The following is a 72,089-nucleotide window of genomic DNA, read 5'->3' as shown; positions in this document are numbered from 1 at the left end:
CGATATATTGGATGACTATATTCGGACTTCAGAAAGGTTCCGAGTGATTCGGGTATTTTTCGGAGTACCGGAGAGTTACGGGAATTCGTATTGGGCCTTAATGGGCCATACGGGAAAGGAGAGAAAGGCCTCAAAAGGTGGCTGCACCCCTCCCCATGGTCTGGTCCGAATTGGACTAGGGAAGGGGGGCGCACCCTTCCTTCTTTCTCCTTCCCCCTTCCCTTCTCCTATTCCCACAAGGAAAGGAGGAGTCCTACTCCCGGTGGGAGTAGGACTCCCCCCTATGGCGCGCCTCTCCCCTTGGCCGGCTGCCTCCCCCTTGCTCCTTTATATACAGGGGCAGGGGGGCACCCCAGAGACAGAACAATTGATCCTTGAGATCTCTTAGCCGTGTGCGGTGCCCCCCTCCAACATATTACACCTCGATAATACTGTTGCGGAGCTTAGGCGAAGCCCTGTGTCGGTGGAACATCATCATCGTCACCACGCCGTCGTGCTGACGAAACTCTCCCTCAAGACTCGGCTGGATCGGAGTTCGAGGGACGTCATCGAGCTGAACGTGTGTAGAACTCGGAGGTGCCGTGCGTTCGGTACTTGATCGGTCGGATCGTGAAGACGTACGACTACATCAACTACGTTGTGATAACGCTTCCGCTGTCGGTCTACGAGGGTACGTAGACAACACTCCACCCTCTCGTTGCTATGCATCACCATGATCTTGTGTGTGCGTAGGAATTTTTTTTGAAATTACTACGTTCCCCAACATTTTTCGTGGCTTGTACTACATCACTAATTATGCAAAAAGAAGCTGAATACGATTGGCAGTGCAAAGTATGTCAATATGTATCACAAATATGTGAGTACATAGATCAAATTAAGCCACCCTTTGAAGCATAACTAAACATCAGACTGGCAATCCCAGATTGAGCATATCACAAGCATACATATCTTGATGAGACATGGTAGCACTATTTTTAGTACATGGCCAGCAAGACAAAGTATTAAGGACTAATATGATCATCACTCAATAGGCATTGCTATTTAAAACGATAAGCTCTAGCATTTCCCTCCAGTTCTACTACTTCTTGCTCATCAAGCTTCTTGTTCTGGGAGAGACACCACTCAGCAAACATGATTCACAGCTTGACAATAATTGATTAGCAAGTAGGTCAAAACAGTAAGCCATTCTGGGAGAGACACCACTCAGCAAAAAACTTCATGCTGCAGCACAAAGGCACATGTCAGACCAGTGAAGAGAAAATGAAAACAATATCATACAGCAAAATATATTCACAGCTTGACAATAATTGATCATTTATATCAATTTACATAGCTCATCATCCCAAGAAGACTTGCGTAACGCAAACAGCTTACGACCGGCTATACTGATTTATTGATATTACATTATAAGTTTTATGGCTCAATGGCTGGTTAGCAACCGAAGGTCTATCCCAAATCAAGCGCAAGTAGGTTAAAACAGTAAGCCATTTACTCCCTCCAATGGTCATTTCCTGCTAATTATATCTTGTGACTTAACATTTCCTTAATGTTAAGAAAGAAATGATGATTTTGTGGTAATATGAGTATAAACAATACAATTTGATTGCTTGTCGCACATACGACATGGAAGGAAAATTAGAGAAAAATTAATCCCAAAACACAACCTAAATGTTTTTATGCTGGACAGAGAAGCCACTTGGACAATTTAATCACTCAAAAGAAGTCATGGGTTTGAGAAGAACAATATTGTGAGCAAGCTTGTTTCTTTTTTGGTGTACTCGCACCATCAATGAGAACCATTGGAGAATTATCTCTGCAAACGAGGTAGCATCGCTGAAATCTTGATTTTGAACACTATTGACAGATTCCACAGCTGCAAACAAATATTAAGCAAAAACATCAAAGAAGGGATTAACGGAAAATTAGGTAATGAAAATATATTCTTGCTTTTTTGGACTGCGTCTTCTCACCTGATAGTGTTCGTACAAATTTTGCAATTATGGGCTCTCCTAAAGGCGATGTCTCACTACTTCCCTCCATTTCAGTTCAAGATGCAGCAACAAAATAGCGGAGATCAAACTTTGTACTACTAGTCGACGAGCTTCAATCTATCCAGCATACGCACAACAGAAATTGAGAAAATCAGCCCCAATTCCAAGATTTGCAATGTTCATGTTGCAAATTAAAAAGATACACAAGAAGAGAGTCTTCTTTTCTACATACAAAAGGTAAAAAAGTTGCAACTGTTCTTTTTACAAACGTAGTGTCATAAAAGCCGAATGAGTACGACCAAAAAGCTAATACAATTGTTTCACTAAACCAAAACTATCATGATTTTAGTTTCAATGACATTATTGGACAAATAGATAGTGAACTATCAGAAATCAGTGAAGTGGCACCTATTGCAAGTCTAACGAATTTCAGTTCTATGCATACAACCACTTCACATGCAGGTAATTTAATAGGTAGATGAGATTAGTTTGTTCCGGTGTTCCGAGAAGAGGATGAGATCTCAATTTACAAAACTGCTCGAAAATCTAGTATAAGCATATCAAGCTTGTGCAGTGATTAATATTTCTTTCCTTGTGTTTTCAGATATATTATCACAATATTGTTTTGAAGAAAATAGTGCTCCCCACTTCGATCTCTTGCTACAGAGAAAGAAAGAAACATCTAAAGAACTCAAAAAGTGTTTCAGTCTAATACTAGATCAAGTTTAGAGTAACCCCTGGACTGGGCAAGCTCAGAAGGTATCGGATACAGTGCCAAACGAAAGCAGGAAAGCCAAGCAACACTATAATTAGTACAAAACCAAAACATAGAGAAAAAATCCATGGCTTCAGCTGATTGGAAAGGAGCCTAGCATCGATACACCAAACTTGCCATCAGCGAGTAGCAATATACAATACCACAACTACTAATCAACATGCCACTGCTAGATCCTGGGACGTATAGACCAAGAATAGAGAAATCACCGAGATAGCAAGTTCAATTTACAATTATAACTGTAAATACTGTTCATAAAATAGGAATCCAACGAACATTAAGCATCACCCGAGAACAAATCCCTCACCATCGGGGTCGAGGAAGAAGACCTGGCATGTGCGGCCGTCAGGCTGCGCCCTCTCGGGCACGTCTGTGCTATGGGTCTTCCGGCCGGCCACAAACCCGCCATAGTCCGGCGCGGTGAAGGCCAGGTGGTGCCCCGGTTGAGTGGACCTTGGCAGTGGCTGCTGGGACGGCGGCTTCTGGGTTGATGTGGAGAGCAACGTCGTGGGTGTGAGGGAGGCTGATCCAGATGACTTGCGAGCCGGAGTACCGGGAATGGGCTGCGCAAGTCGACGGCGTCCCGCCGCCACTGTGTGCAAGAGATAGGGCGATGGGGGAGAGGGGTGACCCGTGTGCACAAATCAATCAGAATTGTCAGGACCTTTTTGCAAAAGTTAGGTAACTGTGAGTACAGATCCCACACTCCATAATTTGTACCGTCGATCTATAACCCGACAGATCATGTTCCTTTTTTCTATTTTTGCACCTGTGGCCCTTTTTCTATTGTAGTCGCTCCCGCATGAACTAAATTAGTTGCATGTCCATGGTGGGTTTGCATGTCCTACTTGCATGTCCATGGTTTGGGCCATGACCCATGATTTGGCCAACATTGTGAAGATGGTGTGTGTGGTGAATGTGGTGTAGCAACTCATAGCAACACACAAATAATAACACGAAACAACCCATAGCAACCCACAAATAATAGCACGAAACAACAATATATATGGTAGCACGAAAACCAACATCAATATAGTTGCATGAACATAACAACCCATAGTTCCACTGAAGGAAATATGCCCTAGAGGCAATAATAAAGTTATTATTTATTTCCTTATATCATGATAAATGATTATTATTCATGCTAGAATTGTATTAACCGGAAACATAATACATGTGTGAATACATAGACAAACAGAGTGTCACTAGTATGCCTCTACTTGACTAGCTCGTTAATCAAAGATGGTTATGTTTCCTAGCCATAGACATGAGTTGTCATTTGATTAACGGGATCACCTCATTAGGAGAATGACGTGATTGACTTGACCCATTCCGTTAGCTTAGCACCCGATCGTTTAGTATGTTGCTATTGCTTTCTTCATGACTTATACATGTTCCTATGACTATGAGATTATGCAACTCCCGTTTACCGGAGGAACACTTTGTGTGCTACCAAACGTCACAATGTAAATGGGTGATTATAAAGGTGCTCTACAGGTGTCTCTAAAGGTATTTGTTGGGTTGGCGTATTTCGAGATTAGGATTTGTCACTCCGATTGTCGGAGAGGTATCTCTGGGCCCACTCGGTAATGCACATCACTATAAGCCTTGCAAGCATTGTGACTAATGAGTTAGTTGCGGGATGATGTATTACGGAACGAGTAAAGAGACTTGCCGGTAACGAGATTGAACTAGGTATCGAGATACCGACGATCAAATCTCGGGCAAGTAACATACCGGTGACAAAGGGAACAACGTATGTTGTTATGCGGTCTGACCGATAAAGATCTTCGTAGAATATGTGGGAGCCAATATGGGCATCCAGGTCCCGCTATTGGTTATTGACCGGAGACGTGTCTCGGTCATGTCTACATAGTTCTCGAACCCGTAGGGTCCGCACGCTTAACGTTACGATGACAATTTTATTGAGTTTTGATGTACCGAAGGAGTTCGGAGTCCCGGATGAGATCGGGGATATGACGAGGAGTCTCGAAATAGTCGAGACGTAAAAATCGATATATTGGACGACTATATTCGGACTTCGGAAAGGTTCCGAGTGATTCGGCTATTTTTCGGAGTACCGGTGAGTTACGGGAATTCGTATTGGGCCTTAATGGGTCATACGGGAAAGGAGAGAAAGGCCTCAAAAGGTGGCCGCACCCCTCCCCATGGTCTGGTCCGAATTGGACTAGGGAAGGGGGGCGCACCCTTCCTTCTTTCTCCTTCCCCCTTCCCTTCTCCTACTCCCACAAGGAAAGGAGGAGTCCTACTCCCGGTGGGAGTAGGACTCCCCCCTATGGCGCGCCTCTCCCCTTGGCCGGCTGCCTCCCCCTTGCTCCTTTATATACGGGGGCAGGGGGGCACCCCAGAGACACAACAATTCATCCTTGAGATCTCTTAGCCGTGTGCGGTGCCCCCCTCCAACATATTACACCTCGATAATACCGTTGCGGAGCTTAGGCGAAGCCCTGTGTCGGTGGAACATCATCATCGTCACCACGCCGTCGTGCTGACGAAACTTTCCCTCAACACTCGGCTGGATCGGAGTTCGAGGGACGTCATCGAGCTGAACGTGTGTAGAACTCGGAGGTGCCGTGCGTTCGGTACTTGATCGGTCGGATCGTGAAGACGTACGACTACATCAACCGCGTTGTGATAACGCTTCCGCTGTCGGTCTACGAGGGTACGTAGACAACACTCTCCCCTCTCGTTGCTATGCATCACCATGATCTTGTGTGTGCGTAGGAATTTTTTTTGAAATTACTACGTTCCCTAACAGTGGTATCCGAGCCTGGTTTTATGCGTTCATGCTATGCACGAGTAGAACACAAGTGAGTTATGGGCGATATAAGTCATACTGCTTACCAGCATGTCATACTTTGGTTCGGCGGTATTGTGAGATGAAGCGGCCCGGACCGACATTACGCGTACGCTTACGCGAGACTGGTTTCACCGTTGGGAGCACTCGTTGCTTAAAGGTGACTGGCGGGTGTCTGTCTCTCTCACTTTAGTTGAACCGAGTGTGGCTACGCCCGGTCCTTGCGAAGGTTAAAACAACACCAACTTGACAAACTATCGTTGTGGTTTTAATGCGTAGGTAAGAACGGTTCTTTCTAAGCCCGTAGCAGCCACCTAAAACTTGCAACAACAAAGTAGAGGACATCTAACTTGTTTTTGCAGGGCATGTTGTGATGTGAAATGGTCAAGACATGATGTGATATAATTTGTTGTATGAGATGATCATGTTTTGTAACCGAGTTATCGGCAACTGGCAGGAGCCATATGGTTGTCGTTTTATTGTACGCAATGCAATCGCCATGTAATGCTTTACTTTATCACTAAGCGGTAGCGATAGTCGTAGAAGCATAAGATTGACGAGACGACAACGATGCTACGATGGAGATTAAGGTGTCGCGCCGGTGACGATGGCGATCATGACGGTGCTTCGGAGATGGAGATCAAAAGCACGGTGCTTCAGAGATGGAGATCACAAGCACAAGATGATGATGGCCATATCATATCACTTATATTGATTGCATGTGATGTTAATCCTTTATGCATCTTATCTTGCTTTGTTTTGACGGTAGCATTATAAGATGATCCTTCACTAAATTATCAAAGTATAAGTGTTCTCCCTGAGTATGCACCATTGCGAAAGTTCTTCGTGCTGAGACACCACGTGATGATCGGGTGTGATAGGCTCTACGTTCAAATACAACGGGTGCAAAACAGTTGCACACGCGGAATACTCAGGTTAAACTTGACGAGCCTAGCATATAACAGATATGGCCTCGGAACATGGAGACCAAAAGGTCGAGCGTGAATCATATAGTAGATATGATCAACATAGTGATGTTCACCATTGAAACTACTCCATCTCACGTGATGATCGGACATGGTTTAGTTGATATGCATCACGTGATCACTTAGAGGATTAGAGGGATGTCTATCTAAGTGGGAGTTCTTAAGTAATATGATTAATTGAACTTGAATTTATCATGAACTTAGTCCTGATAGTATTTTGCAAATTATGTTATAGATCAATAGCTCGCGTTGTTGCTTCCCTGTGTTTATTTTTGATATGTTCCTAGAGAAAAATTATGTTGAAAGATGTTAGTAGCAAAGATGCGGATTGGATCCGTGATCTGAGGATTATCCTCATTGCTCCATAGAAAAATTATGTCCTTGATGCACCGCTAGGTGACAGACCTATTGCAGCAGCAGATGCAGACGTTATGAACGTTTGGCTAGCTCAATATGATGACTACTTGATAGTTTAGTGCACCATGCTTAACGGCTTAGAATCGGGACTTCAAAGACGTTTTGAACGTCATGGACCATATGAGATGTTCCAGGAGTTGAAGTTAATATTTCAAGCAAATACCCGAGTTGAGAGATATGAAGTCTCCAACAAGTTCTATAGCTAAAAGATGGAGGAGAATCGCTCAACTAGTGAGCATGTGCTCAGATTGTCTGGGTATTACAATCGCTTGAATCAAGTGGGAGTTAAATCTTCCAGATAAAATAGTGATTGACAGAATTCTCTAGTCACCATCACCAAGTTAGTAGAACTTCGTGATGAACTATAGTATGCAAGGGACGACGAAAGTAATTCCCGAGCTCTTCGTGATGCTGAAATCGACGAAGGTAGAAATCAAGAAAAACATCAAGTGTTGATGGTTGACGAGACCACTAGTTTCAAGAAAAGGGCAAAGGGAAGAAGGAGAACTTCAAGAAGAACAGCAAGCAAGTTGCTGCTCAAGTGAAGAAGCCTAGGTCTGGTCCTAAGCCTGAGACTAAGTGCTTCTACTGCAAAGGGACTGGTCACTTGAAGCGGAACTACCCGAAGTATTTGGTGGATAAGAAGGATGGCAAAGTGAACAAAGGTATATTGGATATAAATGTTATTGATGTGTACTTTACTAGTGTTTATAGCAACCCCTCGGTATTTGATACTGGTTCAGTTGCTAAGAGTAGTAACTCGAAACGGGAGTTGCAGAATAAATAGAGACTAGTAAAAGGCGAGGTGACGATGTGTGTTGGAAGTAGTTCCAAGATTGATATGATCATCATCGCACACGCCCTATACTTTTGGGATTAGTGTTGAAACTAAATAAGTGTTATTTGGTGTTGGCGTTGAGCATGAATATGATTTGATCATGTTTATTGCAATACGGTTATTAATTTAAGTTAGAGAACAATTGTTGTTCTGTTTACATGAATAAAAACCTTCTATGGTCATACACACCAACGAAAATGGTTTGTTGGATCTCGATCGTAGTGATGCACATATTCATAATATTGAAACCAAAAGATGCAAAGTTAATAATGATAGTGCAACTTATTTGTGGCACTGCCGTTTAGGTCATATTGGTGTAAAGCGCATGAAGAAACTCCATACTGATGGGATTTTGGAATCACTTGATTATGATTCACTTGATACATGCGAACCGTGCCTCATGGGCAAGATGACTGAAACGCCGTTCTCCGGAACTATGGAGAGAGCAACAGATTTGTTGGAAATCATACATACAGATGTATTTGGTCCGATGAATGTTGAGGCTCGTGGCGGATATCATTATTTTCTCACCTTCACAGATGATTTAAGCAGATATGGGTATATCTTCTTAATGAAAGATAAGTCTAAAACATTTGAAAAGTTCAAAGAATTTCAGAGTGAAGTTGAAAATCATCGTAACAAGAAAATAAAGTTTCTACGATCAGATCGTGGAGGAGAATATTTGAGTTACGAGTTTGGTCTACATTTGAAACAATGCGGAATAGTTTCGCAACTCACGCCACCCGGAACACCACAGCGTAATGGTGTGTCCGAACGTCGTAATCGCACTTTACTAGATATGGTGTGATCTATGATGTCTCTTACTGATTTACCGCTATCGTTTTGGGGTTATGCTTTAGAGACGGCTGCATTCACGTTAAATAGGGCACCATCAAAATCCGTTGAGACGACGCCTTATTAACTATGGTTTGGCAAGAAACCAAAGTTGTCGTTTCTTAAAGTTTGGGGTTGCGATGCTTATGTGAAAAAGTTTCATCCTGATAAGCTCAAACCCAAATTGGAGAAATGTGTCTTCATAGGATACCCAAAGGAGACAGTTGGGTACACCTTCTATCACAGATCCGAAGGCAAGACATTCGTTGCTAAGTATGGATCCTTTCTAGAGAAGGAGTTTCTCTCGAAAGAAGTGAGTGGGAGGAAAGTAGAACTTGATGAGGTGATTGTACCTGCTCCCTTATTGGAAAGTAGTTCATCACAGAAATCTGTTCCTGTGACTCCTACACCAATTAGTGAGGAAGTTAATGATGATGATCATGGAACTTCAGATCAAGGTATTACTGAACCTCGTAGGTCAACCAGAGTAAGATCTGCACCAGAGTGGTACGGTAATCCTGTTCTGGAGGTTATGTTACTAGACCATGACGAACCTACGAACTATGAAGAAGCGATGGTGAGCCCAGATTCCGCAAAATGGCTTGAGGCCATGAAATTTGAGATGAGATCCATGTATGAGAACAAAGTATGGACTTTGATTGACTTGCCCAATGATCGGCGAGCCATTGAGATTAAATGGATCTTCAAGAGGAAGACGGACGCTGATAGTAGTGTTACTATCTACAAAGCTAGAATTGTCGCAAAAAGTTTTCGACAAGTTTAAGGTGTTGACTACGATGAGAGTTTCTCACCCGTATCTATGCTTAAGTCTGTCCGAATCATGTTAGCAATTGCCGCATTTTATGAAATCTGGCAAATGGATAAACAAAACTGCATTCCTTAATGGATTTATTAAAGAAGAGTTGTATATGATGCAACCAGAAGGTTTTGTCAATCCTAAAGGTGCTAACAAAATATGCAAGCTCCAGCGATCCATCTATGGACTGGTGCAAGTATCTCGGAGTTGGAATATACGCTTTGATAAGTTGATCAAAGAATATAGTTTTATACAGACTTGCGGTGAAGCCTGTATTTACAAGAAAGTGAGTGGGAGCACTACAGCATTTCTGATAAGTATATGTGAATGACATATTGTTGATCGGAAATAATGTAGAATTATTCTGCAAAGCATAAAGGAGTGTTTGAAAGTTGTTTTTTCAAAGAAAGACCTCGGTGAAGATGCTTACATATTGAGCATCAAGATCTATAGAGATAGATCAAGACGCTTGATAAGTTTTTTCAATGAGTACCTACCTTAACAAGATTTTGAAGTAGTTCCAAATAGAACAGTCAAAGAAAGAGTTCTTGCCTGTGTTACAAGGTGTGAAATTGAGTAAGACTCAATGCCCGACCACGGCAGAAGATAGAAAGAGAATGAAAGTCATTCCCTATGCCTTGGCCATAGGTTCTATAAAGTATGCCATGCTGTGTACCAGATCTATTGTATACCCTACACTGATTTTGGCAAGGGAGTACAATAGTGATCTAGGAGTAGATCACTCGACAGCGGTCAAAATTATCCTTAGTGGAAGAAGGATATGTTTCTCGATTATGGAAGTGACAAAAGGTTCGTCGTAAAGGGTTACGTCGATGCAAGTTTTGACACTAATCTAGATGACTCTAAGTCTCGGTCTAGATACATATTGAAAGTGGGAGCAATTAGCTAGAGTAGCTCCGTGCAGAGCATTGTAGACATTGAAATTTACAAAATACTTACGGATCTGAATGTGACAGACCCGTTGACTAAAATTATCTCACAAGCAAAACATGATCACACCTTAGTACTCTTTGGGTGTTAATCACATAGCGATGTGAACTAGATTACTGACTCTAGTAAACCCTTTGGGTGTTGGTCACATGACGATGCGAACTATGGGTGTTAATCACATGGTGATGTGAACTATTGATGTTAAATCACATGGCGATGTGAACTAGATTATTGACTCTAGTGCAAGTGGGAGACTGAAGGAAATATGCCCTAGAGTCAATAATAAAGTTATTATTTATTTCCTTATATCATGATAAATGTTTATTATTCATGCTAGAATTGTATTAACCGGAAACATAATACATGTGTGAATACATAGACAAACAGAGTGTCACTAGTATGCCTCTACTTGACTAGCTCGTTAATCAAAGATGGTTATGTTTCCTAGCCATAGACATGAGTTGTCATTTGATTAACGGGATCACCTCATTAGGAGAATGACGTGATTGACTTGACCCATTCCGTTAGCTTAGCACCCGATCGTTTAGTATGTTGCTATTGCTTTCTTCATGACTTATACATGTTCCTATGACTATGAGATTATGCAACTCCCGTTTACCGGAGGAACACTTTGTGTGCTACCAAACGTCATAACGTAAATGGGTGATTATAAAGGTGCTCTACAGGTGTCTCCAAAGGTACTTGTTGGGTTGGCGTATTTCGAGATTAGGATTTGTCACTCCGATTGTCAGAGAGGTATCTCTGGGCCCACTCGGTAATGCACATCACTATAAGCCTTGCAAGCATTGTGACTAATGAGTTAGTTGCGGGATGATGTATTACGGTACGAGTAAAGAGACTTCCCGGTAACGAGATTGAACTAGGTATCGAGATACCGACAATCAAATCTCGGGCAAGTAACATACCGGTGACAAAGGGAACAACGTATGTTGTTATGCGGTCTGACCGATAAAGATCTTCGTAGAATATGTGGGAGCCAATATGGGCATCCAGGTCCCACTATTGGTTATTGACCGGAGAGGTGTCTTGGTCATGTCTACATAGTTCTCGAACCCGAAGGGTCCGCACGCTTAACGTTACGATGACAGTTTTAGTGAGTTTTGATGTACCGAAGGAGTTCGGAGTCCCGGATGAGATCGGGGATATGACGAGGAGTCTCGAAATGGTCGAGACGTAAAAATCGATATATTGGACGACTATATTCGGACTTCGGAAAGGTTCCGAGTGATTCGGGTATTTTTCGGAGTACCGGAGAGTTACGGGAATTCGTATTGGGCCTTAATGGGCCATACGGGAAAGGAGAGAAAGGCCTCAAAAGGTGGCCGCACCCCTGCCCATGGTCTGGTCCGAATTGGACTAGGGAAGGGGGGCGCACCCTTCCTTCTTTCTCCTTCCCCCTTCCCTTCTCCTACTCCCACAAGGAAAGGAGGAGTCCTACTCCCGGTGGGAGTAGGACTCCCCCCTATGGCGCGCCTCTCCCCTTGGCCGGCTGCCTCCCCCTTGCTCCTTTATATACGGGGGAAGGGGGGCACCCCGGAGACACAACAATTGATCTTTGAGATCTCTTAGCCGTGTGCGGTGCCCCCCTCCACCATATTACACCTCGATAATACCGTTGCGGAGCTTAGGCGAAACCCTGCGTCGGTGGAACATCATCATCGTCACCACGCCGTCGTGCTGACGAAACTCTCCCTCAACACTCGGCTGGATCGGAGTTCGAGGGACGTCATCGAGCTGAACGTGTGTAGAACTCGGAGGTGCCGTACGTTTGGTACTTGATCGGTCGGATCGTGAAGACGTACGACTACATCAACCGCGTTGTGATAACGCTGCCGCTGTCGGTCTACGAGGGTACGTGGACAACACTCTCCCCTCTCGTTGCTATGCATCACCATGATCTTGCGTGTGCGTAGGAATTTTTTTGAAATTACTACGTTCCCCAACATCCACGACATATATAGGATAGCCTTACAACTTAATAATAGTAGCACACAAACATAAACGGTTGCAACTTAAAATACTAATATGATAGATAGATAGATTGGGGGCACCAAACGGTTTCTTCTCCTTCTCCTCCTCCGGGCGAACGCCACCTCGCTCCTCTGGGCGCCCTTCACTCCTGGTTGTCGATGGGGTACGGGAGGGTGTGCATGCCATTGCTGGTGGGGAAGATGTTGTTGAAGTAGGTGAAGATGTTGTGGGTCGTGAAAGCAATAAACTCACACCCACAGCAAAACACTCTACCGAGAAGGTGGACGACGTCGAAGGGGTTGGTGAATGTAGCAAGGAGCGCAACCACAACGCCATTGTGATTGACCTCCTCAACATGGAACATCCTTGGAGAGCCACGAGGGTGGTGGCGGTAGCCAGCCGAAAGGAAGAACTCCATTAACTCCCTTGCGCCCCTCCAACTTGAGATCGCCCACACCCTAAGGGTGTTCTCTACTTAGACGCCGGCAGGGTAGAGCCTCTCCGGCACGGTGGGGGCGGGGGAAGTGATACGTCTCCAACGTATCTAAAATTTATGAAGTATTCATGCCATGTTTACAATAGTTTATATGATTTTGGTATGATTTGATTAGAACTAACCCGGACTGACGCTGTTTTCAGCAGAACTACCGTGGTGGTGTTTTTGTGCAGAAATAAAAGTTCTCGGAATGCGATGAAAATCAACGGAGAATTTTTTTGGAAAATATAAAAATACTAGAATGAAGAGTTACCGGAGGGGAAGCCCGTGGGGCCCACGAGGGTGGAGGGCGCGCCCAGCCTCATAGGGCGCGCCCCTGTGCCTCGTGGACTTCCCGTGCGGCCCCCTGACTTGTTCTCGATGCCAACCTCTCCTATAAATACCCAAACCTACAAAAAATAACCTAGATCAGAAGTTCCGCCGCCGCAAGCCTCTGTAGCCACGAGAAATCAATCTAGGCCCTCTCTGGCACCCTGCCGGAGGGGGCCATCATCACCGGAGGCCATGGAGGAGGATCCCGGAGGGGCCATCATCTCCATGAAGGCCAAGATCCAGAGGGAGAACCTCTTCCCATCCAGGGGGAGGCCATGGAGGAGGAAGCACAAGGGGGAGAACCTCTCCTCCTCTCTCTCGGTGGCGCCTGAGTGCTATCGTGAGGGAAATCATCGTTGCGATGATTGTCTTCATCAACATCACCATCATCATCACCATCCTCATCTCTTTTACGCGGTCCACTCTCCCGCACCCCGCTGTAATCCCTACTTGAACATGGTTCTCTATGCCACATATTATGATCCAATGATGTGTTTCCATCCTATGATGTTTTGAGTAGATATCCTTTGTCTTTGGGTTGATTGATGATCTAGATTGGTATGAGTTGTATGTTTTATTTTGGTGCTGTCCTATTGTGCCCTCCGTGTCGCGCAAGCGTGAGGGATTCCCGCTGTAGGGTGTTGCAATACGTTCATGATTCGCTTATAGTGGGTTGCTTGAGTGACAGAAGCATAAACCCGAGTAAGGGGGTTGTTGCGCATGGGATAAAGGGGACTTGATATGTTAATACTATGGTTGGGTTTTACCTTAACGATCTTTAGTAGTTGCGGATGCTTGCTAGAGTTCCAATCATAAGTGCATATGATCCAAGAAGAGAAAGTATGTTAGCTTATGCCTCTCCCTCATATGAAATTGCAATGGCGACTACCGGTCTTACTAACGATTGCCTAGGATAATTCCGCACACCGACCCATCATTATTCCACACTCGCTATTTATAATATTTAGTAATATATTCTAAGTTTATGATAACAGCACCTACTTTTATGTTTTAGCTCTCCGATATCATGCAAAGTTATCCTCTTCATACCCACAACGTAGTTTTATTTCTCATTTCTAGTTGGAAGCAAACTTCGGTGTACGTAGAGTCGTATCAGTGGCAGATAGGACTTGAGAGAATATTGATCTTACCTTTAGCTCCTTGTGGGATCGACACTCCATACTTATAACTTCCACCATTGGGAATTGCTACGATGAATCCCTGCACTTGGGGATTATCAACCTCTTTTCTGGCGCCGTTGCCGGGGAGCAATAGCGTGGGGTTGATATTCTCGTGTGTGCTTGTTTGCTTTCTTCACTAAGTAGATTTTGTTTTTCCATTTTGTTTCGATTTAGTTGTGGGTGAAACGTACAAAAAAATTAAAAGAATGAAAATACAAAAAATTTACTAGCCTATCTTGCCTAAAAAGTTTTTCAATAAGGGAAGTGATTGGAAGGTTATGCATTGGAGAAGTGAGGGTCGACCTTGAACACTTGTGTTCATGCTCATAGAAACAATGTAAATTTATTCATGGAAGCTTCTCTGAAAATAATTATCCCCTTGTATATATCCATTGTATTATAAAAATAATGTGCCAAGCTTCAGTTTTAGATTGCTTGTTTACTACTCCCTCCGTTCCTTTATGTAGCGCGTGAATTATGTGCAGTACAAAAACAGAAACTTTGGCTATAGCGCGTGAATTTAAATTTTTTACTGGAAAGTAAAATGGGTCTGAAACCTTTTGCACATTGCTTCTGTACAAATTGTTTAAATATTCGTATTTGTTTAGAATTTTTTGGAGTTACAGAAGTTTACTAAACTTCCAGATTACTACAGACTGTCCTATTTTTGACAGATTCTGTTTTCTATGTGTTGATCGCTTATTTTGATGAATCTCTGGGTAGTATCGGGGGGTATGAACCATGGTGAAGTTGGAATATAGTAGATAAAGTGCTAATATGAAATTGGAATGAGTTTGCAACAGTACCTAAAGGTAGTGATTTGCTTTAGTATACTAACGAATCTCACAAAGTTTTTGTTAAGTTTTTGTGGATGAAGTGTTCGAAGAACGAGGAGTTACCGACGTGAGAAGAATAAAGAGAGGCAAGAGTTCAAGCTTGGGGATGCCCAAGGCACCCCAAGTAAGTATTCCAAGGATACTCAAGCATCTAAGCTTGGGGATGCCCCGATTGGCATCCCATCTTTGTTCTTCAACAATTATCGGTATACCTCGGTTTTTGTTTTGTTCACATGATTTGTGTCCTTTGTGTTTTTCTTTTTCTTTAAGAACCATGCTAGTATGAGATATCCCTTCATCTATTTATAGAATGATTCGTGTGCTTCACTTATATCTTTTGAGTATGACCTTATAGAATTCTCTTTGTGCTTCACTTAAATCTTTTTAGTATGGTTTTATAGAATTCTTTTTGTGCTTCACTTATATATTTTGAGTTTGGATATTGGTTAGTCTATATTAATTGTAGAATGCTCCATGAACTTCACTTATATCTTTTGGAGGGTGAATAATACTATAATCTAAAGTGGGGTTGGAAGAGTGTCAACTTTAGGAATTAGTGATCCCCCTATTTTGGAGGGTGTTGAATCTTAGTGTGATATTTATGAAAGTGGATTTGGAAGAGTGTCAACTTTAGTTAGTAATGATTCCACTATTTCGGAAGAGGTTCCAATTGATTATGAGAATAAAGTTGCCATCTATGATGATTATTGTGATGACATGTATGCTATAAAGAATAATGTTAACCATGAAACTTGTCATCATGATTTTAATTTTCAATTGGATTATGCCTCACATGACAGTTATTTTGTTGAGTTTGCTCCCACTATTCCGAATGAGAAGAATTTTGCTTATGTGGAGAGTAGTAAAATTTCTATGCTTGTAGATCATGAAAAGAATGCTTTATGTGATGGTTATATTGTTGAGCTCATTGATGATACTACTGAAAATTATTATGAGGGAGGAATAAATGCTTGTAGGAGTTGCAACAATATCAAGTTTCCTCTCTATGTGCTTAAAGTTTTGAAGTTATACTTGTTTTGCCTTCCTATGCTAGTTGATTCTTGTTCCTATAAATTATGTGCTCACAAAATCCCTAGGCATAGGAAGTGGGTTAGATTTAAATGTGCTAGTCATATTCTTCATGATGCTCTCTTTATATTTCAATTCTTATCTTTTATGTGAGCATCATTGAAATCATCATGCCTAACTAAAAGGCATTAAAGAAAAGCACTTGTTGGGAGACAACCCAATATTTACCCTTACTGTTTTTGTGTGTTTATATGATTAAGCTACTGTAGTAATCATGTTTTATAGCTTTTGTTTCAATAAAGTGCCAAGTAAGACCTTTGGGAAGACTTGGGTGAAAGTTAATGTGATCTTGCTGTAAAAAAACAGAAACTTTGCGCTCATGAGATTAGCTGTCATTTTTTTAAAGAAGATTGCTTTTGAGTTGATTCTTTTTGCAGAAGATTAAAAGACAAATTCCTCACGTCCACCAAATTATTTCATAATTTTTGGAGTAGCAGAAGTATGGTTGCTGTTCAGATCATTACAGACGGTCCTGTTTCTCACAGATTCTGTTTTCATTGCATAGTCTGCTTGTTTTCTAGTTTCTATGGCTTATATTTCTCAATATAAATTGTAGAAATGATATGGTACAGTAGGCATTGTGTGAGAACAATTATGAACCTTGTCTTTGACAGTACCAAAGTGAATGGTTTACTCTTTATCATACTAACCCATCTCATGAAGTTCCGTTAAGTTTTGTGTGATTGAAGTTTTCAAGTTTTGGGTGAGATATCGATATGAGGAGAATAAGGAGTGGAAAGACCCTAAGCTTGGGGGTGCCCAAGGCACCCCAAGGTAATCTTCAAGGAAGACTCAAGCGCCTAAGCTTGGGGATGCCCTGGAAGGCATCCCCTCTTTCGTCTTCAAAACTATCGGTATACCTTACTCGGAGCTATATTTTTATTCGTCACATGATATGTGTTTTGCTTGGAGCGTATTTTTAATTTCACTTGATATTTGAATAAAATCATTGGATCTGAAATCTTGAGTGAAAAAGAATCCTCCCATGGCTAGTTAATTATTTGATTACTCAGTGTTCTTCACTCATATCTTTTTGGAGTAGTTTGTCATTTACTCATGTGATTCACATATATCCCATTAGTAAATGGTTGAATGAATTGAATATCATAAATCTGAATTTATATATGTTTCATATGATTATACCATGGGGAGTAATGACTTCACACATAATAAGTACAGGTGGTAAATTTATTGAAAGTTAGCAAACACAGAATTGGTCACTTGAACAATTCATGAAAGAATATTAAAGGAAGAGAGATTTCACATATAAATACACTATCTTGGACATATTTTGTATTTGTGAGCACTCATTAAAATATGACATGCTAAAAGGTTGATGTTGGACAAGGAAGACAACTTAATGGGTTATGTTTTCCTATATCCGAAACGTTATATTGTCTTGGATCATCCAACATGTTGAGCTTGCCTTTCCCTCTCATGCTAGCCAAATTCTTTGCACCAAGTAGAAATACTACTTGTGCTTCCAAACATCCCTTAAACCAGTTTTGCCATGAGAGTCCACCATAACTACCTATGGATTGAGTAAGATCCTTCAAGTAAGTTGTCATCGGTGCATGCAATAAAAATTGCTCTCTAAATATGTATGATCTATTAGTGCAAAGAAAATAAGCTTTATACGAACTTGTGATAGGGAAGAAATAAAAGAGACGAACTGCATAATAAAGGTCTTTATCACAAGCGGCAATATAAAGTGACAGTCTTTTGCATTAAGATTTTGTGCATCCAACCATAAAAGCGCATGACAACCTCTGCTTCCCTCTGCGAAGGGCCTATCTTTTACTTTTATCTTCTACCCTTATATAAGAGTCATGGTGATCATCACCTTTCCTTTTTACACTTTTTCCTTTGGCAAGCACTTTGTGTTGGAGTGATCCGGATATATATATCCACTTGGATGTAGGTTTTCATAAATTATTATTGTTGACATTACCCTTGAGGTAAATGGTTGGGAGGCGAAACTATAAGCCCCTATCTTTCTCTATGTCCGATTAAAACTTTGAACCCATAAATATCACATGAGTGTTAGTAATTGTGAAAGATTAAATGATAGTTGAGTATGTAGAGTTTGCTGAATCAAAGCTCTTACATAGACCCTTCCCGAAAATAAGATGAATTGCAATCGTTTGATGACTAAGAGCACGGTTTGTTAGTTTTCAAGAAAGTTTACACTAGTAGAAAAAGGGGCTTTCGTTCGGGCCTGGCCAGCCCATTAGTCCCGGTTCTGCCATGAACCGGGACCAATGGAGGAATTTGTCCCGGTTCGTGAGCCCAGGGGGCCGGCCGGGGCCTCGTGGGCATTGGTCCCGGTTCGTCTGGGCCCATTTGTCCCGGCTCTTGGCACGAACCGGGACCAATGAGCCTCGCTCCTGGCCCACAACCATTGGTTCTGGTTCGTGTCAGGAACCGGGACAAAAGGATGGCCTTTAGTCCCGGTTCCAGCCACGAACCGGGACAAATGAGTTGCCTATATATACCCCATCGTCGACGAGCAGAGCACTCCACAGTGCTCTAGTTTTTGCTGGCCGGTGAGGAAGGGCATTTGGGTGCTCTAGCTCACCTCTTATGCATGTGAGGTGTTCGATGAAATGCCTGAGCCACACTAGTTCAGCTTTCTCCTCTTGAAGCTCGACCTCCGAGCTCCATTTTTTCCGAGATTTGTCTAGGTTTAGCGGTCCGTCACGCCCCTTCCTCGTCTTCACCGCCGTCGATCGCCCGCGCCGATCTTGTCGCCGGCAGCACCGTGGTGAGCCTCTTGTTCTTATCTTCTTTCTAAAAGAAAAAAAATCTTACTTTAGATAGATACTTGTCTAATTTTCTTACTTTTGACACACATAATTATATATAATGCACGCAGATGAATTAGCAATGGATGTATGGTGACAGACACACCTCTGAGTACATTAAGGGCGTGCATAGTTTTCTCGAAGTGGCTGAGGCAAACAAGCAGAATGGTTTTATGTGTTGTCCATGCCCTAATTGTGGGAATACGAGGTCTTAATCTGACAAGAAAATCCTTCACACCCACCTGCTTTATAAGGGTTTCATGCCACACTATAATGTTTGGACGAAGCACGGAGAAATAGGGGTTATGATGGAAGACAGCGAAGAAGAAGAGGACGATGACAACTATCTGCCCCCTAAATACGGTGATGCTGCAACGGGGGAAGCTGAAGATCAAGAGGAAGCTGAAGATCCAGAGGAACCAGACGATGTGCCCGATGATGATCTCCGCTAGATCATTGTTGATGCAAGGGAAAAGTGCGAAAGTGAAAAGGAGAAGCTGAAGTTCGATCGCATGTTAGAGGATCACAAAAAAGGGTTGTACCCCAATTGCGAAGATGGCAACACAAAGCTCGGTACCATACTGGAATTGCTGCAGTGGAAGGCGGAGAATGCTGTGCCTGACAAAGGATTTGAGAAGCTACTGAAAATATTGAAGAAGAAGCTTCCAAAGGATAACGAATTGCCCGACAGTACGTACGTAGCAAAGAAGGTCGTATGCCCTCTAGGATTGGAGGTGGAGAAGATACATGCATGCCCTAATGACTGCATCCTCTACCGCGTTGCGTACAAGGATTTGAATGCATGCCCGGTATGCGGTGCATTGCGGTATAAGATCAGACGAGATGACCCTGGTGATGTTGAGGGCGAGCCCCGCTAGAAGAGGGTTCCTGCGTAGGTGATGTGGTATGCTCCTATAATACCACGGTTGAAACGATTGTTCAGAAACAAAGAGCATGCCAAGTTGATGCGATGGCATAGTGAGGACCGTAAGAAAGAGGGGAAGTTGAGAGCACCCGCTGACGGGTCGCAGTGGAGAAAAATCGAGAGAAACTTCTGGGCTGAGTTTGCAAGTGACCCAAGGAACGTATGGTTTGCTTTAAGCGCGGATGGCATTAATCCTTTCGGGGAGCAGAGCAGCAATCACGGCACCTGGCCCGTGACTCTATGTATGTATAACCTTCCTCCTTGGATGTGCATGAAGCGGAAGTTCATTATGATGCCAATTCTCATCCAAGGCCCTAAGCAACCCGGCAACGGCATTGATGTGTACCTAAGGCCATTAGTTGAAGAACTCTTACAGCTATGGAATGGAACAGGTGTACGTGCGTGGGATGAGCACATGGGGGAAGAATTTGACCTAAAGGTGTTTCTGTTCGTGACCATCAATGATTGGCCCGCTCTCAGTAACCTTTCAGGACAGACAAACAAGGGATACCACGCATGCACGCACTATTTAGCTGACACCGAAAGTATATACCTAGACAGATGCAGGAAGAATGTGTACCTGGGCCATCGTCGATTTCTCCCGACCAAGCATCAATGTCGAAAGAAAGGCAAGCATTTGAAAGGCGAGGCAGATCACCGAATGAAGCCCGCCATGCGTACCGGTGATCACGTACTTGCTATGGTCTCTAATTTACACGTAATATTTGGAAAGGGTCCCGGCGGACTAGCTGTTCCGAATGACCCTGAGGGACGCACACCCATGTGGAAGAAGAAATCTATATTTTGGGACCTACCCTAGTGGAAAGAGCTAGAGGTACGCTCTTCAATCAACGTGATGCACGTGACGAAGAACCTTTGCGTGAACCTTTTAGGCTTCTTGGGCGTGTATGGGAAGACAAAAGATACACCTGAGGCACGGGAGGACCTGCAACGTTTGCACGAAAAAGACGGCATGCCTCCAAACCAGTACGAAGGTCCTGCCAGCTACGCTCTTACCAAAGAAGAGAAGGAAATCTTTTTTGAATGCCTGCTCAGTATGAAGGTCCCGACTGGCTTGTTTGGTGGCGGTCGCGTGGGCCAGTGACGGTGCTTAGGCTTCCGGACACCGCGGAGGTGGTACGTCACCGTGTCAGCGAGGAGGACGAGCACGTCCGTCGCTACATGGTTGCGTCGGAGGGCAGGTTCGACAATACCTGGCAGGTTCTTCAGGGATCTCACTGGAGCTATGATCCTGTGATGGTTCCTTTCCTTTGGGTGTCCACCGCCCGCGCCGATACCCGTCGGGCGCTACGGTTCTAGCTATACTAGCGATGCTATATATATGTATGATAGTATTCGAGGTGTATTAGTGATAATATTCGATGATGTACGGACGGAAGAGATGATGTAGTTTTGCTTATAATTGAATGCATGCTAATTTTAATACTACTTTATTTTACGATTTGGTTTTGTTTATTGAATGCTCAAATTGGAAAACTACTCCTACTTTGAATGCTAAAATTGGAGAGCACTATGCAAGGCATATGCATATGATTAGTTGATAGCTTATAGGGTTTTTGTTGTCATAGAAATCTAGGAGCCCCCTCCATCATCCCCGCCGTCATCCCCGTCACCGACCCCCTCCGACCTCGAGGTGAGACCAGCCAAATTCTTTTTTAGAAAGATAATTAAACGATATTTTGGGTTGACTTTAAGTCTGTCGAGTCTCCACCATATATGAGAGGACGAAGAATCCCGACTGTTGTTGTGGGGTAGCTTCTCCTTTGTTCCCGTGTGCTAGAAAATTTGGTGTAATGCACTCGGGAACGAAAGGAGGAGCTACCATCACCGACTGTCACAAATGTCAGAGAGGAATCAGTGAGGGAGAGTTCCACCATATATGTATGAGAGGACGAAGAATCCCGACTGTTGTCGTGGGGGTCTCTTCTCCTTCGTTCCCGTGTGCTATACATTTTGGTGTAATGCACTCGGGGACAAATGGAGGAGCGACCATCACCAACAGTCGAATGTATACACCACGTGAGCCGAGAGTTTTCAAGAAAAGACTCGACAAACCGATAGTCAACCCGTGATGAATAATAATGATCTAATTTAGTTTTTGTAGTACATATATTTAATTGTACAAGTTTAATCTTTGAATTATGAACGTAGGAAATATCGTCATCGGACGACGAAAGTCTCCTGGGGGAGTACGGCTGGTGCCACGACGATCCAGGTTTGTGCGACAGGCCTCCCCTGGACGATGATCGGCGCTTCAGCATTAAGCTCGAGGAGACCTTCGATGTTGAAACGGTACGCAACGGCGACAAGTGTTTTTTCGTAATTAAGCATGACTTCAACTATTTCAACGTGTAATTTTCATCGTTTACAATTCGAGTATAGCTTATCCCATGCCATGCAAGATGCTATGTCTTGGAGAGGATGGATTTTGAAGACCATGAAAATTTTGAAACGAAGAAAATTCACCTAAGGACCCATCATGATGTGGATTTTGAAGTAAATCTGTATAATGCTGAGAGCGTAACCCATTTTGGTTGCAAAAATTGGGAAGCATTTTGCAAGATGTATGGTTTTGATGAGGGTATGCTTGTCACCATGGATCTTGGTGATCCTGACATCGACCAAGACAATATGGACATTTGGTCCTTGTTGATATGGCTCCAGTTCTACCGCTATGTGAGTTTCTCAAACATAGTTAATTATTAACTAATTTATATTGTTTATTTCAAAATAGTTGATAGCTTATTTCCATTGACAGCTTATTTTGATTGTTCAAACAATGTGCGGAACATGGTAGACAAAACCCACGACACCGATGGCTCCGAGTTAACTTATCAGGAGAAAAATCATCTGGTCGGATTTTGTACTGATCTTGAGAATTACAATATCTACAATCAAACTCCTCAACATTATGGTCAATACGTGCCACTAGTGCACGTGTTGAACTACGGTAACTACCATGGAGATACCCTAGTAATATTTTTTACTATTACGACATCTGTGCATCTTTTGCATATTTCTAAAACTAGTACATCATTGCTAACTATGAAGTTATTACTATGTTTTTCAACAGAGAATCCCAGAGCATTGTGTGCCTCATTTGATGTATCAGAATGGCAGCCTTCGTGTTTTCAACATATATCCAGGTCATCCTACGAATCTCAACTGTCCATACCGGATTTCTAAAAGAAGTGGAGACATGCTAATCAGGGAATGGAAAAAATGTATGGACAGTCGTAAGGAGGTTCTTGGAAGCAAAAGGAAGCGCCGTGCAAGAATTGGAAACAGGATGATCTCCATTCTCCATAATGGAGAGTCAGGGTCTATATTGTTTTATGCTATTTTACCTTAAATAGGGTATTTAGGTCCTGCATAATACTGATGATCATGTGCTAAGAACAATTAAGTAGGGTTGGTTCGATGACTATCAGGATGATGATCGTATGACTTGTTATTAATAACGAGTAGAAGTTGTATGATGGTGATTAGTAGGACTTGTTATTATGATGATGCATGATGCGAGCGTGAAGAGTTATTATATATCTGTGGGTGAAATGAACATGGATTGGATTGAATTGAAGGCAACATGCATGTGGTGCATGTCGAAAGTAGTACAATCCAAACTTGATCAAGTTAGGATTAGTATTACTTTTGACATGCACCACATGTTGCCTCACTTCAATCTAAGTCATGTTTAGGCATAGCAGTAGCAGTACCACGGAGATAAGAGAGGACACATCTCTCTATTAGCTACCTATAACAACCTAAATTAACACCCAAAACCCCTAAACGACCTCCTTTCAAAAAAAAAAACAGCCCCTGAAATGCTGACGCGTGGAAGCTTATTGGTCCCGGTTGGTGTTGCCAACCGGGACCAAAGGCCCTCCTGCCTGGGCTCGCCGGAGCGGCCACGTGGAGGCCCATCTGTCCTGGTTGGTATAAGAACCGAGACTAAAGGCCTAGGGCATTAGTAACGACCCTTTAGTCCCGGTTCCCCAACCGGGACAGATGGGCCTTATGAACCGGGACAAATGGCCCTTTTTCTACTAGTGTTATGATCTATACTTTAACATGTGAATAGCTTGTTACTTGATCATGAGAAGTTTTATGAGTTGAGCTACTGTTGGAACTATCATTAATCAAACTTATGCACTTGCTAGCATTCACACTTCATAAATTATTTCTATTATCGTTTACCTACTTGAGGACGAGCAGGAATTAAGCTTGGGGATGCTCATACATCTCCAACGTATCTATAATTTATGAAGTATTCATGCCATGTTTACAATAGTTTTATATGATTTTGGTATGATTTGATTAGAACTAACCCGGACTGACGCTGTTTTCGGCAGAATTGCCGTGGTGTTGTTTTTGTGCAGAAATAAAAGTTCTCGGAATGCGATGAAAATCAACGAAGAATTTTTCTGGAAAATATAAAAAATACTGGAACGAAAACTTACCGGAGGGGAAGCCCGTGGGCCCCACGAGGGTCGAGGGCGCGCCCCTGTGCCTCATGGACTTCCCGTGGGGCCCCCTGACTTGTTCTAGACGCCAACCTCTCCTATAAATACCCAAACCTCCAGAAAATAACCTAGATCAGAAGTTCTGCCGCCGCAAGCCTCTGTAGCCATGAGAAATCCATCTAGGCCCTCTCTGGCACCCTGCCGGAGGGGGCTATCATCACCGGAGGCCATGGAGGAGGATCCTGGAGGGGCCATCATCACCATGAAGGCCAATATCCAGAGGGAGAACCTCTCCCCATCCAGGGGGAGGCCATGGAGGAGGAAGCACAAGGGGGAGAACCTCTCCTCCTCTCTCTCGACGGCGCAGGTGTGCCATCGGGAGGGGAATCATCGCCGCGATGATCGTCTTCATCAACATCACCATCATCATCACCATCATCATCTCCTTTACGCGGTCCACTATCCCGCACCCCGCTATAATCCCTACTTGAACATGGTGCTTTATGCCACATATTATTATCCAATGATGTGTTGCCATCCTATGATGTTTTGAGTAGATATCCTGTGTCTTTGGGTTGATTGATGATCTAGATTGGTATGAGTTGTATGTTTTATTTTGGTTCTGTCCTATTGTGCCCTCTTTGTCGCGCAAGCATGAGGGATTCCCGCTGTAGGGTGCTGCAATACGTTCATGATTCGCTTATAGTGGGTTGCTTGAGTGACAGAAACATAAACCCGAGTAAGGGGGTTGTTGTGTATGGGATAAAGGGGACTTGATATGTTAATGCTATGGTTGGGTTTTACCTTAATGACACTACAAGAAATATGTCAACTTGTGACCCTCACTATTGGCCACTGAAAGGTCATAGTTTTTCATTTGCGACCTTTTTGTGACCAAAAACAGAAGGTCAAAAGCTGGCAGTCGTAAACTGAAATTAACGACCTTCTCTGTGAGAAGGTCGTGGAATTCCACGACCAAAACGAAAGGTCATTGATTCCATGACTTCTGTTTTGGTCGCTAGCTCTCTACCTAGGCCACGTCGGATCCGACGTGGCAATCTGATGTGGCAAAATTGCGACCAATTGAAAAGGTTGTTGGTTAAAATCAGCCCGGTCCAGTTCGTTGTTCTACATGGGCCTAGCCCAACAATTCAGCCTATTTGATTTTTTTTCTGTCAATTTTTTGGTCGACTTCATGGGCCAAGCCCAACGTTGCAGCCTTTTTTATTGTTGGGCCGTGGCCTTTTTGTCTAAACAATTTCATTTTCCTTTTTTATTAAATGGGTCCACTTGGGTCCCAGTTGTCAGGTTCTGGTAACTGGGTCCCATTTATCATGTTCTGGTAAGTGGGTCCCATCTATCAGGCTCATATTCTTCATATTTCAACCAGTATTTAAATTGGCAGACAAAAAGCACACATAATACTTCAAATAAGAGCAACCAGATCACATAATACATTGACAACAACAGTAACAAGCTCTATCCATGCCAATACATATGACCATGTGTAATACAGTACTTTACAAGCTCTACAAGTGTAACGAGCTCTAAAAGTGTGATACAGTACTACTTTACAAGAAAATGACAACATGACGGACTCGCCGGACGACCAGTCGGGGCTGGGAACAAACAAAATGGCAACATGGCTTCCTGTCACCCTGTTACATGAATGAGAGAAGAATTAGAAAAACTGGGGCAAATATATTATGAACAGACCATTCAAGAAAATGTCATTTATAGCTATACCATTGCAAACCAAGAGATACCGAAAAAGTGGAGGAACAACAATTAATAATGTACTAGATTAGTCGGTAGGCTAATTTAATTGAGTGCAGCAACTAGTTACCAAAACAGAGGCATGCTATGGTAATTGATGGTTGCTGTTGTTGTTTTAGCAGCAGTGGCATACTCAAAATCTAACAAGTATTAGTACTCTGATGTGCTAGTGCTAGTATTAAAAAAAGGATAAATTTGACTAGAGCAAGGAAATGAAAACAAGGACAGAAATTCTTTCTTGCAAATTAACAAACACATGCATAGCATAGCTAGCTAATGACCCAGGGGAAAAAAACTGATGAAGCAGCAAGGCCATGACAACCACCAGGTGCATAGCTACTCTACCTAATGCGCCATTAGCAGAAAGCAAGCCGTTTACAACTAGCTAACAAACATCAACCATTATAAAAATTACGATAGCAGCAGCCCTTGCAGGGAGATTAGCAGCAGGTTAGTGAGCAGAGGGAGAGGGAGGTGGTACCTGCTAGGAGCGGTGCGTGGTCATGGCCGGGCTTGAATCATTAAGCTCAGGCAGGGCAGCTTGGTTGCCTTGGAAGCAGAGGAGCAGACCCCTTGTTGCGGGACAGGGTCGGTGCCTAGGTGCGTCCCTCCTCCTCGAGCAGGACAAGGCCATGTTCCCGGCTAGAACTGGCATCCTCCTGTCGTCGTCGCCGTCCACGCCATGGGCGGTCTGCAGAAAAGTAAGAGAACTAGAGAAGGTTAGTTTGCAAAGCGACAAGCTACAGTGTGTAACAAAGATATTCAATCTATTCAGCAAAAACAACACAAAAATATATGATAGTCTGCAGAACAACATAGCGTCATTCACAAGCAAATTATAGGATGCAAACAGCAAGTAGTACCATAATTCTCATCACAGTCATACATTGAATTCATTAAAGGCTACAGATTCATAGAATTCATTAAAGGCTGCAGATAAAAATAGGTAGATTTCTTTCTTCTCTTTGATTTATGCTAGCAGAGATGTAGCAGGCAGGAAGGTAGGAAGCAATCACATATGCATGTATGTATGAAGCAGATCATGAAAAGAGCAACATCTAATTAACTTGATTGCCTTGCAGATGACACACAAGATGAAGAGCACTTGGACAGAAGCGATGGACGCCGCGAACTGGCAGATCACAGATTTCTCCATAAGTACAGAAGTAGTATTTGCATCAGTACAGCTACACTAGCACGTAGTACAAACATGGTATCACAGACATTCTCTAATTGACTAGCACCCAAATATATACATGCACCAGTTCAGGAAATTCAAAGACCTATATAAGAGAGCACTCGATTCAGCAAGAAGATACAGTGGATATATCAAGATTTGATATGCCCCAATCTCTGAAGATTTGTATGTGCAAATCTGCAGATTCAGGTGTAGTGATTCAAACCGTACGTAACTATAAATTTTTTTACAGTAAAAACTGTGTGTACAAATCTGAATATAGAAAACACAAAGTGCATTCAGGATCCACTTCCCAACATCTAAATTCACCGAACATGTCCTAAAATTAGCACAACTAGAAAGTACAGAGATAAGAACAACAATGCACACCCAAGACTAAACAAATCTGCATTCATGTGATACTGAAGAAAAATACAGATAACTAGGGCGTGGATTCTCTCGAGCTCTCGCAGGGATCTTCAATGGGCGAGCAGGTGATGGCACACGCTCCTGTTCATCCAACAGCAGCAGTTCAACACCACAGCGGAGTACAAAGCAAAATAAATAAAGGAGGAGAATATGTACAATACTGCCCCAGAAGCAAGACATCAGGCAAAGAAAATAAGGAGCCTAAGAATACATCTACTCTGCTTTGCTGTCTGCTGTAGCAAACATGCACTTGATTCCTTAAGAGGTAAATGCATACACTAGTGTTGTCTGCAGTAGCAAACATGCACTTAATTCCTTAGAGGTAAATGCATACACCAGCGCAAATTTTACTCACATGTTACTGCTGGATTCAACTTACAAATATAAAGAGACATGGCACTATACATGCGTACCAGAGACGTCTAGCCTAGCATCAAAGTTGAATTCATGGTAGATGTACTAGAGAAAACTAACGAGGCTTGGATCGATCGATCGATCGTTGGAGCGAGCAGTCGTACACTGATTGATTCTATGCGGCCAGGGATACAAGAGATGAGTACATAACTCTACTACAGATCCTAGCATCTAGGAGTACTGCATTTGCCAAACACCTCCTAAGTTGACTGACACTTGAACAAAAAAACAAGCACTGTACTTGGTGCCAATTTGCACCCGAATGTCCGATGGCACAGCTAGCTTAGATCCGTTCATGGATAAATAAATCCAGTCAAATGGTGACTTCAACTAACTTCTGGACTGATTTTGCTCAAGTTTCTTAATAGACTTACAATGTTTAGCTTCCAGAAGTTAAATCACAAAGTTTAGCTTACGAAAACAAAATTACAAGGTTCTCTATCTGCAATTAGTACAAACTTGATAGTGCTACAAGTGCTAATGATCCAACAGCGTCCCAACTCCACACATCCTAGTACTGAATTTCCTCACACTTGACAGTGCTACAAGCAAGCAAGCAAGCAAACATGCAAATACAAGTAGTAGTATTGGTTGTCTAATGAATGGGACACATGATTCTCCTCAAATAAATTGACAAGATTTTCTTCTTGTTTTTTCTAGTTAATGACAACCAGTCATCAATCAAGCAAGCAACATCACATTGGTATAGCAGTTAGCATCGTTCAGCATATATGGGGTGTGAGCAGTCAACACCTACTAATTTTATTTTATTTGTTTGCATCGAGTCAGCACCTACTAGATGGGATGGAAATGCATCTTCTGTATTAGTTGTGGAGCATGAGTGTATTATTAGCAATGAAAGCAAGGGTCGACACTAGTGAAAGAGCGGACAGGAATATTTGCTTGCAACCTGACGACGTCGCTTGTGCGAGGCGAGGCGAGGCGAAGAGCAGCTCCTCGCTCTTGGCGCCGAGCCTGACGAGGGGAGGGGGGCTCCATGGAACCTGCGACAACCCGACCTGCACAGTGTAAAAAAATTCAGTAAACATACTAGTGATCTGCACAGTGCTGCTCCATAGCTCAACTGAACTTCAGAAAAGTAAGACAAACAAAGTACAGTTCGTGACTTGAGAGGATAGGATTCAGGGTAAAAACGACTCACCCAAGAGACCAGAGTCTCTTCGTCCTCGTCGGGCTCGTTGGACAGGACCGCTCTCTTGCCAGTGATGATCTCCAGAAGCACGAGGCCGAAGGAAAACATGGCTGTCATCTCCTTGCTGGATCTTGGCCAGCGCAGGGGAAACATGGCATTCAAGCATCGGTCAACACTTGTGGAAGAACGTATCAATACAGTGAAATAAAAGATGTGGTGGGGGCATACAATGGAGTTAGGGACACCAACTTCCGCACAGATGTCCAGTACGAGCTTGGACATGTTTCCCCTGAGCTCGGAACATTCTTCTGCAGCCTAAAACTTGCCACTATATCATCTGGAAGAAAAAAAAACAGTTTCATTAGACACATGATACATTCATACATCAATACATCTGGTACTCTTACCCAATAAAACAAAGAACAGTGATCACCGCATGTGCTTAAACTAAATTGGAACCATGACGCTCCAATAGTGCCACCTAAAATTGGCAAGGATTCATTGGAGGTTAAAGTTCTTGCTTTAGACCACTGGAAAGGATTCATATGTTTGGGAATAGATCGCACCTAGAATTCATGGACAGTCATATATTGTTTGGTAATACATCACGCCTAAAATTCATGAGCAGTAATCAATTACTGCTCGGTCCTTTATCACAGCTGTTGCAATAACACGAAATAGGAAGTGACAGCAACTCCATCACTTTGGCAGCTCAAGTAGCTTTCACCACCGATAATTCTACAGCCAGATGAAAAATTAACTATGCCAACTAACAACGGTACCAAATCATGCTGGACTACGATGCAGAATCAAAAGCAATACATCACTGGCATCAAACCGAATCGGTCAAAGCTTAGGGCGACGACGCTGAGGGGGATGCAGTCGGTACACGTTTTCTCAGCCTACTCAATTTCCAAAACTTAGCACCGACAGATGCCTAAGCAGCGCGGATCAAGCAACGAGCTGTACGCGACTAAAATTAGCAGGTGAGACTACCAGGTCACACTGGTAAGACCGCTTTCCCTGTAGCCGACGGATTCAAAAACTCCACCGATAGCGGCCGCAGCCCGGCGGTCCGTACAGCCAGATCCAGAGGCGCGCGGGGCCGTACGGACGAGGCGCAGACCGGGCCGACAGGCGGTGGCAGCGGAAACAGAGGCGAGAGCTGGGCAATGTCGGTGGATCCGGAGGGGAGATCCCGAACCGACTCACCTATGAACCCGTCGGTGAAGGGATCCTGCGTGCCGGGCGTCGGGCCCCTCCTGCCGCGGCCCGCGAAGGGCGGCAGCCAGAAGAGCGCGGATAGTAGCACGGCCGCGCCCAGCACGAGCGCCGCCACGCATTGCTGGGCACGTGCGCCGACGCCGGACTAGGAGACGTACCAGAAGCCCGTGGCGCGGCTGGGGAGGCAGATGAGGCCGCACGACGAGGCGCGGATCCAGCTCGACGACGGTGTGGATCCGGAAGGCCCGCTGTAGCGGTGGCGGATCTGGCCGCGGACTGGCCTCGTTGGCTCGATCTGGCGCCATGGGAGAGAGGGAGAGGTGCGGTACAGAGTGGTGGCCGGGGAAGGATTGATGACGGTGGGGGTGAGAGGAGGACGGCAGGATTCCTGCCTGAGGTTGCTAGGACCGGGCGCCGGAGGCTGCGGCGGCAAGGGAGAAGTGCAACGCTAGGGTTCGCGCGAGAGAGAGGAGGACACGAGGGGTGGGGTTCGAGAGAGAGGGGAGTTTGCTGCCGTGGGTTGGATGGATAGACGGATGGATGGTCAGATGGATGCCATGTCATCGATCCAAGCCACAAGTGATTCCACCAATCAGAATTAAGCTTATGTAGTTTTTCTTTCTTTTTGTTTCTCTTATAAGGCAAATGTCCAATGTTATGTCAAAATTCATGGCAAATTTTGTCCAAATGATCTCATATTTTGCATAAATGTGCATCTTGGAATGGCAAACAATGTTGCCTAAGGGAGTTTTCATTTTCTTTGCACAGAAAATTCATTTTCCATTTTTCGAATGCCCGAAATGAGGTTATTGTGAAGGAACTACCAAATAATTGTTGCAAAAATGGACCAAATCAATTTTATAAAATACTATGCCATGTTTAATGCACAATTGACACAATGGTTGGGTGTCAAAAGCCTTGATCCACCTCTGGTGAAAAAGACAAATTTCCACCGATTCAGCAGGAAGCGGGTCAAATTTGAAATGTAGCTGCGTCATAGTTTGCTATTTATTTTTTCCAAAAATCATTTCTAGGTACATAAGTATCTATTTAATCAGAGAAACATCAAATTTTTTCCAAGATTCAACCACTAGCTAGGAACGGTCAAGCCCGCCGTTTTGACCGCATTTTGAAACGGGCATAAAAAATTCAAAAAAAATTGGGAAACCTTCGCATTGCGTCATCATATGTGACCAAGTTTCCATGAAAAATAATAAACTTGTAATACGACAATTATTTTAAAAAAGTGTTCTCAGAAATGAGATATCATGCGTGAAGGTTCATGGCTTTCAAGCCAAATGATCAATCTTATGGCCACATTCATGGCATAGTTTGTTCAAATGATCTCATATTGTGCAAAAGGGTGCATCTTGGAATTCCAAATAATGTTGCCTAAGGGAGTTTTCATTTTCTTTGCACGGAAAATTCATTTTCCATTTTCCGAGTGCCCGAAATGAGTTTTTTTGTGAAGGACCTACCATATATTTGTTGCAAAATTGGACCAAATCAAAATACTAGGACATATTTAATGCGCAATTGACCAAATGGCTGGGTGTAAAAAGTTTTGATCCATCTCTCGTTAAAAAGACAAATTTCCGCCGATTCAGTTGGAAGCGGGTCAAATTTGAACTGCAGCTACCTCGTAGTTTGCTCTTTATTTTTTCCAAAAATCATTTCTAGGTACATAGGTATCTATTTAATCAGAGAAACATCAAAAGGTCTCCAAGATTCAACAACTTGCTAGGAACGGTCAAGCCCGCCGTTTTGACCGCATTTTGAAATGGGCATAAAAAATAAAAAAAATCAAAAAAATTGGAAAACCTCCGCATTGTGTCATTATATGTGACCAAGTTTCCATAAAAAATAATAAACTTGTAAGACGGTAATTATTTTAAAAAAGTGTTTTTAGAAATGAGCTATCATGTGTGAAGATTCATGGCTTTCAAGCCAAATGATCAATCTTATGGCCACATTCATGGCATAGTTTGTTCAAATGACCTCATATCGTGCACAAGGGTGCATCTTGGAATTAAAAACAATGTTGCCTAAGGAAGTTTTCATTTTCTTTGGACGAAAAATTCATTTTCCATTTTTTCGAGTGCCCAAAATGAGTTTTTTTTGTAAAGGACCTACTATATATTTGTTGCAAAATTGGACATAATCAATTTTATAAAATATTAGGCCATATATAATGCACAATTGACAAAATGGTTGGGTGTCAAAAGTTTTGATCCACCTCTGGTGAAAAAGACAAATTCACGCCGATTCAGTAGGAAGCGGGTCAAATTTGAACTGTAGGTGCCTCATAGTTTGCTCTTTATTTTTTCCAAAAATCATTTCTAGTTACATAAGTACCTATTAAATCATAAATACATGGTTTGGTGGCGATACGTCGAGGTTTGGACGGTGGCCGAGGGCCCCAACTCTAGAGCGCGTAAACTCGCATGCCCGCCGCGTGGTCACGGCGTGACCGTGGCGTTGCCATGTGTTCTGGGCGGCCTAGGCATGTCTAGTGGGTTGGGCACTCCCCAGGTAGGTGCTAGGAAGAAAATCACAACATAAGATTCTCACGAGGAGACCGATCGATGCTCAAACATGAATAAGCAGCCAAGTGTTTGATTAGCGGTACGGGAAATGCACATGGCTAATGGGCATGAGTTTTGGCTGAGGATGATCAGTTACTAAGAAGACCGTCTTCACAAATTTTCAGCTCAAAAGGAGGAGCCTAGGTGGTACTTGCTTTGCAAAGTACCACACTGGACATAAATACGAATGTTGAAGCTGGGCTCAAAATAATGAATGGATTGAGCTGGCATCTGGTGGAGGATGGTAATTTGGGCATAGGAAAGCACTGTAGAAAATGGATACCATTTGGACATGCCAAAGTGGTACTTCCTTCACAAAGTGTTTTTTTGAACAGAATAGGAAAATGAATATTTTTGAATTAATTTTGAACTAGGCAAGGAAGGGTTTTTTTACATATTTGACGAAGATATGACCCAAAGAATTTATGAGATTTTTTTGGGAATTTTGGGAATGACAGAAATATAGGGTGCTTCACAACCTAGGGCAAAAACTTCCACATGGACACGACACATAGGCAAAACTGATGAGGTGGCGCCTAGTCATAGCAACCCACCACAATTTACAAGGTTATGACCATCTACATTGGTCATGATTAGCTAGAAATAAGGCAGCGGACCAGTGCTATCTGCTTTATGACCATTTCGTGTAAGGAAATTACGACCTTTCTGACCAAAATGGTCGTTATAGTTTAGGGTTTGGAGCCCCCCGAACAGCTTTTGACCAATTGGTCTCAAATGGTCATAGATCTATGACCAATTCTTCCAGGGTCACTGACAGAAGGTCACTAGTTGACATATTTCTTGTAGTGTGACCTTTAGTAGTTGCGGATGCTTGCTAGAGTTCCAATCATAAGTGCATATGATCCAAGAAGAGAAAGTATGTTGGCATATGCCTCTCCCTCATATGAAATTGCAATGACGACTACCGGTCTTCTTAACGATTGCCTAGGATAACTCCGCACACCAACCCATCATTATTCCACACTTGCTATTTATAATATTTAGTAATATATTCTAACTTTATAATAACAACACCTATTTTTATGTTTTAGCTCTCCGATATCATGCAAAGTTATCCTCTTCATACCCACAACGTAGTTTTATTTCTCGTTTCTAGTAGGAAGCAAACATTCGGTGTACGTAGAGTCGTATCAGTGGCAGATAGGACTTGAGGGAATGTTGATCTTACCTTTAGCTCCTTGTGGGTTCGACACTCCATACTTATCACTTCCACCATTGGGAATTGCTACAATGAATCGCTGCACTTGGGGATTATCAGGAAGCGGTAGGTCGAGCCGTTGTACTACATGGTGGCTTCGGGTCTGCTTTGTGGAGATGAAGGAAGAAGGAGGGCAGATGGGAGAGGATGGGATTGGGGTGTGGATGAGGAGGGAGAGAAAGACGATAGGTGTGGCTTAAATAGCCCTAGTGCGACGTGTTTTTTGAATTTTTTGACCGGTTTCACCGGGTGGAAGTAATGAGCGGGCGGCGTTTGGTGGCATCGGACCGTGTACACGTGCGTGGGAAATCGAAGGCTGCATCAATAGCCAGGCTGTGACGTTTCACCGCTGCACGCGTCTGTGCCATCGGTCGGGGGTCAAGGGGGCACGCCTGCTTGTTCTTCTGTGCGTGTGCCGCCCGTGCATGCATGCATAGTAGGCTGCTTGCTCGCATGCATGGCAATGTAGCCTGCTGGCTAGGGCCTGGCTAGAGGAGGCGTGGCAATGTTCCGTCCAAAGATCCAACGGGTGGGCTTCTTTTACCAGAGCCCAACGGCTAGCCCACTCGACGCAGCGCAAAAAAAACAACGTTTCTGAATCCAGCAAATCAGAGCATAGCCCGCGGATCGCTGACGTAGCACTGCATGCCGATCCACACCGTTGAACACGCAGTGATCCAGTGATCCAGAGTTGAGGGGGGGAGGGGTTATCCAGCATTGTCGAATGCAGCCAATCACATAGCCTCACGCAGAACAATGACGTAGCCCTGGCCCCTAATCCAGACCGTCCACTAACAGAGATCCAGCGGCGCGGAAGGGTGCGGGGTTTCAGATGGGGTTTGAGGGGGTTTGAGAGGGTTATGAGGGGTTTTGAGAGGGTTGTAAGCGCTAGGGTTGAGCATAACTAATTCAAAAAAATCATAAAAATATGAAACTTGCACCATCATCGTTTTATGTGAGTGAGTTCCTAGGAAAAATAAGAACTTGGTCTATGGGTATTTTCATGAAAAACCCTTCACAAAACATAGCTATCATGAACGAGGTTGCATGGGATTCAAGCTAGGGTTTAGGGCTAAGCATGTCATAGTTTATCCAAAGGATCTCATATTGTGCATGTACCCTATATTTGCACACTAGATGTCAATTTTTGATTTTTGGCCCATTTATAAAAGGTCGAAAATTTTTGCTTAGGAATGGGGTGTTTAGCCTAGCTTCGGAGCTCATTTGGAGCACATTTTTCATGACTAGTGTTTCACATCAACAATAAGTGCTCGGATTGAGAAAGCATTATAACATCAATACCACATACTAAACAATTTCAAATTTGAATTTTGGGTCAAATTTGAAATTCGGCCAGAATTTGAATAGTATTACACAAATACCATTTTACACAAATTTAGGCAAGTTTGTTCTACAACACACATCACCATTAGACAAGTTTGACAAAAGAAGTTTTCACTTCTTCTTCTTACCACTCGATTTTTTCTTCTTCTTACCACTTTTTGATCCTATGACACCTAGCTCACTCAAACTCTTGGTTTTCTTAACTGGGCTAGCTAGGACAGCTTCAGCTGGCACCACAATATCTACATGAGGCTCAGTTTGCACAACATCAACTCCAGTAGCTTCAATTGGTAATACAACTTGCAATATAGGCTCAGTTTGCGGAACATCAGCCGCAACAGCGTCAGTTTGCACCACATACTGCACCACATCATCATCCAAATGTTGCTCATGATGCATCACAAGATCAAAGACTGCCTCATTTTGCACCACAACATCATCCAAATCTTGATCATTTTGCATCACAACATCATCCAACTCTTGCTCATTTTGCACCGCAGCATCATCCAACTCTGTTTTATCACCAAAACTTCTCTTTATTTTCTATAGCCATTGATTCTTGCCTTTTTGATTGCCCAGCAATCTTCAACAACAAGGGGTTGACCTCCACGCTTCCTCCTGGAAAACAAAGCTTCTAATTTGGCTAGTAATTAAAAACAACACCCAAATAAAAAACACAAACATAAACATACTTTAGCCTTTCAGGAGTGTAACGACATTTTGGAGATCCTTTTCGGTGCCCAAGTTCCTGGCACAACTTGCATCTATTTTTGTTACCTTTTTGGGACCTTTTTTGGCTTTGCATCCTTCTTCTCCTTCCTCTATTTACTGCTCCCACCTTTCTCAAACCATGCCTTGAATCTACTCCCTTTAGGCCTGCCAGCCTTTCTTTTTGTTAGGAGAGGACACATGGAAAATTCAATTTCCACTTCAGGCCACTGAGACTAATCTGTAAGTGCTGGATTGGAGTTGCATATGCAGCCTTGAATCTTGCCACTGAGTAATATTCATGCAAATATGGGTGCATGTTTATCTTGGGTTGGGAGGCCAAAAAAAGTATGGCATGGTCACATGGTTTCCCGGTGTGTTGCCACTCGAGGCAAGTGCATTCATACAACTCAGTGTTAACAACATGCCACCTTCCAGTCTTGGTATCTCTAACTTCAGCACCCCACAATGAAGATTTTTCAACAGACAAATGTGTAAGATTTCCGCTCCTGTTCACCACATGGTGTACCACTGCAGGAAGTTTATCCCCTTGCAGACAATCACCAATCCTTTTTCTCAATTCCCACATGTGCATGATCATGATCCTGATTTGGTCAACCATGTCATGCACAGGCATAACTGCTTTATCTTGTTGTTAAAACTTTCTGCCAAGTTATTGTTGATATGATCACACTTGATGGCAGTGTTAAATCATAACCTGTACCAAACTCACTGCATGCTGCTTTTATCTTATCAAGATGATATGAATGTGTTTGTTTGGTGTAATATCTTGCTGCTGGCCACATTCTCCCAAATTCTACCCATCTGAATTTTTTGATCAAATTCATCCACATATGGCCGAAGCACTCCCTCTACTCACAATGAGGAAAAACATTCTTCACTGCATTTTCTAGCCCTTTACATGCATCTGTGTGTACTGCCAAAGGTGACACTGGCCCTATGCATCTTTTCAACTGCTTCATGAATCATGTCCATGAAATCTCTGTCTCAGACTGAAACAAACCAATAGCAACAGGGAACATCCAGTTGTGTCCATCTAAAGCATTGCATGCTGCCAATTGACCATTCCATTTGACAGTCAAAAAAGATGAGTCTATGCTCAGATATGGACGGCACCCTGCTTTAAAGCCATCTATGCAAGGCTTTAAAGCAATAAAGAACTTGGAGAAAAGAACTCTACCATCCTCTGTTACCTCTGTATCTTTCTCCACAACACTGCGAGGTGACCTCTTTTACACATCTGCTTTGAAGTTATAAAGCATCCTAAAAGTATTTGCCCAATCACCATATAATTCTTTCATTGCCCTCTGTTTTGCTTTTCACACTGTGGTATACTTCACCTTAATGGGGTACTGCTTTTCCAAGTCCACTTTAAGTTTCTTTGCTGTAGTGTTTGGTTTCTTGGCTAAAATTGGAGTGAACTTTTCTGCAATCCAAAGCTGTGATGTCATGGTTGATACTCTCTATGAACTTGTATTACAAGTATGTGGATTTGGGATTTGATTAACCCTGATGGTACTTCTATCAGGTTGAATTCTAGCAGATATGTACCACTTGCAAGGCCTGACGCTTCCATCGAAACATCTGCACCTTGCATAAAATTTCTTTCTGTCGGTCCACATAGTCTTGGAATCAAACTCATGTTTGACTGCATATGTCTTGAAACACATCCTAAAGTCCTTCATGCTTGGGAACAACTTGCCTACTTCAATAACAGGATTTTCTTTGTCATACACGCTTACAAGCTCATCATCATGTGCATCATCTACATCATCTGTAGCATCTTTCATCCGCTGTCCATCCACATCTTCACAAGCATCTATGTTAGCATCATTAGGCAAACTCAATTCATCCCTCTCTTCCTCATCTTGATCACCTACTGGATCTACTGGAATGCCAAAAAAATTGGCCATCTCATTGTCAGCCATTGGTGCAATGATCAAATCAGTAGTGTCTTCTAATTGTACTGAATTCCAATCAACACAAACAACCCTTCCAGCACCATTACAACCCTCTTCTGCATTTTGATCAGCCCCCTCTATTACTATCACTTCACCTGTAAACATGGGTGTTATCTGTCTCTGTGAAGCCCAATCATCATCTACCATCTGCGAAGCTAACTTTAAGGGCACATATCCAACCTTAGAATCTGATTTCAGATCAACGAGCTCTACATGAAAGGTAGTCTGTTTGCTTGCCCAGCCATCTTGCCGATCGATTTCATCAACCATCTCTTCACCATTCTCAGTTCTCGCATACTCACCCTTTAAATTATCAAACCGTAACAATGCTACCTCATGCTCTGGACCTAAAAAAATGCTCTCCCCAATTTTCTTCACAACATTTCTCACGACCCTCTCTTCCATGCTTTGTATTTCCTGTGGATTAATCTCTGCAAATTCAACCTCCCATTCACAATTGTATCTCTCTCTATGTCTCGCACGCTACCATCACCTAGCTTCGCCTTAGAAGGAAAGAATTCGACAGTGAATTCGAATGTCCTAGCACCATCGCCCCTGTTTGGCAATCGTGGGCGGTGTGATCTAGCGGAAGCAGACGAGGCACAAATCGCATAGGTTGGAAAGGATGCACATACCTAGTCGACGTTGTTGTCTCTGACGGCTCCACCGCGGTCAGCCCCCCTCTGCCGCACCCAAATCTGGATCAAATCGACCAAAAACAAAGGGAAACAGAGACGATGCGGTGAGATCTAACTTGATAAGGAGGGGAACATGACAAGGGTTCCGGATTCACTCACCACAGCCGCCGCCGTCACCGAGAACGAAAGCTCCGCCGCTGCAGTCACCGAGAAAAAAAGCTCCGGCGCCATCGCCGGCTCACCGCCGAGAACAAAGAGGAGGGAGCAATGGGTCACGTATCACCTGATTTAGACAGACATGGGGACACGTCTCACCTGATGCACTGCCAAGTGGGGCCGTAACTAGATGCACTGTCAAGTGAGACCGACATGTCTTAAACATAACCTCACCCCCGTTGACGACCATCTTAATCGCCCGAGTGGGCCTTGCTATTTGGGCTTCTAAACGTTGCACCAGAGTTATTTTCGTCAATCACGTCGCACTCCTTCCATTTCACCTCAAATATGTCGCGCAAGAGCTATTGACCCTATGAGGCCAGGCCTTAGATCTTGCGCGTACGCAAAGCATCTCCGCTTGGATATTTGCTGCAGTGCAGCCGCCGGTACTTGCGCACTTGCATTAAATGGTTTGCGCAAGGGACCGACCCGCCGTGACGATATGGATCATCAAGTGCACGTAGGGAGACACGAATAATAATGGCGACTAATAGGCGCCGGCGCACCGGCCTAACAGTTCTGCCGGTCCAGTTTCAGCCGTTTGATTAAGTCGCTTGCAGCCGTACGATTGATGGAGTTGTCTTCCTCACCAACGCGTACAAAAAAAAACCCTACCTCTCATCGCTCCCTTCGCCTTGCCAGGACACATGCTCTCCGGTTGCCGCACCTCACCGGCCGTCGTCGTCGTTGGCCCGCCCTCGCCGGATGTCCTCGTCGCCGGCGGCCACACACTCGCCGCCGCCACCGGTCGCCGCTTGCACTTGTCGCTGGCTTCACGCATGCAACAGCTGTGGCCTGCGGTTGCAGCTCCGATAGCGAAGGTTGCAGCTCCGGCGGCGACAGGCCCGTCGCTCGCCATCGGCGCTCACCACCGGCACGCTCGCCATCGTCAAAATTGCAAACAAAAAAGGCGTGTTGGTTCCAGCAAAACTGAAGAACAGTTGTAGCAGAAAAAAAACGCTGGTTCCAGCAAAAATGCAAGACGATTGTAACAAAAATCATGGATGTTTATACCAGCAAAATCAAAACAGTGGTAACAAAAACAAATCATGCTTGCAACAAAAAAGGAAAATGGTTCCAGCAAAAGTTATGCTTCCAGCAAAAAATATGAATCATCGCCGCGGGGACATAACAAAAAGAATCACCGCTTCCAGCAAAAAAATTGTTGGTTCCAGCAATGATGGATCGCCGCCGTGGCCGTCGCAACACGGTTGTCGCCGGTTCCAGCATTAGTTTTGCCGGTTGCAACTCCACCGGCCTACAGTTGTAGCTGCACCGAACTACGGTTGCAGCTCCGCCACGCTAGTGTAGCAGCATCTTCGCCGGCGAATTGCATCGGTGCATGGCGGTGGCCGCTCGCTTGTAGCCCGTCGTCGCCTCCCCAAAAACAGGGGGCTCTGCTGCTTGCAGCACCCCCGCCCGCCGTCCCCTACCTAGAAAAAGAGGGCAACAGCAGCAGGTGTTGTCGCAGCATTCGAGGGCGACGACGTGCGCACCATGGCGACGAGCTCACCTGGGTGACCCATGGTGACGCTAGCAGCGCAACTCCCCCTTTGCAGCAGCTCTGAAGGGTGTCGCGCGGGCACTCTCAATAGCCCTCTGTAACATGGGGGTAGGGGAGGGAGGAGTAGAGAGAGGAAGGAGATGAGCAAGGTCACGGCTGCCGCTCCCATGGCTGGCGATGGATAAGGAAAGGAGAAAGAGAGATGCGAGGGGGAGATAAGGATGGGATGGTGCTGGGCGGTGCTAGGACCCACAAAACGAGTGGCCAGGAGCGTACAGCGCAGGAACGACCGGCCCGAACGTTCCGCCGGCGCGCCGCACACAAACATTAACCAATAATAATGCAGATGCGTGCAGGCCCGGTTGATCGGTCGATCGGCAACCAATAATTCTGGTCCGTAGTGCGTGCGCATTGTTTTCGTTTGTCTCCATGCACGAGTCATGATCGATCCGAAAGCTCATCAAGATGATCAAGGACTAGTTAAGTAGTACCCCCTAAATCTGCCAGACAACGAGACCCACACGATCCAGTCGATCTTTCAGGACTCATCACTCACGCAACCGGGCGGTATATGATTAACCGATCGATCGAGCTAATATTCGCGCCGGCCGGTTGCGTCGCCAGCGCAGCGATCACCACGGCAGCAGGCCTGACCCGCCCGGTCGAGACGGCCACGCGGCTAGCAAAGCAGCTCCGATCGACGGCGAAAACGATCCTAGTAGCTCTGTCACGGTGGCCGAGCTGCCAAAACGGCAAAGGAAGCTCTATCTTTTTTTCATGGTAATACGAGTATCATTTATATCACAAGGATTATAGTACAAGTCACGTATATACCGACTTATAAAACTGAAAAGACAGCATAACGTTAGCCTTTGCGCACAGAAACACAAGCCAAGAAATAAAATTACAAACAAGACTGAAGAATCCTCTGAGCTTAACACCAACGCCCATCACCTGCCTCTAGCATCACCATCGCAGCCATCAAAGGAGAAAATAACGGATCACCTCCGCATCCGAGCTCGACGTGGCTCCATCACTGATATGCAACTTTCCGGACCTCCAAAGTGGCTCGCCAACAAAGGCGAAGCCATTGCCGTTGAACGACTCAGACCGGGGCAACACCCCGGACACCTCATCGAACTCCAGATCTGGCACCCCCGCCCAACTAAGACGTCGGAGCAGGAAACCATACCTGCCTGCCACGAAACCACAAACCCAGATCCACCATCTTCCAGATGCTGTCAATGAGGACCACAATCTGCATCCGTTCCTAGACTACATCCCAAGCTCCACGCTGGCGCATGAGCAAACGCCGTCGCAGCGGTGAAGCCCGAGGACACAGGTCCACCACGACGATGCCGCCGCCATCCCACCATCCTTGTTTGAACAGTCTGGTTTTCCCATCACAAAAGCGGATCGCCTTGTTGGGGAAGGATTTGAAGATTTATTTGTCGGCGCCGCCATCGCCACCGCCGAAGCCAATGACGATAAACAACCCTCTAATGTCTAAAACAATTCACACACGTGGATCCGGCGACCCCCCCGGCACTGGCGACCGAGGTCGTCATTCTTTCATTAAATAAACAAGAACAAGTTTCGTCATTAAACAAGAACAAGATCCCTGATTAGCCCGTGCCAACTCGCCCTCCCAAAGAGTTAAAATAATGGGGAGATTCCATTCCATTCTCAGGGTAGCTTCGCCATTTTCTGCCTGATCAACCCGGTGCAGCCAGCCAGCCGTGACCACACCAGAGATCAGCGACTAGCCAGTTGATGCCAAGGAATAATTGTCGCTTGGGTTTGTCACACCGTATTTAACTCCCAGGTTGCTTCCTTCCGTGATCCCCCTCCTGCCCCAGCCCTACACTGCCATTGGACTCTAGCTAGCTGCAAGTTGGCCGTGTCGTGTTCTTGTGGACCTGTGGCAGTGCTACTGCTACTGCCGTGTTGCTTGCAGCTAGCTGGGAGTATAAGCGTGAGGAGTTTGCGCAAGCTAGCTGGGATAGAAATTAAGGGAAGCAGGCATATTCTATTGCTGGGAGTAGAACTTGGGCGGCATGGATCAGCTTGACGAGCAATCGTTCCTGGACGAGCTCATGTCGCTGCGCCGGGAGGAGGCGCCGTCGCCGGCTCCGTGGCAGGCGTATCCGGGCAGCGGCATGATGACGACGAGCGACCTCCTCTTCTACGGCGGCGAGGGCACCACCGAGGCGAGCAGCGGCATGGACTTTGCCGGGCCGTTTCAGCAGCCCATGGCGCCACCGCCGGCCACATCTCCGCACCGGCCGCACGAGAAGTTCAACTTCGACTGCCTCAGCGAAGTATGCAACCCTTACGGCAGCTGCGTCGGCGGCGTACCTAAGCCTGGGGTCGTCCACGCGGCTGGCCAGGCGTATGCCCTCCAGGATGCCATGGCGCAGAACGGCACGAGTGGCGGCAAGCTGCATCACGGTGGTGGCAGGTCGTCGTCGTCCCCGGCGCCGTTCGTGTTCGCAGGTGTCGCCGGGGAGAGCTCGGAGATGACCAGGGGCGCCTTCTCCGGCGCCCACGCTAGAAGCAAGCTCAACGGTGGCACTACGTCCAAGAACCTCATGGCGGAAAGGCGGCGCCGGAAGCGTCTCAACGACCGCCTCTCCATGCTCCGCTCCATCGTGCCCAAGATTACCAAGGTGTGTGACAACTCGCAACTCGCATTGTCCTGTGATCTAATTAGTTAATTAACCTAGATAGTGATTTATAATGTGAGTTGTGGACCTTAGTTAACATCTTTAGATCAAATCAATCGATCAATCTGCAGATGGATAGGACCTCGATCCTCGGGGACACCATAGACTACGTGAATGAGCTAACCGAGCGGATCCAAACCCTCGAGGAGGAGATCGGCGCCACGCCGGAGGATCTGAACCTGCTGAACACCACGAAGAATTTCTCCAGCGGTAGCAGTGAGGAGATGCCGATGAGGAATTCCACCAAGGTACACACTTCTCGCAGGCAACTGATCAAATTACAGGATGCAGACATAAAGTCTGAACTAAATTTTTATCCATACAGTTTGTCATCGAGAAGCAGGGCGACGGTGGAACGAGGATCGACATCTGCTGCGCCACAAGCCCCGGCGTGCTGATCTCGACGGTGAGCGCGCTGGAGGTGTTGGGGCTGGAGATCGAACAGTGCGTCGTCAGCTGCTTCGGCGACTTCGCCATGCAGGCATCCTGCTCACAAGTAAGGAATTAATCGTGTGCTGATATCGGCGGCAAAATTTTCCATTGATTTCTTGGCCCAGTACATATTTTTTGCAATATTATAATTCGATGCGTGGTGTGTGTGGTGTATATATAGGAGGAAGGGAGGAGCCGTGTGACAAGAACCGACGAGATCAAGCAGGCATTGTTCACGAGTGCAGGCTATGGAGGAAGGTGTCTGTAGTAGTAGTTGTAATTTTGTAATATTCGTCTGTGAGTTCTCTGTTGAATAGTAGTGGTTATGTAAAAAAAATTGAATAGTAGTACTATCTAAAGTTCAGCTGTTTGTGACCAGATTGTAATAGTTGGGTGTGTGTCCGTGAGTATAATGCATGCATGTATGTATCATTGTATGGAGTGGAGTATTGGGATTTGGCCGACATGAAAAGATACCAATCTGTTGTTGCATTTGGTTCGGCACTGTTACAGGTTTTTGTTTCTTGTGTATGTTTAGCTGTTTCTTGACAACAATTGTTCATCAAGTTTTGTCCTGGGCTATACGAACACAGTGGTCAAGGATTGGGTACACATATGGGCACACATGAACAAGCCCTGACAAGTAGCTCTCGTACTGTATACACAGTGGTCCGTTGATTCCTTCCATGTTTGGAGAATTGTGTGACCGTGCTGTGTCCATTTTACACCACTAGTAACATTCTGACTTGCACATATATTGGGTTGAAATCGTTATTTTATGGTCTTATCCAAAGCGATACAAACTGGAGACAAACATCCACCAGGATGCAAACTCTCGACTGCTATGTCGATGCGATAGACATTCAGGGAAATAGTGATTTGAAAAATTGATGAGTGAAATCGAATTTCATGATAAGCCAATAACATTTATAGATGCTCCCTATAGTAACTTCTTGGTATTGATACTTTCCAGTGCAGCTCTGAGTTCATTCTTCAGACCCAAAGGACAAATATTTTTAAATATGGAAGCCTACACTGGTAGAAAAAAGCCCTTTAGTCCCGGTTCGCAACAGCCTTTAGTCCCGGCTGTGCAACCGGGACTAAATATGCGCGACTAAAGACCCCCCCCCCCCCCTTTAGTCGCGCCTCTTACGGACCGCGACTAAAGGCTTTAGTCCCGGTTCTTGTGGCTGACCGGGACTAAAGGCCCGTCCACGTGGGCGCCCGTGGTCCGTCGGGGCGGAGGACCTTTAGTCCCGGTTCTCGTGGCCAACCGGGACTAAAGGGCTCCTCCGCAGGTTTAGGGTTTTAGCCCCCCTAAACCAGGTTTCTTTTTAGTTTGGAGTGTTTTATTTCTTTTATATTATATTTTGTGTTTTATTTTAATTTTGATAAAGTTTCAGTACACATATTTTACGCTACTATATAAATGCATATGAAATTTCAAACAAGAAGAATTCAAGAGGAATATATAATATATATTCAATCTCGGGTGACCATATACAACTTCGAACAAGTTTCCATACACAATTAGGATGGATGACCATATACAACTTCGTACAAGTTTCAATCTCGGGTATGCATATAAATTTCTTCGTCCTCGGTATAGTGTTCTCCTTTAGGATTGATGACTTCCCTCATGAAAAATCCTGCTAATTCTTCTTGAATTGGTCGGAAGCGAGCTTCTGGACTAAGCCTCCTCCGCAAGTTATCCGTCGCGTTCCGCACGCTATCCGATGCCTTCCGCTCCGTGGTGTGTCTCCGGATGTTCTCACAAACATAGTATCCACATAGATTGGTCCCCGGTGGCTGCTTATCCACATTAACTAACCTTCTGAAATCTAGCTCATGTTTGAATTCACCGACAATTTCTTCTGAGAACCGTCTCCAAACCCTACAGGGCAAAGAAAATTAAATGAATAAGGAAGTTATTAGTTACTTGATATTAGGAAATGAACGAAAGAGACCGATCGATATAGAGCTCAAATGATTGAAAATAATTACTTTTGCAGCATTTTTCTCATGTCGGCCCAACGCTTTGGATCCGAATCCATAGAGTCCATGATTAGAACTCTGGAGGTGTGAAGTTCAATATTTAGCAGAATCCAGTGGAACCTGCGGACACGTTACATGCACAGTCATGCATAACTCATCGATTAGACATACCATGCATGGAGTAAACAAAAGAGAATGGGCACAAGAGAGAAACACTCACCCAAAATGGTAAGGAAATAGAATATGACTTTTGAGTTGATGCTTTCTAAGAAACTTGTACAGGTCTTTCTCCACGTCTTCGGGGTGATGTTGTAACACATGTCCATTAACGATATGTGGGTCAATGAACCCAACATCATGGATGTTTCTTATTTTGCATTCCCAAATCTTCAATCTGCATAATAGCGTACGCAACAATATAGTTAGGACAATATATATATATATAGTGCAGGCAATGAAGAACGAGATGAGGTAGAAATAAATCACTTACAGAACGTAGCAACTCAGCATAGATTTGTCGAGGTCACGCAGATTGAACAGCTGGAACAATTCACTCATATGAATTTCTACAGAGTACCGTTTGGTGTGATGCTCATCTGTAACATCCGCATAAACATATTCTTTGTCGGCCCTTGTTATGAATTGCTTGTACCAACGTAGCAGATTTCGCATTTGTGGTGGTAGACTCTTTTCCCGCGCAGGCTCGACGAGAGGCCCATTCCGCACATATTGTAATGCTATCTCACATACTGGCGCATCCTCAAGGCCTAAGAAGGCACGAAGAGTCAAACCAATCTCGGATGCTTGTTTCATGGCACCCGGTACAGTCAATCCAAGTGCTGCCGCAGCTGCTATGATCTCGGGGTCCTCTTCCGGACCGGCTTTCACTATGAGCGGGGGGATCGATTGTTTCTTCTGCATCCCGAGCTGGTCAACTTGTTTCCCGCTTTTTTTACTTTCTTCTTTCTCCTCCTTCAATATTTTTGCTTGCCTACGAAGTTCATGTCCATAGTCGTCAGGCATATTCAGCTCGGCTTGGGACGGTGTCGTCAAAAAATCCTTAGCCCACTTCTTTTGCTTCTCAGTGAATACTTGCTTGGGCTCAGGCTCTTTTTTCGCCTTCATATCCGCCTTCCATTTCTCATAATCAGCAGACGCGGCCAATTTGGTTTCAGCTTCACTAAGTTCCCCAGGCCTTGGGAGGAGAGGCTTCAGTGATGGCTCCGGTACCCTTGTGGTCTTAGGTACATAAGGGTCCGGGTTAATAGTCCAGGAGCGGGTTTCCTTGCTGTCCGCCTGCTTCCGCTTCTTCGCCGGAGGTGGATTGGGGGGCGTCGTACCCGCCGGAGGAGGATTGGGGGGCGTCGTACCCGCCGGAGGTTGTGGATCGGGGGATGGCGTCGAATGGCGTGAAGGAGGTGTAGGTGAACCACCACGACCACCACCGCCGCCACCACCGCCACCACCACCACCATCGGAGGGGGGTGGACTTGCTAGCCTTGGCGCCTCGCCTGGAAACACTATGTACTTCTTTTTCCATAGAATGAACTGGCGCTTGACATCTCCAAGTCTTCTCTCCCCTTCGGGTGTAGGTTTGTCAATCTCCAGGTCCTCAAACCCTTGGACTATGTCTTCCACCGTGACACGAGCATAGCCATATGCAATGGGGTTGTTGTGGTGGAGTGCTCCAGGTGTACAGGGTAAAGCACTGCCGCTAGCTACCTTCGTGGAAACGTTCCCCACGGGATAATGCAGATCACATTCTTTCATCTCCTTTACATCATCCACGGGGTAGTGAGGCTCCGGTGCACGAATCTCGATCATCGGTGCACTAGCACCAGGCGGGGCATCCGTGGAAGCCACGCTGCTTCTCCGCTGCTGGCTTCCGCGATCCGCTTCATGATCTTCATGCGGCCCTGCAGCCGATTTTTCTTTCACTAGTTCATGCACGGTCTGCTTCAACTCATGGAGTTCCGATGCAAACTTCGTCATAAGATCTGCATCTCGGTCCGTCTTTCTCTTACGGCTTCTGTAACAGTACGGGTCATCGTCCTGGGAAAACCCTACTTTCCACGGAACTTTGCCTTTGCCTCGTACACGTCCTCCGTGTTCATCATTCCCGAGGGCTGTTGTCAGTGCGTCTTTCTCTCTGTTGAACTTGATCAAGCCCTCTTGAGCTTGGGTCATTGCGTCAATAAGGGCTTGGGTGGGAGCAAACTGTCTCTGCCGGTGAACACACACCCCTGTCTCCGGGTCTAGCGATCCCCCATGCCCGTACCACCAGCTTTTGGCCCTTGGGTCCCATCCCTCTGTACCTAGAGGGATTCCTCGCACCCTCAGGTCCTCCTCCATCTTCTGCCACCTAGGCTCCGAAAGGCGGTATCCTCCTGGCCCCATAATATGATGGAACTTTTTCTTACTCGCATTATCCTTATTTTTTTTGATATTTCCTTGAAATGCTCCGATTGCTTTTGCCTCACAAATTCTGGCCAATCATCTTTTAGTTTCTCATGTTGTCCATTGAAATCCGGAGTCTTGCCCTTGTTGACATAGTCACGGGTTAAATTTTTCTTGAAGTTCCGGAATGCTTCGCCCATCTTCTGAAGAGCGAACTCTTTAACTAGCCTCCTCCTCTGACGTCCACCCGGAACCTCGTTACCGAATTCATCGACTTTGTTGTATTCCGGAGGTAGAATGAAATGTTCCATAAGCTTTCTCCAGCAATCCTTTTTCGTTCTCTTGTCGACAAAACTGAAACCAAGACGTGCCTTCTTTGGCTCCTTCCATTCCTGGACGGTGATCGGGACGTTGTCTCTAACAACGACTCCGCATTGGTTGATAAACTTTGAGGTGTGCTGTAGGGGCTTGCCGGTTTCACTGACAAACTCAATGGCATATGTTTCTCCTGTTTTCATCGCCTTGGATTTGCCACGCTTTGTCGTACTCGATCCGGAGGGCTAAAAAAAGAAAGAGAGTCGCGCGCGTTAATACATATGTATTCACATTTCAGTAAGTTTGTATCACGAGAGGCTCAATGTATATATATACCTCGCCGGAGGTGGTTGCTACTTGCAATTCGAGATCGTCGGTTGTTGACGGTTGACCTCCGTCGACAATGTCCGTTCCTTCACCTTCTTGATCATCGACAATCTCTGTTCCACCATCAAGGTTCAGATAAGAAGAGACTACATCCTCTTGTTGCTCATATTCTGAGCCCGGCACATAAGGAATCTCGTTGTTGATGATGCCCATTAAATAACGTTCAGCCTCCGGATCCCTAAGCGGCTCGGTTCTATCGTCCGCCATATGTCACTCCTGCATGTAGTAAAAAATCTTTAAGTATAAAGGAATTAAAAAATAAGATTAAGGGGACATAGAGGAGGAGGAATTAAAAAATAAGATTCTTTAAGTAAAAATTCTTTTTTTCTTCTTCTTCCTTTCTTCTTCCTCTCTCTTCTTTGTTTCTTCTTCTTCCTTTCTTCTTCCTCTTTCTTCTTCTTCCTTTCTTCTTCTTCCTTTTTCCTTTCTTCTTCTTTCTTTCTTCTTCTTCCTTTCTTCTTCTTCCTTTCTTCTTTCTTTCTTCTTCTTCCTTTTTCTTTTTTCTTTCTTTCTTCTTCTTCCTTTCTTCTTCCTTTCTTCTTCTTTTTTTCTTCTTCCTTTTTCTTTCTTCTTTATTTTGGTTTTCATTTGGTTTTCATTTGGTTTTCATTTTTTTCTTCTTCCTTTTTCTTCTTTCTTTCTTCTTTCTTTTTTTCTTCTTCCTTTTTTTTTCTTCTTTCTTTTTTTCTTCTTCCTTTGTTTTTCTTCTTCCTTTGTTTTTCTTCTTCCTTTTTTTTCTTCCTCCTTTGTTTTTCTTCTTTCTTTTTTTCTTCTTTCTTTTTTTTCTTCCTTTTTCCTTTTTTCTTCCTTTTTCTTGTTTTTCTTCTGTTTTTCTTTTGTTTTCTTCTTCCTTCTTTCTTCTTCTTCCTTTTTCCTTTTTCTTTCTGCTTCTTCTTCTTCCTTTTTCTTCTTCCTTCTTCTTCTTCTGCCGACGCGCGGAGGACGGCAGGCAGGGCCAGCGGGCGGCGGGCGGCAAGGCGTCGGGCGGCGGGCGGCAGGGCGTCGGGCGGCGGGCGGCGGGCAAGGGCAGGGCACGGGCGGAGGCGGCGCTCACTGGGGACGGTGGTGGCGGCGCGCAGGGCTTCGGCGTCGGCGTCGGCGTCGGGGCAGGGCTTCGGCGTCGATCGGCGTCGGGGCAGCGCTTCGGCGTCGAGAGAGAGGAGAATGGGAAGTGGCGAAACTGCTAAGTGCAGTATTTATAGACGCACCTTTAGTCGCGTTTGGGGAGGCGGACCGCGACTAAAGGTACCCTTTAGTCGCGGCTGGCCACACCAACCGCGACTAAAGGGTACCCTTTAGTCGCGGTCCGCCTCCCCAACCGGGACTAAAGGGTTTTGGCGCCGCTTTAGTTCCCGCGCAGAAAGACCCTTTAGTCGCGGTTGGGGACAACAACCGCGACTAAAGGGTACCCTTTAGTCGCGGTCCTCCTCCCCAACCGGGACTATAGGGTCTGTGCTGGAACTGGCGCGGTGCGGTGGGATGTTTAGTCCCACCTCGCTAGCCGAGAGGCTTCGACAGTGGTTTATAAGCGCGGCTGCGCTCACCACTTCGAGCTCCTCTCAAATGCAGGCTTACGGGCCTATTCTGTCACTATGTGCCTGTGGGCCTACTGGGCCTTCTGCGGGCCTGAATCCTGGCCCATTAATGGGTTTCTAGTCGTATTCAGGCCGTGGTGGCCCAGTAGGTGGCATATTTTTTATTTTTTGCCTTTTTTTGTTTTCTTTTTTGCTTTATTTATTTCGTTTTGTTTTTCTTCTTCTTTTTTTTCTTCCATTTTTCTTCTGTTTTTTCTTCTGTTTGTTTTTTTCTTCTGTTTTTTTCTTATGTTTTTCTTCTGTTTGTTTTTTTCTTCTGTTTTTCCTTTTTTCTTCTGTTTTTTTCTTCCTTTTTTCCTTTTTCCTTTTTTCTTCTGTTTTTTCTTCTGTTTTTTTCTTCTGTTTGTTTTTTTCTTCTGTTTTTTCTTATGTTTTTCTTCTGTTTGTTTTTTTCTTCTGTTTTTCCTTTTTTCTTCTGTTTTTTCTTCCTTTTTCCTTCTTTCTTCTTCTTCCTTTTTCCTTTTAAAATCAGAAAAATAAAACTAATTCATTTTAAAATCTTAAAAATACAATTATATATCAAAAAAATCAGAAAAATAAAACTAATTCATTTTAAAATCCCTTGAAGGTTTGATAAAAGGTTTGATACATCATTCAGTTCATCGACCAAATACAAAGTTTGGTACAATAAATTATTACACATCAATTCTTCCCTTGTGTCCCTGCTTGCTTACGATTGTGCCGTATCCATGGAGCATCCTCATCATTTAACTTAATGCTTGGGTCAGTGTTCACTTTGAAGGGCGGAATTTCACCAAACATATTATAATCTTCTGACATGTCTGTCTTGTCCTCCACTCCCACGATGTTTCTTTTCCCTGAAAGAACAATGTGGCGCTTTGGATCATCGCATGATATACTGATCGTTTTCTTATCTTTCCGTTTCCTCGGTTTGCTACTCATGTCCTTCAAATAAAAAACCTGAGCGACATCTTTGGCAAGGACGAATGGTTCGTCAAGGTAACCAAGATTGTTGAAATCCACCATTGTCATTCCGTATTGCTCGTCCACCTTTACCCCACCTCCTGTTAGCTCGAACCATTTGCACCGGAACAAAGGGACCTTAAAGGAGGGTCCATAGTCAAGTTCCCATATCTCCTCTATGTAACCATAATATGTGACCTTTTGCCCATTCTCGGTTGCTGCATCAAAGCGGACACCACTGTTTTGGTTGGTGCTCTTTTTATCTTGGGCGATGGTGTAAAATGTATTCCCATTTATCTCGTACCCTTGGAAAGTCGTTATAGTCGAAGATGGTTTCTTGGCCAACATGTACAGCTGATCTCCAACATCATTGTCATTCATTAAATGTTTTCGCAACCAACTGCCGAAAGTCTCCATGTGGGCCTTTCTAATCCAGGATTCAGGCTTCCCCGGGTTGTCCGAGCGTAAAATATTCTTGTGTTGCTCGAAGTACGGAGCCACCAAGCTGGAATTTTGCAGAACTGTGTGGTGTGCTTCAGTCATAGAATGACCGTCCATACATATCGTGGATTCCCTTCCGATCTTGCCTTTTCCACTTAGTCTCCCCTCGTGCCGCGATTGAGGAATACCAATCGGCTTAAGGTCAGGAACATAGTCAATACAGAACTCAATTACCTCCTCATTTCCATAGCCCTTGACGATGCTTCCTTCTGGCCTAGCACGGTTACGAACATATTTCTTTAATACTCCCATGAACCTCTCAAAGGGGAACACATTGTGTAGAAATACAGGACCGAGAATGGAAATCTCTTCGACTAGGTGGACCAGGAGGTGCGTCATAATATCGAAGAAGGATGGTGGGAACACCAACTCGAAACTGACAAGGCATTGGACCACATCGTTCTGTAACCGTGGTAGATCTTCTGGATTGATTACCTTCTGAGAGATTGCATTGAGGAATGCACATAGCTTCACAATGTCTACTCGAACATTTTCCGGTAGGAGCCCCCTCAAAGCAATCGGAAGCAATTGCGTCATAATCACGTGGCAGTCGTGAGACTTCAGGTTTTGGAACTTTTTCTCCGCCATGTTTATTATTCCCTTTATATTCAACGAGAAGCCAGACGGGACCTTCATACTGCTCAGGCATTCAAAAAAAATGACCTTCTCTTCTTTGGTAAGAGCGTAGCTGGCACGACCTTGAAACCATTCTGGATGCCGGTCATCTGGGTGTTTCAAAAGTTGCTGGTCCTGCCGTGCTTCCTTTGTATCATTTGTCTTCCCATACACGCCCAAGAAGCTTAGCAGGTTCACGCAAATATTCTTCGTAACATGCATCACGTCAATTGCAGAGCGGACATCTAGGACTTTCCAATATTCTAGCTCCCAAAATATAGATTTCTTCTTCCACATGGGTGCGTGCCCGTCAACTCCCCGCGGAACTGATTGTCCGCCAGGACCCTTTCCAAAGATGACTTTCAAATCCTTGACCATATCAAATATCTCAGCACCAGTATGTTCCACAGGCTTCGGCCGGTGATCTGCCTTGCCGTTGAAATGCTTGCCTTTCTTTCTTACGTTACGATTTCGGGGAAGAAACCGACGATGACCCAGGTACACGTTCTTCTTACAATTAACCAAACGTACACTTTCAGTCTGATGTAAGCAGTGCGTGCATGCATTGTATCCCTTATTTGTCTGTCCCGAAAGGTTACTGAGAGCAGGCCAATCGTTGATGGTTACAAAAAGCAACGCTCGTAGGTCAAATTCCTCTCCTTTGTGCTCATCCCAGACACGTACACCAGGTCTGGCCCACAACTGTAAAAGTTCTTCAACTAATGGCCTTAGGTACACATCGATGTCGTTGCCGGGTTGCTTAGGGCCTTGGATGAGAATTGGCATCATAATGAACTTCCGCTTCATGCACAACCAAGGAGGAAGGTTGTAGATGCATAGAGTCACGGGCCAGGTGCTATGGCTGGAGCTCTGCTCGCCAAAAGGATTCATGCCATCAGTACTTAGACCAAATCTTATGTTCCTTGCGTCAGCTGCAAAATCTTTGAACACTCTGTCGATCTTTCTCCATTGTGTTCCATCAGCGGGGTGTCTCAACTCCCCGTCGGACTTACGGTCCTCTTTGTGCCATCGCAACGACTTGGCATGCTTTATGTTCATGAACAGACGTTTCAACCGTGGTATTATAGGAGCATACCACATCACCTTGGCGGGAACCCTCTTCCTGGGTTTCTCGCCCTCAACATCGTCACCAGGGTCATCGCCTCTGATCTTATAACGCAATGCAGTGCATACAAGGCATTCATTCAAATTCTCGTATTCACCGCGGTAGAGGATGCAGTTGTTAATGCATGCATGTATCTTCAGAACCTCTAAACCTAGAGGGCAGACAACCTTCTTTGCTTCGTACGTACTGGCGGGCAACTCGTTATTCTTCGGAAACATATTCTTCAACATTTTCAGCAAATTTTCAAATGATGAGTCACCTACACCTTCCTGTGCCTTCCATTTTAGCAAATCCAGTGTGCAGCCCAGCTTTTTCAGACTATTATCGCATCCTGGATACAACGACTTTTTGTGATCCTCTAACATGCGATCCAAATTCTCCCTCTCCTTGTCGGTTTCGCAGCGTCTCCGTGCATCAGCAATGGTCTTACCAAGATCATCAGCGGGCTCATCATGTGCCTCTTCTTCACCTTCACCTAACCCTTCCCCACCTTCAGCATCATCCTCCATGAAAGTATCACCGAAATGATCATGATAGTTGTCATCGATATCATCCCCTTCTTCATCTTCTTCCATTCTAACCCCTCTTTCTCCATGCTTGGTCCAACAATTATAGCTTGGCATGAAACCGTGTTGAAGCAGGTGCATGTGAACGTCTCTTGAGGAGGAGTAACCCTTCTGATTCTTACAGACAGCACATGGACAAATAATAAAACCTTGCTGCTTGTTCGCATTTGCCACTACGAGGAAATCTTTCAAACCCGTAGTGAACTCGCCGGAGAGTCGGGGACCGTACATCCATTGCCGATTCATCTGCATTATTATTATATAAAGTATATAATTAACCATCATGCATTTGTTAAACTAACTAGCTAGAAATAATACAAATTAAACAATGAACTACACACATGCATATTTTATCAATGACACATGAAAGGTTCAAGTTGCTAACCGCGATCGCGGAGGAAAAATAAATGAGAAAGCTCAAGTGTGGCTCGGACACTTCATATCATGTTTGTTTCAGGCTCTCGGGCATTTCATCAAACACCTTGTGTGCATAGGAGGAACCAAAAGCAAACCCACCACCCCCTTCTGAAAATTGTGAAGTGAGCTGAGTGAAGTGAAGTGAGCTGAGTCCTATATATAGGGATGGGCCTTTAGTCCCGGTTGGCCTGGCCAACCGCAACTAAAGGCCTTCGGGGACCTTTAGTCGCGGTTGGCCAGGCCAACCGGGACTAAAGCCCCTCCCGTCCGCCAGCTGGATGGGCCTTTAGTCCCGGTTGGCCTGGCCAACCGCGACTAAAGGCCTTCGGGGACCTTTAGTCCCGGTTGGCCAGGCCAACCGGGACTAAAGCCCCTCCCGTCCGCCAGCTGTCGACCGAGCGCGCTGGGCCCAGATAGTTGGTCGCGGGTCTCCTCCCGAACCGCGACTAAAGACCCCTTTGGTCGCGGTTCGATTGTTTTGGGGACTAATGGGGGCGTATGGAAGCCTCTTTTTCTACCAGTGCTATGCATACTTCTGTTATAGTTCATGCATGCATGCTACTTGAGCACCCGTTTTTGCGTGTAATCGCCTAGCACAATTATAGTAAACAATAATCTGACTATATTGAGTAAGTAAAACATGTATAATAGATAGAAAATGAAGATGTATTGGCGTAGAGAATGGTCTGTCGTGTATCCTACATAGACGTTGATGAAGGAAGTATTAAACCCATCTAGATCTCTCGGTGTGGCCCCCTAGGTATATCACGTCTTACATTTTGAAATGATGGCATGCTAATTTTCAAATCAAATACGCAGTAATTGTGGTGACATATCATAATATGGCCGTGTTCCATTAAACATAACATGAGCGGCATGAAGCATAGATGTACATGTCGTATGTCCTTAGAACCAGACAGATAGTTGAATCCTTGCAAGCGTTGCATTTAGCACCATGTGTACATACGCTAACAAGTAAACATTGCTTGATGTCTACACACATGGATCCACCAAGCTTTGGTAACAACATACTTGTAAGAACCAACTGACCATGAGGTCAATACCTCATGATTGTCAACACGTCAAAGAAAACGGGCACTAGTAGAAAAAGGCCTATTGTCCCGGTTCGTAAGGCCCATTTGTCCCGGTTTTTTGGGACTAAAGGGTCGTTACTAAATCCCTAGGCCTTTAGTATCGGTTCTTACACGAACCGGGACAGATAGGCCTCCACGTGGCCGGTGCTGCGAGCCCGGGCAGGAGGCCCTTTAGTCCCGGTTGGTGGCACCAACCGGGACCAATAGGCATCCACGCGTCAGCAGCTGGCAGGAGCTGAGGTTTTTGTTTTTTTTTCTTAAAGGGGGTGGTTTAGGGGGTAATTTAGGGTGTGTTAGCTAGCTAACAGAGAGAAGTGTCCTCTCTTATTTCCGTGCTTGGTTTACCAACGCTACTGCTATGCCTAAACATGGCTTAGATTAAAGTGAAGGCAACATGTGGTGCATCTCGAAAGTAATACTAATCCTAACTTGATCAAGTTTGGATTAGTACTACTTTCGACATGCACCACATGCATGTTGCCTTCACTTCAATCCAATCCATGTTCATTTCAACCACTGATATATAATAACTCTTCATGCCCCCATCATGCATCATCATAATAATAAGTCCGACTAATCATCATCATACAACTTCTACTCATTATTAATAACAAGTCATACGATCATCATCCTCATAGTCATCTAACCAACCCTACTTAATTGTTCTAGGCACATGATCATCAGTATTAGGTAGGACCTAAATACTCTTTTTAAGGTAAAATAGCATAAAACAATATAGACCCTGACTCTCCATTATGGAGAATGGAGATCATCATGTCTCCAATTCTTGCGCTTCGCTTCCTTTTGCTTCCCAGAACCTCCTTACGACTGTCCATACATTTTTTCCATTCCTTCATTTTCATGTCTCCACTTCTTTTATAAATCCGGTACGGACAGTTGAGATTCGTAGGATGACCTGGACGTATGTTCAAAACATCAAGGCGACCACTCTGATACATCAGATGAGGCACACAATCATCCGGGATTTCCTGTTGAAAAACATATAGTAATAACTTCGTAGTTACCAATGTAGTTAAGTTTTAAAAGAATTTATGCAAAAGATGCACGAATGTCGTAATACTAAAAAATCTTACCATGGCATCTCCATGGATGTTATCGTAGTTCTACACGTGCACTAGTGGCACGTATTGACCATAATATGGAGGAGTTTTACAATAGATATTGTAATTCTCAAGATCAGTACAAAATGCGACCAGATGATTTTTCTCCTTATAAGTTAACCCAGAGCCATCGGTGTAGTAGGTTCTATCTACCATGTTCCGCACATTGTTTGAACAATCAAAATGCGACCAGATGATTTTTCTCCTTAGTAGTTTTATTAAATCAACTAGTTCAACTACTAAGCACTAACCTAAAATCAAGTAGTACTTACTAATTTTACTTTTTCCTCTACACTAACCTAAAATGCACTAACCTAAAATCGATATCTACTAACAACCTAAATAAAAAAGGACTTTTATAACTACCAAACGTTCGGATTTTAGTAATAGGCAACAACGATTCTTACTTCACTCTAATTATATACATGCATGCATTAGAATGACTAATTTTTCTTTGACGTGCACTCCTCCCTCTAATTACATGCATATATGCACTAAAGGACGAAAAAATGATGTTATCATAGATTCTTTCTTTTTTCAAACTTTAAAATGTTTTGTAGCTCAAACCGCCGCTCCGATTGAAAAACCGTCTTCACAAAAAAATTCACCTCGACGAGATCTTCGAAACTAGATCCCATGTTGATATGTTCTGATGACTTTTTTTCAGACCAAAAGTTACCACATCTGGGCTACGTAAGTTATCACGTCTGTAATACATAAGTTACCGTGTCATTTACACAAAAGTTTCTCGTGGTATGTTTTCAACAAACTTTTTGAAGGAAATATGCCCTAGAGGCAGTAATAAAGTATTATTTATTTCCTTATATCATGATAAATGTTTATTATTCATGCTAGAATTGTATTAACCGGAAACATAATACATGTGTGAATACATAGACAAACAGAGTGTCAATAGTATGCCTCTACTTGAGTAGCTCGTTAATCAAAGATGGTTATGTTTCCTAGCCATAGACATGAGTTGTCATTTGATTAACGGGATCACCTCATTAGGAGAATGACGTGATTGACTTGACCCATTCCGTTAGCTTAGCACCCGATCGTTTAGTATGTTGCTATTGCTTTCTTCATGACTTATACATGTTCCTATGACTATGAGATTATTCAACTCCCGTTTACCGGAGGAACACTTTGTGTGCTACCAAACCTCACAACGTAACTGGGTGATTATAAAGGTGCTCTACAGGTGTCTCCAAAGGTACTTGTTGGGTAGGCGTATTTCGAGATTAGGATTTGTCACTCCGATTGTCGGAGAGGTATCTCTGGGCCCACTCGGTAATGCACATCACTATAAGCCTTGCAAGCATTGTAACTAATGAGTTAGTTGCGGGATGATGTATTACGAAACGAGTAAAGAGACTTGCCGGTAACGAGATTGAACTAGGTATCGAGATACCGACGATCTAATCTCGGGCAAGTAACATACCGATGACAAAGGGAACAACGTATGTTGTTATGCGGTCTGACCGATAAAGATCTTCGTAGAATATGTGGGAACCAATATGAGCATCCAGGTTCCGCTATTGGTTATTGACCGGAGAGGTGTCTCGGTCATGTCTACATAGTTCTCGAACCCGTAGGGTCCGCACGCTTAACGTTACGATGACAGTTATATTATGAGTTTATATGTTTTGATGTACCGAAGGTTGTTCGGAGTCCCGGATGCGATCACAGACATGACGAGGAGTCTCGAAATGGTCGAGACATAAAGATTGATATATTGGAAGCCTATGTTTGGACATCGGAAGTGTTCCGGGTGAAATCGGGATTTTTCCGGAGTACCGGGAGGTTACCGGAACCCCCCGGTAACTTAATGGGCTTTAGTGGGCGTAGGTGGAAGAGAGGAGACGAGGCTAGGGCAGGGCCGCGCGCCCCTCCCCCCCCCCCCCCCCCAGTCCAAATAGGACAAGGAGAGGGGAGCGGCGCCCCCCCTTCTTTCCTCCCCTCCACCTCTTCCCCCTCTCTCCTAGTCCAACATGGAAAAGGGAGGGGAGTCCTACTCCCGGTAGGAGTAGGACTCCTCCTAGGCGCGCCTCTCCTCCTTGGCCGGCGGCCTCCCCCTTGCTCCTTTATATACGGGGGCAGGGGGCACCTCTAGACACACAATTGATCAACGATCTTTTAGCCGTGTGCGGTGCCCCCCTCCACCATATTACACCTCGATAATATCGTAGCGGAGCTTAGGCGAAGCCCTGCGTCGGTAGAACATCATCATCGTCACCACGCCGTCGTGCTGACGAAACTCTCCCTCAACACTCGGCTGGATCGGAGTTCGAGGGACGTCATCGAGCTGAACGTGTGCTGATCTCGGAGGTGCCATGCGTTCGGTACTTGATCGGTCGGATCGTGAAGACGTACGACTACATCAACTGCGTTGTGTTAATGCTTCCGCTTTCGGTCTACGAGGGTACGTGGACAACACTGTCCCCTCTCGTTGCTATGCATCACCATAATCTTGCATGTGCGTAGAATTTTTTTGAAATTACTACGTTCCCCAACAATGGTATCAGAGCCTGGTTTTATGCGTTGATGTTATGCACGAGTAGAACACAAGTGAGTTGTGGGCGATATAAGTCATACTGCTTACCAGCATGTCATACTTTGGTTCAGCGGTATTGTGAGATGAAGCGGCCCTGACCGACATTACGCGTACGCTTACGCGAGACTGGTTTCACCGTTGCGAGCACTCGTTGCTTAAAGGTGACTAGCGGGTGTCTGTCTCTCTCACTTTAGTTGAACCGAGTGTGGCTACGCCCGGTCCTTGCGAAGGTTAAAATAGCACTAACTTGACAAACTATCGTTGTGGTTTTGATGCGTAGGTAAGAACGGTTCTTGCTAAGCACGTAGCAGCCACGTAAAACTTGCAACAACAAAGTAGAGGACGTCTAACTTGTTTTTGCAGGGCATGTTGTGATGTGATATGGTCAAGACATGATGCTATATTTTATTGTATGAGATGGTCATGTTTTGTAACCGAGTTATCGGCAACTGGCAGGAGCCATATGGTTGTCGCTTTATTGTATGCAATGCAATCGCCATGTAATTGTTTTACTTTATCACTAAGCGGTAGCGATAGTCGTAAAAGCAATAGTTGGTGAGACGACAACGATGCTATGATGGAGATCAAGGTGTCGAGCCGGTGATGATGGTGATCATGACGGTGCTTCGGAGATGGAGATCACAAGCACAAGATGATGATGGCCATATCATATCACTGATATTGATTGCATGTGATGTTTATCTTTTATGCATCTTATCTTGCTTTGATTGACGGTAGCATTATAAGATGATCTCTCACTAAAATTTCAAGATAAAAGTGTTCTCCCTGAGTATGCACCGTTGCGAAAGTTCTTCGTGCTGAGACACCACGTGATGATCGGGTGTGATAGGCACTACGTTCAAATACAACGGGTGCAAAACAGTTGCACACGCGGAGTACTCAGGTTAAACTTGACGAGCCTAGCATATGCAGATATGGCCTCGGAACACGGAGACTGAAAGGTCGAGCGTGAATCATATAGTAGATATGATCAACATAGTGATGTTCACCATTGAAACTACTCCATCTCACGTGATGATCGGACATGGTTTAGTTGATTTGGATCACGTAATCACTTAGATGATTAGAGGGATGTCTATCTAAGTGGGAGTTCTTAAGTAATATGATTAATAGAACTTAAATTTATCATGAACTTAGTACCTGATAGTATCTTGCTTGTCTATGTTAATTGTAGATAAATGGCCCGTGCTGTTGTTCCGTTGAATTTTAATGCGTTCCTTGAGAAAGCAAAGTTGAAAGATGATGGTAGCAATTACACGGACTGGGTCCGTAACTTGAGGATTATCCTCATTGCTGCACAGAAGAATTATGTCCTGGAAGCACCGCTAGGTGCCAGGCCTCCTGCAAGAGCAACACCAGAAGTTATGAACGTCTGGCAGAGCAAAGCTGATGACTACTCGATAGTTCAGTGTGCCATGCTTTACGGCTTAGAACCGGGTCTTCAACGACATTTTGAACGTCATGGAGCATATGAGATGTTCCAGGAGTTGAAGTTAATATTTCAAGCAAATGCGCGGATTGAGAGATATGGAGTCTCCAATAAGTTCTACAGCTGCAAGATGGAAGAGAATAGTTATGTCAGTGAGCATATACTCAAAATGTCTGGGTATAATAATCATTTGATTCAACTGGGAGTTAATCTTCCGGATGATAGCGTCATTGACAGAATTCTTCAATCACTGCCACCAAGCTACAAGAGCTTCGTGATGAACTATAACATGCAAGGGATGAATAAGACAATTCCCGAGCTCTTCGCAATGCTAAAGGCAGCGGAGGTAGAAATCAAAAAGGAGCATCAAGTGTTGATGGTCAGTAAGACCACTAGTTTCAAGAAAAAGGGCAAAGGGAAGAAGAAGGGGAACTTCAAGAAGAACAGCAAGCAAGTTGCTGTTCAGGAGAAGAAACCCAAGTCTGGACCTAAGCCTGAAACTGAGTGCTTCTACTACAAGCAGACTGGTCACTGGAAGCGGAACTGCCCCAAGTATTTGGCGGATAAGAAGGATGGCAAGGTTAACAAAGGTATATGTGATATACATGTTATTGATGTGTACCTTACTAATGCTCGCAGTAGCACCTGGGTATTTGATACTGGTTCTGTTGCTAATATTTGCAACTCGAAACAGGGGCTACAGATTAAGCGAAGATTGGCTAAGGACGAGGTGACGATGCGCGTGGGAAATTGTTCCAAAGTCGATGTGATCGCGGTCGGCACGCTACCTCTACATCTACCTTCGGGATTAGTTTTAGACCTAAATAATTGTTATTTGGTGCAAGCGTTGAGCATGAACATTATATCTGGATCTTGTTTAATGCGAGACGGTTATTCATTTAAATCAGAGAATAATGGTTGTTCTATTTATATGAATAATATCTTTTATGGTCATGCACCCTTGAAGAGTGGTCTATTTTTAATGAATCTCGATAGTAGTGACACACATATTCATAATGTCGAAGCCAAAAGATGCAGAGTTGATAATGACAGTGCAACTTATTTGTGGCACTGCCGTTTAGGTCATATCGGTGTAAAGCGCATGAAGAAACTCCATACTGATGGACTTTTGGAATCACTTGATTATGAATCACTTGGTACTTGCGAACCGTGCCTCATGGGCAAGATGACTAAAACACCGTTCTCCGGAACTATGGAGAGAGCAACAGATTTATTGGAAATCGTACATACAGATGTATGTGGTCCATGAATATTGAGGCTCGTGGCGGATATCGTTATTTTCTCACCTTCACAGATGATTTGAGCAGATATGGGTATATCTACTTAATGAAACATAAGTCTGAAACATTTGAAAAGTTCAAAGAATTTCAGAGTGAAGTTGAAAATCATCGTAACAAGAAAATAAAATTTCTACGATCTGATCGTGGAGGAGAATATTTGAGTTACAAGTTTGGCCTACATTTGAAACAATGCGGAATAGTTTCGCAACTCACGCCACCTGGAACACCACAACGTAATGGTGTGTCCGAACGTCGTAATCGTACTTTACTATATATGGTGCGATCTATGATGTCTCTTACTGATTTACCGCTATCGTTTTGGGGTTATGCTTTAGAGACGAATGCATTCACTCTAAATAGGGCACCATCAAAATCCGTTGAAACGACACCTTATGAACTATGGTTTGGCAAGAAGCCAAAGTTGTCATATCTTAAAGTTTGGGGTTGCGATGCTTATGTGAAGAAACTTCAACCTGATAAGCTCGAACCTAAATCGGAGAAATGTGTCATCATAGGATACCCAAAGGAGACTGTTGGGTACACCTTCTATCACAGATCCGAAGGCAAGACATTCGTTGCTAAGAATGGATCCTTTCTAGAGAAGGAGTTTCTCTCGAAAGAAGTGAGTGGGAGGAAAGTAGAACTTGATGAGGTAACTGTACCTGCTCCCTTATTGGAAAGTAGATCATCACAGAAACCAGTTTCTGCGACACCTACGCCAATTAGTGGGGAAGTTAATGATAATGATCATGAAACTTCAGATCAAGTTATTACTGAACCTCGGAGGTCAACCAGATTAAGATCCGCACCAGAGTGGTACGGTAATCCTGTTCTGGAGGTTATGTTACTAGACCATGACGAACCTACGAACTATGAAGAAGCGATAGTGAGCCCAGATTCCGCAAAATGGCTTGAGGCCATGAAATCCGAGATGGGATCCATGTATGAGAACAAAGTACGGACTTTGGTTGACTTGCCCGATGGTCGGCAAGCCATTGAAAATAAATGGATCTTCAAGAAGAAGACTGACGCTGACGGTAATATTACTGTCTATAAAGCTCGACTTGTTGCGAAAGGTTTTCGACAAGTTCAAGGGATTGACTACGATGAGACCTTCTCACCCGTAGCGATGCTTAAGTCTGTCCGAATCATGTTAGCAATTGCCGCATTTTATGATTATGAAATTTGGCAAATGGATGTCAAAACCGCATTCCTGAATGGATTTCTTGAAGAAGAGTTGTATATGATGCAACCGGAAGGTTTTGTCGATCCAAAGGGAGCTAACAAAGTGTGCAAGCTCCAGCGATCCATTTATGGACTGGTGCAAGCCTCTCGGAGTTGGAATAAACGCTTTGATAGTGTGATCAAAGCATTTGGTTTTATACAGACTTTTGGAGAAGCCTGTATTTACAAGAAAGTGAGTGGGAGGTCAGTAGCATTTCTGATATTATATGTGGATGACATATTACTGATTGGAAATGATATAGAATTTCTGGATAGCATAAAGGGATACTTGAATAAGAGTTTTTCAATGAAAGACCTCGGTGAAGCTGCATATATATTAGGCATCAAGATCTATAGAGATAGATCAAGACGCTTAATTGGACTTTCACAAAGCACATACCTTGACAAAGTTTTGAAGAAGTTCAAAATGGGTCAAGCAAAGAAAGGGTTCTTGCCTGTACTACAAGGTATGAGATTGAGTAAGACTCAATGCCCGACCATTGCAGAAGATAGAGAGAAGATGAAAGATGTTCCCTATGCTTCAGCCATAGGCTCTATCATGTATGCAATGCTGTGTACCAGACTGATGTGTGCCTTGCTATAAGTTTAGCAGGGAGGTACCAAAGTAATCCAGGAGTGGATCACTGGACAGCTGTCAAGAACATCCTGAAATACCTGAAAAGGACTAAGGATATGTTTCTCGTTTATGGAGGAGACAAAGAGCTCATCGTAAATGGTTACGTTGATGCAAGCTTTGGCACTGATCCGGACGATTCTAAATCGCAAACCGGATACGTGTTTACATTGAACGGTGGAGCTGTCAGTTGGTGCAGTTCTAAGCAAAGTGTCGTGGCGGGATCTACGTGTGAAGCGGAGTACATAGCTGCTTCAGAAGCAGCAAATGAAGGAGTCTGGATGAAGGAGTTCATATCCGATCTAGGTGTCATACCTAGTGCATCGGGACCAATGAAAATCTTTTGTGACAATACTGGTGCAATTGCCTTAGCAAAGGAATCCAGATTTCACAAGAGAACCAAGCACATCAAAAGACGCTTCAATTCCATCCGGGATTTAGTCCAGGTGGGAGACATAGAAATTTGCAAGATACATACGGATCTGAATGTTGCCGATCCGTTCACTAAGCCTCTTCCACGAGCAAAACATGATCAGCACCAAGACTCCATGGGTGTAAGAATCATTACTGTGTAATCTAGATTATTGACTCTAGTGCAAGTGGGAGACTGAAGGAAATATGCCCTAGAGGCAATAATAAAGTATTATTTATTTCCTTATATCATGATAAATGTTTATTATTAATGCTAGAATTGTATTAACCGGAAACATAATACATGTGTGAATACATAGACAAACAGAGTGTCACTAGTATGCCTCTACTTGACTAGCTCGTTGATCAAAGATGGTTATGTTTCCTAGCCATAGACATGAGTTGTCATTTGATTAACGGGATCACATCATTAGGAGAATGATGTGATTGACTTGACCCATTCCGTTAGCTTAGCACTCGATCGTTTAGTATGTTGCTATTGCTTTCTTCATGACTTATACATGTTCCTATGACTATGAGATTATGCAACTCCCGTTTACCGGAGGAACACTTTGTGTGCTACCAAACCTCACAACGTAACTGGGTGATTATAAAGGTGCTCTACAGGTGTCTCCAAAGGTACTTGTTGGGTTGGCGTATTTCAAGATTAGGATTTGTCACTCCGATTGTCGGAGAGGTATCTCTGGGCCCACTCGGTAATGCACATCACTATAAGCCTTGCAAGCATTGTAACTAATGAGTTAGTTGCGGGATGATGTATTACGGAACAAGTAAAGAGACTTGCCGGTAACGAGATTGAACTAGGTATCGAGATACCGATGATCGAATCTCGGGCAAGTAACATACCGATGACAAAGGGAACAACGTATGTTGTTATTCGGTCTGACCGATAAAGATCTTCGTAGAATATGTGGGAACCAATATGAGCATCCAGGTTCCGCTATTGGTTATTGACCGGAGAGGTGTCTCGGTCATGTCTACATAGTTCTCGAACCCGTAGGGTCCGCACGCTTAACGTTACGATGACAGTTATCTTATGAGTTTATATGTTTTGATGTACCGAAGGTTGTTCGGAGTCCCGGATGCGATCACGGACATGACGAGGAGTCTCGAAATGGTCGAGACATAAAGATTGATATATTGGATGCCTATGTTTGGACATCGGAAGTGTTCCGGGTGAAATCGGGATTTTTCCGGAGTACCGGGAGGTTACCGGAACCCCCCGGTAACTTAATGGGCCTTAGTGGGCCTAGGTGGAAGAGAGGAGAGGAGGCTAGGGCAAGGCCGCGCGCCCCTCCCCCCCCCCCCAGTCTGAATTGGACAAGGAGAGGGGAGCGGTGCCCCCCTTCCTTCCTCCCCTCCACCTCTTCCCCCTCTCTCCTAGTCCAACATGGAAAAGGGAGGGGAGTCCTACTCCCGGTAGGAGTAGGACTCCTCCTAGGCGCGCCTCTCCTCCTTGGCCGGCGGCCTCCCCCTTGCTCCTTTATATACGGGGGCAGGGGGCACCTCTAGACACACAATTGATCAACGATCTTTTAGCCGTGTGCGGTGCCCCCCTCCACCATATTACACCTCGATAATATCGTAGCGGAGCTTAGGCGAAGCCCTGCGTCGGTAGAACATCATCATCGTCACCACGCCGTCGTGCTGACGAAACTCTCCCTCAACACTCGGCTGGATCGGAGTTCGAGGGACGTCATCGAGCTGAACGTGTGCTGAACTCGGAGGTGCCTTGCGTTCGGTACTTGATCGGTCAGATCGTGAAGACGTACGACTACATCAACCGCGTTGTGTTAACGCTTCCGCTTTCGGTCTACGAGGGTATGTGGACAACACTCTCCCCTCTCGTTGCTATGCATCACCATAATCTTGCGTGTGCGTCTACGAGGGTTCATCATATAGCTACCACATACATATATACATTATATATATGAAAAAATGCAATGAACAAAAAAATAATACACATTATATGAAAAAAAAACACTGAACAGAGCCATGGCGGCGGCGGCTCATATCGGGGGCGGCCGGCGAGGGCGACGGCCGGGGCGGCGAGGGCGTCGGCGACGGCCACGGTGGGGGGCGTGGCCGGCGACGAAGGCGACGGTGGGGGCGCGTCGTGGCGCAGGGGCGCAGCCGGGCGCGCTCGGGGACGGCGGAGAGCGACGGCGTGGGCGGCGGACGGCGTCGGCGTGGGCTCGGGGGCGGCGGACGGCGTCGGCGTGGGCTCGGGGGCACGGGTGACGGCGGCGGGGCAGCCTGGCGGCGTCGAGGAGGTCGGCGTCGCCGAGGGGGAACTGGCGATGAAATTCTGAATTTTTGCCAAGTGTTTTTTAGATAGGAAAGGCTTTGGTTCCAGTTCGTTGCACCAACCGGGACCAACGCCACCTTTGGTCCCGATTGGTGCCACCAACCGGGACTAAAGGGGGGGAATTGGTTCCGGTTGGTGCCCCGAACCGGGACCAAAGGTGTGCATTAGTCCCGGTTCGTGGCACCAACCGGGACCAATGTCCTGCGCCTGCCAAAGCCGCGGTGTGGTGGGATGTTTAGTCTCACCTCGCTAGCCGAGGAGTGACAGGACCTGTTTATAAGCCCTGCCCCGCCATCTCCATTGAACTCCTCTGAACTGCAGGCCTCTGGGCCTAATCTCGCACTCCTATGCCTGTGGGCCTTCTGGGCCTTCTGCGGGCCTGAATCCTGGCCCATGGATGGGTTTCTAGTCGTATTCAGGCCGTGGTGGCCCAGTAGGTGGCATTTTTTATTTTTCCCTAGTTTTTTCTTTTCTTTTTTGCTTTATTTATTTTATTTTGTTTGTACTTACAACAAAATACTTACTGTTGCTATTTTATTTATTTCAGGAAAATTCTTTTTGCTTATAATGTTTTGAACAGAAAATACTTTGGTAATTTTAGGTCCATAAATTTTATTTATGTTCTTTAGTCCCAGTTCGAGTCACGAACCGGGACCAATGGCTGTGGGCCAGAAGCGAGGCCCATTGGTCCCAGTTCGTGCCTAGAACCGGGACAAATGGGTCCACACGAACCGAGACCAATGCCCACGAGGCCCCGGCCGGCCCCCTGGGCTCACGAACCGGGACGAATGCCCCCCATGGGTCTCGGTTCATGCAGAACCGGGACTAATGGGCTGGTCAGGCCCGAACCAAAGCCATGTTTTCTACTAGTGGGGCAGGCTCATATGCAACACATCAAACACACATCATGGTGCATCTCACCATAGTATAAGTACCAGGCATTGTGACCAAATAAGTGATCACATAGTAAGATAATATCAATAAAGAGGGTTGGCACCAATCATGGCACCAGCTGGAACTCAAATGTTCCTCTTGGAAATTATTATTACATTGGAAATGATCACATTGTTCCAATCTTTTGGGAATGGGAGGCGGTTTTGATGAATAATGATAAACATACAGAGGGGTTTGCTATGGAAAATTACGTGATTACATGGAGAGATTAGAGCAAAAATAGATGTGGGGCCCACTGTGAAATTCGGGAGTGGGGAGAGAGGCTTAATAAGGTAAGGTACCTATTACATTATTTTTGGTTTTTGATTTGTCCCAAAAGTATTTTGGGACTTTAAGACCTTTTGGGGACGCATAGATAGGTCTAATTCTGTCTAGGGCACATCTAGATATCCCTAGTTATTGCACATCTAAGTCACTCAATCAAGCATAAAAAGAAAAGGAAATTATAAAAGTAAACACCCACACGAATCTCCGTGCAAGATGAATGACACAGGAATTAGATGTGCAATACTTATGGCACATCTACATGTGCTTTAGCAAAACTTTTTGTAAAAGTTGTACTAATTTTTTTTGACATCCCTATTATTAGGGGATGATTAAAAATACTCTCAAATATCATAGTTTGTAGGTATATCAGTATATGTAATTTAGCTCAACTGGTAGAGAGTGTTTATTAAATGCTACTCCTTCCGGTTTAAAATACAAGGCCACTATCAAAAAACACAATTTGCATCTATTAAAGACTACTACTACTTTCGGAGAAGGATTGGGTCGGATTTTTGCTTCATACAATGATACTCCCTCCGTCTAGGTGTGTAAGTCACCTAACGAAACCAAATAATCCCAAAACACTTAGGCACGGTACATTAACTCCCTCCTCGTTTCTTATTTTGTGACATATCAACCAATAAGAGATGTGGGCCGTGCATGCTTTCAATGACTTGAGACTACCAAACATGACATGCAATGGTTAGTTCATTGCATGTAATGCTATTAATTAGCAAAAAGACATTAAGTTTTCTCGTTTCCTCTCCACCTTGATTGCGATGCACAACGTAAGATGATTTACACACCTAGACGGAGGGAGTACTTAGTAATGCAAACTTTGCATACAACCATAGAGAAAAATACACCACTTGCAACCTGTTAATTAGCTCCGAATACCAAAGGCTTTTCACACGGTTAGTCGTGCTATTTAATAGTCTACTTTATTTTCTTGATATTGAGTGGACTTTGTAAACAAAAACGGCCCCCATTCCGTAAGGTGGTGTAGTGCATGTCTTGTGCATTATTTTGCATTGCTTTTTGTCTAGTTTACTTTTCTTTGACCAGTTTTGTATCGTTCAGATAAAATCGGACATGGCTAGACATGAGTTGCCTGCCTTTTGAATTTGGGTCAGTCGACCATTTTCAACCATACGATGAAGATCCACCAGCGCCTGGCTTTCTTCTTCCTTTAGTTGGCGTTCTTCTTCCCAGACCGCTGCACAGGCCGTCGGCTGAACCGCGTGCGACCACCACCCGCGGTTGTCGGTGCTCCGGCGACCGCCTCGCCGCCCCGCCCTCCGCTGAAGCGCCCCCCACGGCCCACCTTCCGCCACCCCTGGACATCCCTCTAGCCCCGTACGAGTCCAGTTTTTTCTCTGGCGAAGCCCCACCGCCGCCCCCACCCTAAACCCTAAGATAGATAATGTGGTAGTCCTCCGGCGAGCCCCTTCCTTCTCCTTCCTCCCCTCTGGCCTTCCTCCGGCGAATATCTTCAGGAATCTGAAAATCGACTAACCCATTAGCTAAAGTCAATCAATTGACGGTTAGCTAATGTGGATAAAATAGGTGAAAAAATATTTATTCAAGTAGTTCCCCCGCTACACACCAACACCCACCTTGAAAGCCCCCCGCACAAGCGCCAATGCATATGCGGACGGCCGACCCAACATCTCTTCTCGCTGCTTGACGCCGGCCGGGAACGCCCCATCATCCTAAGAGCATCTCCAGCCGCGCCCCCAACAGGCCCTCCCCAGGCGTTTTTGCCGCGCCGGCGCCGAAAAAACTGCCCAATCGCGCCCCCAGAAGCCCTTTTTCGCCGGCTCGGGCCGAAACTGGTGCCGGCGGACCCAGGCCGAACCCGGCGCCCTGGGGGCGCCGGCACAAGCGAAAAGGGCGCGTGGGTCCGCCCTGTCGGCGAGTCGAGCGCCTCTTCCCGCCGTTTCTTCCCGCTTTTCCCCCACTTCCCTCCCATTCTCTCCCTTCCTCCCGCCAATCTCCCTCCCGCTCGCCTCCCAGCCGGCCGCCATGCCACCGAAGAAGTACGTCGTCGCCCGCACCACGGCAACCGCGACTGCCTCCGTCGCCCAGCCGAAGCAGAGGAAGCCGAGGGCGCCGCCGTCCAAGCCACTGGGCATGTCAAACGCCGACTGGAGGGTGGAAGTTCAGCGACGGGAGGCTGTCACCGCCGACCGGTGGAACAGGGCGATCGCCAAGAAGGCCCGTGACAACGCGGCGCGTGCGGCTGCGGCTTCGGCGGAGCAAGCCGAGGCCGAGGCGACTCGCGCGGGGATGATGAATCCACCCGGCAGCCACACCCAGTACGCGCCCTGGTGCCAGCAAGGCGTCGGCTCTCCGTCTCCGCAGCCATGGGGATCGCCCTCGCCGGGCTACGCCGACGCGGCGGCCGGACGGCAACAAAGGGGCCAAGAAGGGGAAACACGCCGACGCGGCTACCGCGCGAGTGCAGGAGTCCATCGAGCATTGCCTCACCGACGCACAGGCCCGGGCCATCCTGCGTGAAGAGAAAACCGCGGCGCGGTGGTCGTCATTGATGACGAACAGCGCCATCAAGCTCGACCTGCTCCGGACCAACGTCGCCGCGAAGAAGAGGAACACCGACCTGGCTTTTCTGATGGGCGGGGCGGACATGCTCCAGAGCACCGACGAGAAGCTCAAGGCGTGGTACATGGCGGAGCGCGGCCTCATCCTGAACCAGCTGCCGAAGACGGCGACGCCAACTCCCGCGCCCACGCCGACGCCGCCGCCAAGCCCGTGTGATGACGCCTCCACGACGCCCAGCAGCACCGAAGCCGCGCCGACACCGCCCAGCACCGAAGCAGCTCCGACACCGCCGAGCCCGCGCAAGCCGACTCCACCGACGCCTGAGGCCGACCCCGCCAAGTGATGCGGTGCGCATGCGAACTTGTGGCGCTCTATTTTTTGTACGCCAGACTACATCCGATCGCCGAACTGTGATTTGTGATCGCCGGACTTGTGGCGTCTTTTGTGAGCGGGAACGACCAAGTTCGAATTTTCTGCATCCTGGGGGTGGCGCCTGGGGGCGTGACTGGGAGCTAGGTCACCCCCAGGGGCCAAGCTAGCGGTGGTTCGCCCCCAGGCCGCTCTTTTTAGGCGCCCTGGGGGGCCGAATGGCTGGAGATGCTCTAAGAGGCAGCGACGGGACAGCGCGCGCCGCTGTTTGGTGGGCAAAACCGCGCGCTACCCATGTACGCACGGCACATGCCGCCGATCCACAATGCTGCGCAGCTGTATTTGCCAACCGTCGGCGGACACCGCGCCGGCGCGCGTAGGCTACGGCCCTGCACCCTGACATGGTGACACCTCCAACTTGTCACGTGCTGAAGCTAGTTTAGCCGCGCCCGTGAGCCCTGAGCACGTAGCGGGGATTTTTTTATATCATAAAGATGATAGTACAAGTCACGTACATACCGACCTGGCAAATCTGAACAAATAGTAGAACACTAGACTTTGCACAAAGGAACAACAGCCAATAAGTAAAATTACAAACAAGACTGAAGAAACCTGTGAGCTTGACACCGACGCCCGTCACATGCCTCTGGCACCACCACAGTAGCCACCAAAGGAAAAAATGAAGGATCACCTTCACACCCGAGCTTAACGCAGCTCCATCGCTGACATGCAGCTTTACGGACCTCCAAGGTGGCTCGCCAAAGGCGAAACTATTACCGTTGAACGAATCAGACCGGGGCAACACCCCGGACACGCCATCAAACTCCAGATCTGGCAGCCCCACATGACTAAGACGTGGAAAGAGAAAACCGTACCTGCCATCCACGTTCCACGAACCCAGCACA

At 45.2% G+C, this 72,089-nt stretch overlaps 2 protein-coding genes across 2 annotated transcripts; one reads left to right on the top strand and one right to left on the bottom strand.

Moving 5' to 3' along the window:
* Nucleotides 1-26,827: 26,827 nt before the first annotated feature.
* LOC120963137 (uncharacterized) lies at nucleotides 26,828-31,024 on the bottom strand. Its single transcript, XM_073497871.1, has 7 exons — nucleotides 30,878-31,024; nucleotides 30,708-30,840; nucleotides 29,724-29,832; nucleotides 29,505-29,625; nucleotides 29,253-29,361; nucleotides 27,936-28,009; nucleotides 26,828-27,013 (listed from the first exon to the last, which is right to left on the bottom strand). The coding sequence occupies exons 1-6, from the start codon at nucleotides 31,022-31,024 to the stop codon at nucleotides 27,942-27,944; spliced, it is 687 nt and encodes a 228-aa protein (XP_073353972.1). The 3' UTR covers nucleotides 26,828-27,013; nucleotides 27,936-27,941.
* An 11,743-nt stretch (nucleotides 31,025-42,767) lies between these two features.
* On the top strand, nucleotides 42,768-44,565 carry LOC109735430 (transcription factor BHLH3). Its single transcript, XM_020294641.4, has 4 exons — nucleotides 42,768-43,584; nucleotides 43,713-43,889; nucleotides 43,967-44,137; nucleotides 44,255-44,565. Exons 1-4 carry the CDS (start codon nucleotides 42,973-42,975, stop codon nucleotides 44,339-44,341), a joined length of 1,047 nt encoding a protein of 348 aa, XP_020150230.1. The 5' UTR covers nucleotides 42,768-42,972; the 3' UTR covers nucleotides 44,342-44,565.
* The last annotated feature ends 27,524 nt before the right edge of the window (nucleotides 44,566-72,089 follow it).

The sequence above is a fragment of the Aegilops tauschii genome, chromosome 4, assembly GCF_002575655.3.
Source record: "Aegilops tauschii subsp. strangulata cultivar AL8/78 chromosome 4, Aet v6.0, whole genome shotgun sequence".
Lineage (NCBI taxonomy): Eukaryota > Viridiplantae > Streptophyta > Magnoliopsida > Poales > Poaceae > Aegilops > Aegilops tauschii.
This window is presented reverse-complemented; position numbering and strand designations above follow the sequence as displayed.

What these genes read in the sequence shown, in the direction of transcription:
- LOC120963137 (XM_073497871.1), bottom strand. Translation starts at nt 31,024, where the DNA reads ATGGCGCCAGATCGAGCCAACGAGGCCAGTCCGCGGCCAGATCCGCCA. An exon ending in CTTCACCGACGGGTTCATAG is followed by an intron (nt 29,833 to 30,707) that starts GTGAGTCGGTTC and finishes TTTTTCTTCCAG; the next exon opens with ATGATATAGTGGCAAGTTTT. An exon ending in TTGGTGTCCCTAACTCCATT is followed by an intron (nt 29,626 to 29,723) that starts GTATGCCCCCAC and finishes GCGCTGGCCAAG; the next exon opens with ATCCAGCAAGGAGATGACAG.
- LOC109735430 (XM_020294641.4), top strand. Translation starts at nt 42,973, where the DNA reads ATGGATCAGCTTGACGAGCAATCGTTCCTGGACGAGCTCATGTCGCTG. An exon ending in TCGTGCCCAAGATTACCAAG is followed by an intron (nt 43,585 to 43,712) that starts GTGTGTGACAAC and finishes ATCAATCTGCAG; the next exon opens with ATGGATAGGACCTCGATCCT. An exon ending in TGCAGGCATCCTGCTCACAA is followed by an intron (nt 44,138 to 44,254) that starts GTAAGGAATTAA and finishes GTGTATATATAG; the next exon opens with GAGGAAGGGAGGAGCCGTGT.